The sequence below is a fragment of the Cupressus sempervirens genome, chromosome 11 (genome assembly GCF_028749045.1).
Source record: "Cupressus sempervirens isolate cs-2001-9-10 chromosome 11, ASM2874904v1, whole genome shotgun sequence".
Classification (NCBI taxonomy): Eukaryota; Viridiplantae; Streptophyta; class Pinopsida; order Cupressales; family Cupressaceae; genus Cupressus; species Cupressus sempervirens.
Window position 1 is genome coordinate 252,291,263 of NC_143128.1, and position 72,089 is coordinate 252,363,351.

Consider the following 72,089-nt stretch of genomic DNA (forward strand, 5'->3'; position numbering starts at 1 on the left):
TAAATTTGTCTTGTAGTCCATTACTATTTAATAGGTTAATGTGGCTTTTGATCTAATGGTACTCTCAAATTTTTAAAATGTTAGAATATAAATTACAACTGTAATAACCATTGCATCTCCATTACAACTAGATCAGTAATATGAAGCAATAACTATAGACATAAATTATAGCTTTGAAAAAAATCATTGTCCTAAACTCAAGTTTATGTTTCAAAATTAGAAAGAAAAAAAAAGCCATTTCATAAATAAGATGTTGTAAATTTAATTAATCTATCTTCTTTGCATATATAAAAAATCCTCTTTAACATATTAACTAATTAATTTACTATTAGAACAACTCTTACATCTCATTTTAATAGAAACACTACCATATAACTCTTTCAAACTTCTTTTCTATCAATCTTTTCAGTATCTTTAACCTTCTATAATCATTAAATCAAATATTCTTGTAACTCATTTCTTGTTAATCATTATCTATATATAGGTAGGAAACTAATCTTTTCATTAGACCCTAACTATTAATTTTTACAATAGAAAAAAAATCTAACACTCAAAAGTTTGAAGAGTTTTATTTTTAAAATATGTTTCTTATTAGTAATTTCTAATCTAGAGTAAAACTATATTTTTAACACTAAAAATAAAAAACATAAAATTCTTGAAGCTTCCTTAAAGTTCTACTACTTTTCCAAGTGTCACCTTAACTTCAGTAAGCAACGAGTTTGGAACTTGTGATCAATCAAAACTAGATCAATGTTGTCCAAAAACCACTGCCATACCAGATGAGTTACTGGGGTAGATGCATACATAGGTTATTACCTAGTGGCATTAGTGTGGTATGCTCCAGTTCCAACCAAAGTTTACTGTTGTTTGCCATAGATATAGTACTTTTGTCTTTATTATGGCCTTAGCCCCAACACTTGGATATAGAATTGGGACCTCTACTGTTGGCCTTGCAACAACATATTGGTCTAATATGGACTCCATTATGATCTTCACAACCTTGGTGAACCATTTAGTGTAATCTTGGGTGGGTAATTTGTGTGTTTCCAGTGTAGTGTGTAATGGCTCATCAATAGTCACTCACTAAAGTTATACCACAAGATAGTCAATTGCTCCCTTGCTTTGGTCCCCATCAATTGCCTCTACTCGTGGTTCATTATGGATTAACACATTCAGGGCCAACAATTATTTCGTCAATCGCTACTAGGCCATCCATGTCCCCATGACCTATTCTTGGGCACTCAATCAAGCATTGCCCTACAAAAACTATAGTTTGGGGATGGAAGGGGGGTAATGGGTACCTATTTCTGCTGAAACCAAGAATAAAATAGATGACTACCCATTTGCCTTTACTGGTTCCCCTCAATTAATTTTAGAGAGAGCCTCATCTTGTCAACTCAAATAAGGCCTCTAATGCTGGTAAGGATCCCTCATGTGACGCTTAAATACCCTTTTCTTTCCACAATGAAGAATACCAAGTTTTTCTTAGTTTTTTATTGAATAGTCTCCTAGACCTTACAAATTCATGCCCTAACACTTTGTTATTTCTTGTAATTTTTTACGACCATTTGTTTAGTTCCATATATATTTTTAGGCAATGTCTTAACACAAGCATATAATGGTAAATAATATGATTTGAAGAATCACAATGGCAATGCTAGATTCTTGTGTCTGTGCATACTATGTTTGCTATGCAACCTACCCTCAAAACAGAGAATTTGAGCACAACATAATTAATCTTATTTGCATTTGGATTAAGAGAATCCACTAATCCACTACAATTTGCAATAAAAGCACTTACAAACACAATTTACTTGCAAACCTAGAAAGATGCATGGTCAATGTGAAGCCTAAATTCATAAATGTACTATAATGTTGTACAAACTGTAGAATTTTCTAGTTGTTCAACGAATTAATATTTTTTAAAATTGTATCTTTTCAATTTACTCTTTAGGCTATTTTTTCTCAAAAATTTATGCCCTTCAACTGTTGCAAGTAGCATTAGCTAAGACTGCTATGAGGGTCAAAGTATGACACCTTCAAGAGTCACACATATTTTTAGGTTCAGTGGTCTTTAAGTTAAGTTAATTTGTTTGTTTGGACATACATTTTATCACATAAGTCAAGAGATCCTATAAACAGCTATTAAACAACTTAGTCTTCATTTCTACATATGAATCACCAATAATACAAGGCAAGGGCTCAAGCTCTCTAAGAATTCTTATTTTATTATTACTAATTCTAACAACCTCAATAATTCTCTTTTATCTAAAATCTAGAAGAATATGCTAAATTTATTTATGTCATCAAAGAAATTACTTATAACTATAAAGAAAGCACCGAGATTAAATGAATTCTTTACCCTCTCTTACTCATGAATGACATTTTTAATTGAAAAATATTGAAATGAAATGAAAAGTTTTAATAACGTCCACAAAACCACTGGTATAAGGGACCAAAAGGGCATCTAAATGACATGCTGATTTTCTCCAAACTATTCCTTTTGTTATTAAAAGATTAGCGGTCTAAGGGACCAAAAGGGCATCTAAATGACATGCTGAATTTTCTCCAAGCTATTCCTTTTGTTATTAAAAGATTAGCGATCTTGTGTAACCTCGCCTCCTAAAAAAGTTCCTTATGCTGCTGGTGTGTAATCTGTCCTTACTCATTATTGCCAAATATCTTCTTTTGGGAATATCTTCATAAGCCATTGAATCATGGATAAAACTTTCGCTTCTACTATGTAATCAAAACCTGAAAACCCCAAAACCTCGTCAAGTTGTCAGAGCTTGTGAATGTCGAGGACACAAAATGGATTCCTGGAGGTACATGGATCCCCGGAAGAAAACGCTCGTCATTACTTGGTACGATCCTTGACAAATTTGACAGGGTAAAGACCTATGCACTGTGGAAATTTTGCTTATTTTGACTATGTTTTCCCAGTCTAGTATTATTCGTTGGAGCAACCTACGATCACTACAGAAGGAAGCTCAATGAGAAAGGCCCCACTCCCGAAGACATGGCTATGCTGAAAGAACATTTAAGGAGGCAGAAGAAGCCTTCGGAATGAATATGAAGGTTTCCTGAGTTTTTCATATATCTCGAGTTTTATTTTTATTTTTAAATATGGAATTTGTTGAATTATGATGTTCATTGTCTTTGAACTTTCGTTTTAATTGTAAGGTACCTACACACCAATGAGGTGTCTTTCATATTGTAACAAGGCCAAATCACTTGCCGTTGGAATGTTATGTTCAATATACTTGGAAATCAATGAATTTGGATTGTGAGTCATCCTCCAAGCGTCATGAAATAAATTCAAATATGAGAAATACCATTGTGAACTTTCATTTCTTATTATACACAGCATGTTAACACCATATAGAAATTGAAATTGTGTTGAATGTTAGCTTCATAGTAAATTGAGGAAAATATAATATATGATAATATTATATAATTGATAATAAATCTAATTATGAAGGGTTGATTTTATATATACATGAACTGTCATAAGATACATATGATTAATGCAAAGTAACCGATCATTATATCGGTGGAGATCTGTAAACAACTCCTTGTATCAAATGCAGATTATCATCGACTATAGATATGTATTGTGTGACATTACTACCGATCACTTTGGGTAAGTATCAGGTGAGTTGCAAATCATATCGGTTGTATTACTAATGATGTTTGTTATAAAGTGCTTCTCCAAGCACTATAGATATGTATTGAGGCATGACCACGTAGGGTCATACCCCTACGTGATCATGTTTCAATATGTGTGTGTGTGTGCATTTTCGAACTGCAAAGATCATATCAATAAAAGTGACATATAGATCTCAGCCTGAAAATCAGAACAGTATAGATATATTGAATTAATTAAATCTGCAACAGCATTATATAAGGAAGATTCACATATATAAATAAAAAGTTATTATCAGTTAAAGATATACATAAGAAGAAATACAATTTAGTTAGTCTCCACCAACAGCGATCAATTGAACTTTACATGGTATCAGAGCCATGTTGGTAGAGAGACTGCTAATCTAAGTGCTTTAAATAAAAAGTGACATCATGACAAACAATGCTAGAGTCAAGGATAGACTTGAAGGAGCAACAAACTTCTTCTCATAGAATATTTGAATTATAACAATCCTTGAGGAATTGGAATTGGAATCATTCATTGAATCAGACATTTCAATACCTAAAGACGAGGCAGAGAAAACTACTTGGAAAAGATGAAATAACAAAGCCAGGAAGATTATTGTTGATTCAGTAAAAGATCATATTCTTCCTTCCATATCAAACCTCAAGAAAGCATTTGAAGTAAGTTAAACAATTAAGGATACATTTGAGATAAACAACTCCAGTAGATTGCTTACATTAAAAAAATCAACTCATTAATATAAAAATGAATAAAGGAGACTCAATCTCATCCTACTTTGGAAGAATTTCCGAAATAAAAAATCAACTGTGTTCTATTGGAAATAAAGTAGAAGATAAAAAATTATCCATAATAGCACTCAAAGGATTACCTATATCTTGGGAAACATTCATCCAAGTCGTCAACAGACCATCAATACCAGCCATTGATTAACTTAAAAATGGTTGCACCTCCGAAGAATCAAGACTAACTTCTAGAGGGATCATTCAAATCAAGAGGGAGAAAATCAAGCTCTTTTCTCAGTCTCTAATAGCAGAGGGAAGAAGAAAAAATTCGAAGGAAAGAAAAATGATAAACGAAAAAGAGACAATAATTACAAAAGAAATGACTTCTCCAAAGAAACAAAAGGAGTCACCATTGTAGATAACTCCACCTATCCAATAAAAGGAATTGGGACGTACTCTATACAACTAAAAACTGGGATTACTCTAAAACTAAAAGATGTTCTATTTGTACTTGGCAGAAAAAGGAATCTAGTATCCATCTCCGGACTTGTTGATGAAAGGGTACCAAGTCACCTTTAATAGAGACAAAGTATTGTACTGGCCTAAAAACTCTAACCTCATGAATGCTATCACCATAGGGTCTAGAGATGGAACTCTATATAAACTTGTTGATGTCAGTTTTGTACCACTACATAACATATAGCAATTGAATACTTGATATGGAATATCAAACACTCAATCCCTCTCTTGAAAAGTAAATACTCATGAAGAACATGAGAAAAACTCCAAGGTTCCTTACACTTGTGGATACTAACTCAGTTATATTAATGTGATTTGCTGGTTAATCACATAGGCAGGCTTATGTTATTCATTCGAAGATAACTTGGAGTCTTGCTATAATGGTGATGAATCTAGCTTTTCAATGTATACTAGCTCCAAATGATGTTGATGGTGATGATGGAGGGAATGTCCACCAATAATGCTCATATCTTTCTAACTTTCTTCCAAGAATGAACTCCAACTACTACACTATTCGCTGCTTTACTTCTACTCCTATGAATGGAAAGATAAGCAAATGGATGGGGATCAGATTTGATGAAAGCTTACTAGCAGCTCTACCTTCATAGGTGCAATGATTCAAGGGAAAAAAGACTAGATTACCACGCAAGGCTTCCTAACTAGCCGCTAGGATGCTAGTGGCCTAGTTTATAGATCCCTATCAAACATCCAATAATATTACCATACAACTATCCATCTACTCTTACTCTTAACAACTTTCTTGAAATAAAATCTATATGAACAACTTCAATGAAATTTAAGTCTAACTATTGGAAGTAGAAACGAGGCAATAACACCAAGTGTTCTTAATCACCATGCAAGTCACAACAATGATAAAGAAAAGCAATTTTTTACAAATGAGAGCAAATGGCCTTATATAGAGGCCAAAATTACAACCAACAATAAAGATTAAGAGGCAAAATCAATGATCCAAATTGAATCCCAAAAACCCTAATTAGGGTTGCCACCCCATCGGCCAATGAGAAGACGCCACCTCATCAATGGACCAATAAAATAAAGGAAAACAAACATCCAATAATATTACCATACAACTATCCATCTACTCTTACTCTTAACAACTTTCTTGAAATAAAATCTATATGAACAACTTCAATGAAATTTAAGTCTAACTATTGGAAGTAGAAACCAGACAATAACACCAAGTGTTCTTAATCACCATGCAAGTTACAACAATGATAAAGAGAAGCAATTTTTTACAAATGAGAGCAAATGGCCTTATATAGAGGCCAAAATTACAACCAACAGTAAAGATTAAGAGGCAAAATCAATGATCCAAATTGAATCCCAAAAACCCTAATTAGAGTTGCCAACCCATCGACCAATGAGAAAATGCCACCTCATCAATGGACCAATAAAATAAAGGAAAAGAGGCAACCAATGAGAAGGCACCAAAATGGCAGCCAATCAGAATCAGACACCTATCCTACCCAAGAAGAAGAAGAATTTGCCACTTGGGCTTACATCAAATAATCTAATATAATTCTACCCTTTTCTTTCATCTTCTTAGCCAAAGCAATGAACTTTGCTAGCCTATCGTTGACTTCCTTCATGGGAGGGCAAGGTGTGTGCTTCATCTTGAGCTCAGCTAAATTCTTCATGTTGCTCGTTGCTTGCAGTGTCTTCTCATGATCCTTCTCATATTCTTTCACATATCCAATAAAGGCATCGAGGGAGGCAAGGGTGACCAAATGCTTCTTCTTGATGGCAACCTTCCCCAACTCATCTAATCTTGATCCAAATTTTGTCTCATTGATGTTCTCCTCTTTGATATCTTCAAAATCAAGTCCAGCCCCAACATCGCTCAACATGGTTGAAATGGAAGTGTTAACGCCTAGGCTATGTTGTGCAGCCTCATTCTGTATCTCTTCAAGTATCCTCAATCTGATAGTCAAGGCAACAAACCAAGACTCCACCGTACTCATTCCTCTTTCATCTACCAACTTGGTTCACTCCAAATATCTCTCCGATAGCTCGATAAATGCCTGTAGCCTGGGAATGGCTAAGTCCTTAACTGGAAGGAAATCCTTCCACTCCCCTTCAAATGTTCTGAATTTGTTTCTAATAGCCACCAATGACCTAAATGTTGAGATAAAGGAAGGCAAAAAATTTCGCCCATCTTGAATTATATCACTATTCCAATCTTTGACTTCATGCAGTTGAGCCAATATCTCTTCTATGTTGCTCCCACTATCTTGCGGAAGGGCTACTTGGTGCAACTAATGGATAGGTTGGCAATCTCTCCAATACTTGTTCTCGGTCTCCAACTTTACAATCCTCTAGTTTGCCTTCCTCAATCTTTCTCTAATTGAAACCATGCTTTCCTGGATCTCTTCATAGTCCATGTCATCCATGATTCTTCCCAAGTTATGCTCTACTATTTCATACTCCTAGGCTACAATCTCATCCACTGCCTTGCTAATCTTTGGTATAGCAATCTGAACTTCTCAGTGACCCTCATCATCTCTCTTGATTTCCTTTACCACCATTTTTGCAATTTCTTTTTGTTTCTCATTATCTTCCTTTTCCACTAACCCTTGAATATCTTCAATTGTTCAGACAGTCACCACCTCGCGTCTTGGCATATGCATCTGCCTTAGACATAGTGGTGTAGTGCATCTCCCCAAATCTAGATTCGGTTCGATTAGCAAAGCATCACCAACAGCCTCGGTGCCTGGCTTATTTCCTCAATATCAGTTGGCCTATCCTCTTCTTTACTAGTGACTGTCACATCATCTCCATGGCAGTTCTCCGAGAGAGAAGAGTATTCAGTATTGTCGTTGTAACCACTTCATTCTGAATCAAAGCTCACCTCTACTTCAAGACCCTTTGTCCACTTGTATTTACCCCTTGGCTTCTGGCCTCAATTATGCTCTCCCTTGATGGTGTTGCATTCCATCTCTTTCTTGGAGGTTCCTGATGTTCTTTACTTTTCTCATCCTCCAAATTTCTCTTCTTGCTATTAACTACTTTTTGTTTCTGGCTACTACCCCTATCTTTCTGTCTGACTAACTCTGTTGGACCTTGTTCCTCCAGTTTCATCTTCTCATAAGTAAGGCATACCTTTCGACCTTGTAATTGCCTTAACTTCTCATTGTACCATGACTTAGTGTGTAGATCGACTATCCTCCTAACTGCCTCTAAGGAAGGATCCTGATGATCATCCCAATCCACTGGACCCAACTCTGTTCCATCCACTGTATCATAATCTTCTCTTAGCACATTTTCATCATCTTCCAATTGATCAGGAATATCAAGGCCTCTCCATCTGCCCACTAACAATCTTAAGAAAGCTAGCTTTCTCACATGAAAGTCATCTTGTGCATTGGCCCAAAAATCTTCTATAGTAGGAATATGTTTGAATGTGTTTTCGTGAGATGCCTTGATAAGACCATTAGGATTGAATCCTTGTCTTTCTCTATACCATCTTAGATGATACCACTCTAACTCTTTCTCCATAGCTGCAAAGGCAACAGGATTGGGGCAAGCATCATTGCCATTCCAAATGAGAAGGTAATCCCTGTCTCACCTTTAAGTTTCATCATCCGATCATAATGCTCAAGTTGCCTAGCCAACTCCATCAAAACTATCTTGTCGGGTAGGTACCTTGGAAGTCTCTTGGGACAAACTATACTTCCTGCTACTCTAATATATGTGAATTGCGAAAATTGGATGGACCAACTACCATACTTACTTCCGCTTCCGTTGAGAGCCTTCTAGCAGGTGTCCCTTGCAATATCCTTACTGTCTTCATGGCAAAGGCATCATAAAACATCTTATAATCTTTGGTGTTGTGCAAATGAAGGTGTGGATAGCACTCATGCACCAAACATTGCCCTAGTCCATTGCCAATCACTCCTAAGGCCTTAAGTCCAGGATTTTCATATAGTCTCGCAATCAGATAGAAAAGATAGGATCCCATATAGAATTGCTTTTGATTTTGTGCCTTAGTTGCAACTCTAAATTTTCACTTATAATTCTAGCCCAATCAAATTTTCTCTTTCCATTTTCAATTTCATCAATAAAATAGTACATCCAGTTTTTGAATTGCATACCTGGAGCCACGCCCGTGGTCCAGCTGAGAAGCACAATAAGGTCGCCATATTCCGCTTGGAAATCTAACCGAGTGAGCTTTGACGACTTAATAACTCCTTTCTTGCCTTCGTTTAACCAATTCTGCTTTAGATGAATGAAGCAGGCCTCTTGGTTACCCTAAAAGAACTTGGTTGTTTGATTTATCGTTACCACTGTCATGCCTCTATGCTGGGGAATATTGAATACTTCTTTGACCACTTGTCCGTTAATGTTAGCCAACACTCTCGTCCCTTCATATAAAATGATGGACTTGGTAACAAAATCAAATCGAGATGCACATTCCATTACCAATTCCGGACAAGGCAAGGTAGGAGGGAAAGCCGCTGCATGTACAATTCTGCTCTTGTAAATCTTCTTCGCCTTGGGGGATTGTCCTTCCTTCAATCTATCCTTCAGCTGTACCATGTCCACTGTGCCAATATTGGTATCACTTATTCACTTCACTTTCAAGAAGAAGGTGGTCTTAAGGATCATGTCTTCTTTGTCTTTTTTGGTATTCGTTCCCTTTGGGTTCTTGCTTGCACTAACATCCACCATCCTAAATAATTATTTCTGCCCCTTCGTTCTAAATGATATGGACTACACTTATCAATCTTTAACTTTCTTTCTATCGATGAAATCTAGCTTATTTCTGCCTCTCCAAATCCTATCTCTACACTTATCAATCTCCAAACTTCAATCCAAGGGGTGAGACTTCCACTTATTTCTACCTCTTCGTTACTTTAGGATGGACTACACTTATATCTCCCAACTTCAATCCTAGGGTGGTCTAGCTTATTTTTACCTCTCCAAGTGTCCTATTATGAAATCTACACTTATATCTTCCAACTTCAGCCTATCAGTGGAAATGATGAAGTGGTGGATGAAAAGTGCAAAAAAAAAATAAGGGAAATGAACTAAGCAAGAGCAAGGAATAAAATCTGTCTTTAAAACCAATCTTCACCTCTAAAAATGAATGAGAATTTTACCTTAAATCCGCCTTTGCTGATAATCGAGCCTCTTCAAGTTCAAATCAGATCTCAAAAATCTCATTTCTTCTCCAAAATATGATGCCCTAGCAAATGAATTGCTTGCAAAAATCTGCCCTATATCATAATTTCGGCTTCCCAAACTCACCCACAAATGCTAAAAATTAGACGTTAAATTGCCTTGCCAATTCACCAAATAAAATTGCCAAAGCTGGAAGAAGAAAATCACTGCCAAAGAAGGAAAAAAATGAAACTTCAAAATTGTTGCCAATCTAGCAAAAATCAAGCCTCTCCACCACAAATTTGACCTAGGGCAGAAATCGCCCAACTAAGGAAAAATAGGATCTGCTCCTCCAAATCACCCTAGGGCAAAAATTGCCCAACCAAGGAGGAAAGAATCACTGCCAAAGAAGGAAAAAATTAGGCCCCAAAAATTGCCTTGATGGAAATTCGCTCCCTAGACGAAAATCGCTCCAACTTGCAAGAGGAGGTGGAAAGAATGAATGAGGAAATAAGAGGGGGGAAGCCCCTCTTGTACCAAACTTTTTGCTTCTATAAGTGGGCCGACTTGCTTGGAGGGAAAACAAAATTAAGTTAGTCCCTTAATTAATGGCTCAGATTTAAATGCAACATTAAAATTACTTAGCCCTATAGCAAAATTGGCCCATTTAATTGCTAGTTTGATCTAGAATTGCAAAATAAAAATAAGGTAAGCTTAAGAGATGTCAAAATTTTCATTTAACAATATTTTGGTAATTAAAATATCATTAAAATCGAATCTAGCAAGCCAAAATCAATTTTCAATTCTAAATTACGAATTTCCTTTAACATTTCTAAAATCTTCTAGGCAAAATTTCAACCAAATTAATGAGATTTTGCAATTCAATCCAATTTCAAATTTTGCAATACAATTTCAATTTTTTAACAAAATAAATTCTCTTTCCTGGCAATAAAAATTCAAACTCCAATTTCAATTTCGCTATAAAAAATTTTCGTTTCACCAAAAAAATTCAAGATTTTCCAAAATGACTAAATCTAATTTTCATTTTGAAAATGCTCAAGCTTATACAATTATATCAAATTTTCAAAATTCATCTAAGTCTAAAATTTGCAAATTTATCCTACCATATATCATTTTAACCATCGAATTTTTTTTGTTTTTGGCCTAAAGACAAAATTACATGTTCCAGAAAAATAAAGTTTCGCACCGGGTGAAAACAATCAAATCCCTCTCCTGGCCCGAAGGCATCCAAGGTGTAAAATTACCAAACACCTGTTAAAATTGCTAGGGCTTGCCTGAAAAATGGGGTCCTCAAATTTTATGGGGCGATGATGTGAAAAACTCACAACATCTAGCGACTCCATAGGTGAAATGTTCCTGAACATTTCAAGAATAAAACAATTTGGAACAAAAATCTCAGGATGGCCTATCCAAAAATCTACTTAAGGACAAGCACTCAACAAGGGAAAGAACTCTAAAGTTTAACCTAAGCACCCTGACCATAAGTTACTCACGTGTGTGCAAATGATTTATTCCCTGGTCGACAGGAACTTGATAATTTCTTAGATCCATTAAACTTAGCTATTATAATATCCTTACTTCAAAAGCAACTTGGATAGAGCCCAGCTGCTAGTCAAGCATCTATAGCCCCGACGGAGTTATCGCTCTGGCACCACAATCATGATTCTACATTTAGTGATTGCTTTTATAGCACTGGTAGAGATGATTGCACACCCTTGAACCAAATTTCATCTTTATTTTTTACTTTGATATTGCCTTTTCTTTTTCATAAATTCTCATTTTTCTTTTCTCATGAGATTCTCTTTTTCTCAATCTTTTGTTTGGCTTGTAGGCAATGAAGCCTATTGAGGGTTTGGAAGACCATAGTGGCACTGAAGTAGGTGTATGATTTTTACTAAGTTCAACTTCACTTCAAAACATCAAGAACTCAAAGCAATTAAGTGCAAGTAGAATGTTGTAACCATGTCAATGATAACTTAAGAACCTCTATCAAGTTTGACCCAAATTTAGTACAAGTCCTACCATAGACTAACGACTAAACACACCAAAAAATCTCTGAACCTTGCCAAATGTATTCAAGAAATAAACAAGGCAAACTCCATTTTGTCACCAAAAATGTAAAATCTACACACCTTGCCCATGAGTGATAACATGGACCCCCTTTGCACTTGCAAAGGCCCAAAACCAAAATTGCTCTCCAACCAAGGGAAGCTAAAAGATCAACTGAAAGAAAACTACTCTAACCAACTAAAAGGGAAACTACTCTACCCTTTCGGCCAAATGGTCCAAAACAAACTCTAGTTTAAAGAATGGAAAGAAAACTATCTACTAACTGAAAGAAAACCTACTCTAACTATGTACAAAAGAGCTCTGGATAGAGTTCGAAGCTTGGAAATAATGCTTGAGGAATTGCCCATTGACAGGCAACAGAACATCCCTGCCAATGAGTGTCTTAAGTCTGAATGTTGTATCCCCGATAATCTCAGAAATCTGGAAAGGACCTTTTCATAGTTTGTCAAGTTTATTATGTTGTCCTTTCTTTTCATGGGCTTTGTCCCAATATAAGACCAAGTCAGAGATCCTGAAGGTCTTGTTTTGCGCTTTTCTATCAAAACAACGCTTTACTACCCCTTGATGTTTAGCAAATTTTGCTTTATTTTGCTAGGGCTTCGTCTCTTTTTCCATCTAAATGCATCAATTGAGCCAACCTAACTTGGACTCTGTCTTTGTTCTCATCATAGTATTCTTGTATGAGCCTTGAAGTTGGGATTTTCAATTGAATCGGAAACATAGGGTCTTGTCCGTAAACCAAATGATAAGGAGTGATTCCTATGGACTCTTTGTTACAAGATTCAAGAAGAGTTGGCAGATTAACGGATGATTCATTGATTAACAGAGGAACAAATGTGTTCCTTATAAAGAATTACAAGGACGTTGTTTCTAAAAGAAACAACGTAGACTGAAGACAGAATTAGAAACAAAACTAGAGACAGGATAGGAAACATTCCTATCTGGACTGAAGAAAAAAGAGACAGGATAGGAAACATTCCTATCTAGACTGAAAGACGAACTACAAACAAGTAGTTGACTATTATAGAAAGTATAAGATATTATCTTAATACCCTCCCTTAATGGTCAACGTACGGATGTCGGAACATTCTGTGATAATTGAGACTCTCCTTGGATCTACAGAATGTTGAAACCAAGAAGCTTTGCCAGAAGAGTGCTATGACTCAAAATAGGTTGCATTTACAAAACTTCGTTTTTGTGGAAAAAATGGTAAAACCCAGAATCTCACACAACCTTGCGTATTACAGACAACTTGAAATGATTTTTGAAGAGAAAATCAACAAACCCAGAATCTCACACAACCTTGTGTATTACAGACAACTTGAAATGATTTTTGAGGAGAAAATCAACAAACTCATGAAAAACAGAAACAGATTCAGAAGGCGAAAAATGCAGCTTCGCCTTGATCAGGAAGCTCGACAACTTGTGCTGTTGGCTGGGAAGCATTTTGCCTTGCTTGGGCAGCCAAACGTTTCCAACACTCGAACTTCATATGGTCGAACTTGTGACAGTAATTACACTGCACATTTTGCTTCGTAGAGCCATCCAGGGATTGAGCAGAAGGTTGATGCTGGAAAGGCTGAGAAGACTGATGGTTGCCGATGTTCTGTTGAAAGGATTTTGCAGCAAATGCCTGCTCTGAGGAGGCTGTAGAAGCACTGCTGCCAAACTGTTGTTTCCAACGATCCTGCTGCAGAAGTTTGGTGCATAATTCTGGAAACTTCAGATCAACATTAGTTGACGTAATGTTGAGTGTTTCTATGAAGTGCTCATAGGATGATGGTAGACTTTTCAGAGTGATGACTACCATATCCTCTTCTTCCATTTTCCGACCAATAGCTTCGAGCTGATCACGGATGTCCTTAATCTTTGTCAGATGCTCTTGTAAGGACATACGTTCATCCATCATAATGGAGAACAACTGATTCTTTAGAAAGAATGCCCGACTTTGTCAGATGTTTCATGCAGCTCCTTCAGATATTTCCAGATTTCTGTAGCTGACTTGCCTGAAGGAATCTGTGGTAGCTGATCATCGATAACAGAGAGCTTAAGAAGCATAACAGCCTCTCGATTGCGATCATCAAACTTGTCCTGTTCTACTTGGTCAGAGGTCGGACGAGTCTTTGTGCCTAGAACAAGCTCATCCAAACGACAATATTCGAAGATGGTTAACATGCGCTGCTTCCAATGATTATAATTGTGGCCATTGAATCGTAGAATGCCCTCCAACATCAGATTAGTCAAAGATGCCATTTGCACGAAGTTCGAGGCAATGTTGAGGCTGACCCAGGAAAAAAATGACAAGTGCCCAGAAGAGTAGACACAAAACCCAGAAGGAATCTGCAGTCGCAATGTAAATCCGCCGGCTCAAAAATCGAGGCACGAAAAATGAGGTACCCAGAAAATTCTGACGAAGACCCAGATGAGGTCTCGAAAAACCCACTAAGAATTTGCAAACAAAAAAATTTTCCGACCCCAAAAATTAGGGTTTCGAAAAAAAAGGCCCTGGCTGAAAAATGCTTGAAAAATCTTCAAATTTCTTGATAAAAATGGTCGAATCTGCTTCCCAGAGCACGATGACAGACTGAGACGGGACTAAAAAAGTCGTGTTTGACCTTACAAAAATAGTGGCAAATTTATGAAATAGCAGAGATGTGATTTCGGAAATCGCAGAGCCGTTTTTAGCAAAAAACGTTAGAAAAAACGACCTCCTGATCTGATCACGAGTTTGTCCAAGTCTAGGCAGCATGGGAGTTCGAGTTTGCAAAAAAACAAAACTCACGGAGCTGGAAAACACGTAGAGCTGTTTAAAAACGGCAGCCAAAAATGCAGACCAAAATAAATCCGCGATTTTCAACAATCAGACCCGCGATTTGCCAAAAAAACTCGGACAATTAATGCCATGCGGAGTTGCAGAAAATGGGTGTTGAAAAAAAATGGAGTTGCAGACGAGTCGAGGTAGGGTTTTGCAAAAAACGCCAAGAAAAAACTGCCCGCGATTTGTAGACCCTGCACTTGAAAACTCCAAAATCGTGATTTGCTGACCGAATAGAAATCCTAGCCAGGATTCGAAAAATTTGAGCGAATAATTTCAAATGAAATTATGAATCAAGTATTGGCTCTGATACCATGTTACAAGATTCAAGAAGAGTTGGCAGATTAACGGATTTCCGGATGATTCATTGATTAACAGAGGAACAAATGTGTTCCTTATAAAGAATTACAAGGACGTTGTTTCTAAAAAGAAACAACGTAGACTGAAGACGGAATTAGAAACAAAACTAGAGACAGGATAGGAAACATTCCTATCTGGACTGAAGAAAAAAGAGACAGGATAGGAAACATTCCTATCTAGACTGAAAGACGGACTACAGACAAGTAGTTGACTATTATAGAAAGTATAAGATATTATCTTAATACTCTTTAACTCTTGTTCTATTTGTCCACAAAGCGTATCTCAGCTGTGTGTGCCAATCTCTTGGTTTTCTGTCTAAAAGTTTTCCAATCACAGTCAAAAGGTTCTTGTTTGTGGATTCTGCTAGGCCATTCCCCTGGGGATAGTAACCTGATGAAGATTTTAAAATGATCCCATGGTCAAATGCCCACTTATGAAATTTCAAAGAAATGAAAGCAAAACCATATAAAAGTAGGACACGCAAACATGGTAGTGATTCTTTCTTTTAAAAATTTGATAACAATCTCAACAGTGCAATTCTTGATAGCTTGAGCTTCTGATCACCAAGTATAGTAGTTAGTTGTAGTTAGAATATACCCATGTTTTGTTGAGGAAGGTGGGTTGATGGGACCAATGAAGTCAAGTCCCCACATCGCGACAGGTCTCACCTCAATAATCGGCCGCAAAGCCATTGCCGAATTTCACAACAATTCTATTATTCTGCAAGGAATAATACAAAGATCATTTGGACAGTGGATTCATTGGTCTTGCCCTTGAAGTTGTTTGGGCAGTGGGTCCAACTTCTAACAGGGTTGGCACCACTCCTAACAAGGTTGGAATCTCCTAAAAGGGATTCAAAGTCTCCTAATAGGGACTCATATGTACTAAATGTATTCATAGACTTCTAATAGGGTCCATCCTCTAATAAGGAATATTTATATTAGTACATTATCTTGTGGGTACCATCCCCACCAGGGTTTTGCCTCTGATCAAGGGTTTCCCTAGTTAACATATCTAGTGTTATTGTATATGAGTATCCTATTGTGGTTTCAGCTTATATTGCTCATGTAAGTTTCTTTAAAGTTGATAATTGTGATAATAGTTGGATAATTAATTCACAACCCCCCCCCCAGTTATATCAGTAGACTATATATTTTAACAGAATCAACTCTGGAACGTCTAACTTAAATTCAAACCATATAGGCATTTGTAAAGAGATGTGCTCTAGGAAAGAATGTAGAGAAACTTTTCCTCCTAGCAAACACAATTCTAAAGCAGTTTTGGAACTAGTCCACATCAATTTACGTGGACCCATGCCAACACTTTCCCTAGGAGAAATCTCATACTACATAATCTTCATTGATGATTTTTCTAGGAAAATGTGGATTTACTTTCTAAAAGTCAAAGAATCAAATGAAGTCCTATTGAAATTTAAAGAGTTCAAAGCAATTGGGGAAAATCGAACGTCAAAAAGAATAAAAACTCTAAGATCAAACAATAGGGGTGAATACACCTCTGAAAATTTCAAAGACTTTTGCACCTCTATTGGGATTAAGAGGGAGTACATTGTACTTTATAATCCTCAACAGAATGGGGTGGCAGAAGAAAAAACATAACCATTGTTGAAGCCACAAAAGCCATTCTATATGATCGAAATTTACATTTTTCATTCTGGGCTAAGGTCACTAATACTGCTGTATATATTCAAAACAGTTGCCCACACTCAATTCTAGAAAATATAACCCCTGAAGAAGCCTTTACAAGAATTAAACCTGACCTAAGTCATCTCAGAATATTTGGTTGTCCTGTTTACATTCACATACCTAGAGAAAAAAGAACCAAGTTAGAACCATCCAAGAAGAAAGGAATATTTGTTGGGTACAGTGAAAACACCAAAGGGTATAGAGTCTATATACCTAAGCAGAGATCAATTGAAATCAACAGAGATGTCAAATTTGAAGAAAAAAATTGCCTTAAAACTATCCACTAGTATAGAAGATGAGCCCATCACAAAATTAGATGAAATTTGCAAACTGAAAATCAAAGGGAGAACATATTAGAAGAGATTAAACTAGTACCAAACACTGAAAATAGAGACATCTTTAATATCAAGAAAAGACCCTTATGGGCAAGCAAATTGATTGAAGAAAATAATGTTGAACTAGATAAAATCTCTAGAGAGAGCAAGATGTTTACCGTACAGGTAAAAAAAATGAACGCATACAGACAATAGAACACGAACAGCAGAATTATATTCGCATACGCCAGACATACATTATGCTTCATAATATTCGCAATAGTAGATGATTGATGATTTACAAAGATCCCAGACGGGATATAAATACTACCGCCGAACCTTCCCGAAGGAGTTCGTCGGCCACAAATATTCTATCCGCTACAAACTATTTACCCGTCAGCTACAAAATACAAAACACTGACGACAGTCAATCCGTCGGCTACAAAAACATCGCCAGACCTATCCAATCGGCTAACACCATCCCCCCTAAAAAGAAAAGTTGTCTCCTGACGACTAACAAAATATCTGAGACAAATTAACAAACAAAATACATTAACAGAGTGACTACAACAAAAAAAATCTACTTCTGTCACATCACTTCCACATTCATCCTGTTACATCTGGAGCCTCTGCTAACACAATATTGTCTCCTCAAGCTGACCTTGATAGCCACCTGTGCTGCTTTCTCTATTTTCAATTCCTCGGTACCCTGAGCCAAGTGTTGCTGCACTGCCTCCAACTGGATAATCAGCTCCTCCCGAGCTCTCTACGCATCCACCAAGACAGCCTCACAGCCAACACCTGCTCCCACTGCCTCTGGTACACAGAAAGTCCATGCCTGCAGCAACTTCAACTCTTCTCAACTGGTCAGACTCCCACGATTGATATCCACAATGACTGGGGGTCCAAGGGGCAATGCCCCTGGCGGGGTCGAGGGGCAGCGCCCCCACGGGGTCCTGGGGCAATACCTCGGGTGCACTCTCTATCGCAGTACAGGGTGGGGTTGAGGGGCAACGCCCCTCGCCGCCAAGACCAAATTAACACTTCGCAACCCACACAAAAATGCACGGAACACACCATTTCTATCATTATCTGCCGATTCTGCACTCTTTTTGGCAACCACGGATGCGTCCCCTTCCCTTTGGCATCATCTGTCGCTCATTCTGAACAATTTGATTCTGTCGTCGTTTTTTTCTTTTTAGCAATTTCTCCTTCTTGACGAAATTAGTGTGCCTCTCGAAACTCTTGGCGGAAATTCTAATCCTCTGGATGGAAACTGCCGAGTACACAAATTGAGAACCACCAATCGGCAAAAGAATGATGGCCAACTGCCCGAGAATAGCCTTCCCCCGTATGCTGACGCCAATTACGTTGTTCAACTGAAGCACAGAGAAAACCCAAGAAAGCGCATCGAAATCTTGTATTCCCGCAGAGAAGTCTGCTGGCCGGAGGAGTTTTCTAAGTTCTATGCCCGCGGTCCTCTTCCTTTTACTGGCGGAGACTTCTGGTGAGACTGTTTTCTTTTAAGCCCGCGACCTTCCTATTTACTGGCGAAGATTGCCTGCGCAGAGGAGATGTTTGGAGGTTTCGGAGGAAAAAAACCCAAAAAAAAAAAGTATTTAAGCCCGCGGGGCTTTGCTTGGCAAGGAATGTTTTTGTCTTAAGAGCCCGCGGACAGGCTGCCCGTGGGGCTTTTATTAACCTATGGACAGACTGTCCGTGGGGCCTTTCCTTTGTTGCCCGCGGACAACTGTTGCCCGTGGGTCCTCTATCTGTTATGCCTGCGGACAGACTTGCTCGCGGGGCCTTTCTGTCCGCGGGGCCTCTGTCTGTTACACCTGCGGACAGACTTGCCCGCGGAGCCTTTTTGTTCGCGGGGCCCCCTTTTTTTTTTTTATAATTTTTTTTTTTCAATTTAAAAAAAAAAATAGAAAGCACCTCACATTTGCCTCTGACCGTCGCCATTCGGCAATGACGAGGGAGTCTCCTTCTGCGACAACGACAGAGTCTTCTTGGCACCATATTTTTTGAATTTGGATCCGTTGACTGCTGGAGGTACCTTCTGCCCGTCCAAAGTTGATAATCTGATTGCTCCATTGTTGCCAACCTTCCGAATCTGATATGGTCCAACCCATTTGGCCTTAAACTTTTCCACTTTGATTTCATTCCGACCGTCGTATGCCTTACGTCTGTTCTGTGCCACCTCCGTCGCCCACTGTGCCTACGGTCGTCGCGCAACTGGATTATTTCCTTGCTATCGGCGCCCTTCCCCTAATTTTATGCTGCGGTGTAACCTTTTCTTTCCGCGCGGTCTATTCCCCATGTACCGGACAGTGGGATCTTTCGTTTTTCTGTGTTCAACCTGTATGTTCTTCCCCTCAGCTTCAACCATGGCAGCTTTCCCTTCTTCCGTTTCCCTGCATTCCTCCAGACATTCATTTTCCTTTGTTTGGTCACGTTCGTCAACCGTTAACATATTGCAACTCGGAAACAGTTCGTAGTCTTCTATCTGCCAATGGTAAAGGCCATTCACCGAGTCTAGGTCGTCGTCATTCGATCTTCCGTCTAGTCTCAATATTCCTTCTTCGTCCGGTTCCATTCTCTTCTTTCCTTCATCATCACTTTCGTCGTCGCTTTCTGAATCTGACGATGCTGCCTCCTCACCGACCATTTGTGTGTGCAAGTCAATTGTGAATCTTTTGCCTCCGCCCTCCATTGATAGGGTATTTCGTTTCCAATCATGCTTTGCTTTTTCTTGCACCAACCAATCTCGTCCTAGAATAGCATCATATCCTTTTCTTTTCAATGGAATAACCACAAAATCCAATAAAAATGGTTGCGTACCAATAGTTACCATTTGTGCCCTTAAGGTTCCCAATGGTTTGATCCCGTGCTGGTCTGCCGTGAGCAACTGGAATGTAGGTGGCCACAGCGTCAACTTTCCCAACTTCTTCCAGGTATCCTCCAGTAAGACATTCACGCCGGACCCTCCGTCAACAATTGTCTCTGTCAAAACATTTCCCAAAATCCCCATCTCGACGACCGCCGGATGTCGTCCGGAGGTGAGTGCCAGCAACATTGGGTCTGTTGTCATCACTTCCCTACTATTCCTTCCTGTGTCCTCCGGTGCTTTCGAAAACGATGTATGATTCAGAATGGCCGTCCGTAACTGGGGCATTGTGAGAAGGAGGTCACTTATCTTGACTAGTATCTCCGTTGTAAGATCTGTCGTACAATGTTTTGTTCTGTGAAGTTCCTTGCCAAGGTGCCGGCGATGTCCTTCAATTGAGATGTCCCCGCTGACGATGCCTTTGCAATGTCCGCTTGCGCTTCCCCCACTTTTCTCTTTTCCTCCGCATGCCTCCGTGTAATTGCCAGAACCTCCTCTACATCCGTGCCAACAGTGATCAAGTTTACTCCAGCCTTTGGACACTTGGAATCTTCGTGATCGCCAGGTCCGCACCATCTGCATAATAATTTCGGTGTGTTTGCCGCTGTACAATCCCGCGCAAAATGACCCCACAAATTACATGCTCGGCATTGAACGATCGGCCGTTCGTTTGCATCATACTGGGTTCGACTTCGGCTTCCATTATTATTGTTATTGTTTGCATTGTTGTTATTTTGCCCTCTTCTATTATTCCTATACCCTCCGGATGTAGCATCGGCGGTATTCGTGTTTCCGCTACTACCCGACTGGGAAGCCTCCTGTGTGAGAAACACCTGTGGAGATCCTCTTGTCTTCATGTTAAAGGGACAATCCTTTGTCGAATGGCCCATGATCTGACAAATGTCACCGAATTGGTTCTTCGGACACGATCCCTTAGTATGACCGTCGGTCTTACATTCCGTGCACCACAGTTCACTACCTTTTGGCTCCTTTTACATGTTTTTAAACTCCTTCATCATGCGAACCATATCCTTCTGTAGGGCACGAACCTTCTTGCTGCTGCCTTCATCGTCGCTACTATCATCTTCGGCAGGCTCGTCGTCATCAGAATTAGAGGAGCTAGTTTTCTTCTTCTTTGTCTTCTGCTCACTTTCAAGGTTCAGTGCTCTGTTATACGCGTCCACATATGACGACGGTGGCACAATTTTTATTTTCCTCCACAATTCCGATCGTAAGTCGTCCACAAACCATCTTTTCTGCAATCCGTCCGCCGGCTTGCTTTCCATTTTGTTTATTAAGTCCTTTAATCTCCTGGCGTAGACGCGGACAGTTTCGTGCTTCCCCTGTTTGGTATTGAAAATCTCCGCTACAATTTCATTATCATCTCGCAAGAGTTTAAATTCCGCCAGGAACTCCTTTTTAATGTTATTCCAGGTATCCAGCTTCTGTGGATCCGTATCTGAAAACCAATCAATCGCGACACCTCGTAGGGTTGCCAGAAATTGCCTCACCCATTCGTCGGCATTTGTGATTTCATTTGCCCGCCAGATCGTTTCACATGTCTTACAATGTCGGATGGGGTCGGCTGTACCATCGCCTTCAAATTTCGGCAGCTTCTCTTTGGGTCCCGCCATCATAACACTGGAGGTCTGCACTGTCACACCAGAGGTTTGCACTCCTACACCGGCAATCGGCACTCCCGCACCAGCAGTCTGAACTCCCGCATCGACAGTCTGAACTCCCGCACCGGCGGTCTGCACTTCCGCACCGGCGGTCTGTACTTCTGCACCGGAGGTGTCGACAGCTGCGAACCTTGGTGAAGAAGAAGGATCCTCTGAAATTGTTGCCCGCGGAAGTCTATCCTAGACAAAGAGATCACTCCACGCTCGTGCTCCGTCGGCACTGCAAGCTGTGTAAGTTGATGCTCTTCCGTCAGAGTTTTCCTCCCTTGGCGAACACAAGTTCAAGAACTCCTCCCGTGCTTCTTCTACCAATTCCACCCGCTGCCAAGTCTCCTCCAACAATTCTTCCGTACTCCGATGTCCGTCGGCAATCTTCTGAAATCTCCGTCGGCGTTCGGCTTGCTGTGCCAGAATTAAATTCTCTTGCGCAGTACGGATTCCGTCTTTTCCCTTTGCCTTATTTCGATCCTTGTTAAGCTGATTTGGCATTAATCTTCATTCCTTCCACCTTCCAGATTCATAAGGCAACGGCGCCAAATGTTTACCGTAAAGGTAAAGAAAATGAACGCATACAGACAATAGAACACGAATAGCAGAATTATATTCGCATACGCCAAACATACATTATGCATTATAATATTCGCAATAGTAGATGATTGATGATTTACAATGATCCCAGACGGGATATAAATACTACCGCCGAACCTTCCCGAAGGAGTCTGTCGGCCACAAATATTCTATCCGCTACAAACTATTTACCCGTCGGCTACAAAATACAAAACACCGACGACAGTCAATCCGTCGGCTACAGAAACACCGCCGGACCCATCCAGTCGGCTAACACAAGAAAACCAAAAATAAATCTTGTTACACTGCACTAGTAATTGAGCTTACAAAATCTGAACCATCAACTGTTGAAGAAGCCCTATCTTGTCAAGCATGGAAAGATGCTATGGTTGAAGAATATCAATCCATATTACAAAATGATGTTTGGGATATTGTATCTAGGCCAAACGACAAATCAAGTGTTTCATCAAAGTGGTTATACAAAGTCAAATATGCTTCAAATGCCAGTAGTGAAAAACATAAAGCAAGATTTGTTGCTCAAGGTTTCTCCCAAAAGGCAGGTATTGATGATGAGGAAAGTTTTTCTCCAGTTGCTCGATACACTTTAGTAAGGACAATTATTGCAATTGCAGCATCCAAAGGATGGAAGATACATCAAATGGATGTCAAGACCGCATTTCTAAATGGTGTCATTAATGGAGAAGTATATATTGAACAGCTTGAAGCTTTTGTTATAAAAGATAAGAACCTATATGTATGTAAACTAAAGAAAGCTCTTTATGGCCTCAAATAGACACCACAAGGTTGGTTTGAAAGAATTGATAGCTACCTCTCCAAACTAAGATACTGCAAAAATGAAGCCGATCCTAACACATATTTCAAAATATCTAATGGTGACATGTTAATACTTGTTTTATATGTTGATGACTTATTAATAACATGTGAAGATCATTTAATTGAAAGATGCAAACAAGATCTTATAGCTGAATTTGAAATGAAGGATCTAGGCCTACTACACTATTTTTTGGATCTAGAAGTATGTCAAAAGAAAGATTAAATTTTTCTAAATCAAGAAAGTACACCCATGACATCTTGACTAGATTTGAGATGATGGACAACAAATCCATAGCAACTCTGATGGAAACAAATCTACACAAGCTAAAAAAAGAAGCTATGAATTTAGAGTCTATTGATCCCACTCTCTATAGACATATCATCAGATCACTTATGTATCTAGTAAATACTAGGCCTAATATCTGCTATCCCACCAATGTTTTAAGTCATGTCATGTGTGAACCAAAGAAAATTCATTTGATGGCCGTTAAACATATCTTGAGATATCTACGTGGCACTATTGGTCTTGGGTTGAAGTATAGAAATGTTGAAATTACACTTGAAGGATTTACCGATTTTAATTGGTCGGGTTGTTCCATAAACCGCAAGAGTACTACAAGGTGTTGCTTCAGCCTTAGATCAACAATGATATCTTGGTTCAGTAAAAAACAACCAATAGTTGCCTTGAGTTCCACCGAAGCTGAATATATATGGTAGCTTTCATGGGAGCTCACGAAGCAATATGGTTGAGAAAGCTATTATTTGGACTCTTTGGAAAGAAATTAAGTCCCACAATGATTCATTGTGATAACCAGGGCTGCATCAAACTTTCTGCTAGTCCTGTCTTCCACAATCAATCAAAGCACATCAAGACTCCTTACCATTACATAAGAGACATGGTTGACATAAATGCTATCAAGCTGATTTACATCAGCACTAATGAGCAAGATGCTAACATTTTCACCAAGTCCCTTGCAAGGTTGAAAATAGAGTACTTCAGAGGTAAACTTGATATGACAAATTTGTAAATACATTTGTAAGTTATATATATTCATGAATAAGTGAAAATTATTTTGTTTGCAGACTTGTGTTATGAAAAGTGATGATCTTTCATATATGTAAGGTCACTATTGTAAGGTGACGGCCTTATCAATAGTTGATCTATCTCCTAACACCAAAAGTGTTGGAGCAAAGTGTTATCATTGTTTTCCGGGCAGGAGTTTGTTGGACATCATGAAAATAAATTGTTATGGTTTTTCGGGCCAGATTTTGCCGGACACCATAATTTGATAGACCACACTCAAAGTGGTGTTTAATCTTGTATTATATCTTCTTCAATTCCCTCCTTGCTAAAGAGGGAGTGTTGAATGTCAGCCTCATATTAATTTGAAGAAAATATAATATATGATAATATTATATAATTGAAAATAAATCTAATTATGAAGGGTTGATTGTAATACACACACACAACTGTCATAAAATATATATTATCAATGCAAAGTAACCGATCATTATATCAGTGGAAATCTGTTAACAACTCCTTGTATCAAATGCAGATTATCATTGACTATAGATATGTATTGTGTGACATTACCACCAATCACTTTGGGTAAGTATTGGGTGAGTTGCAAATCATATCGGATGTATTACTAATGATGTTTGTTATGAAGCGGTGCATGTTAGATCTGTATTGAGGCATGACCATGTAGGGTCATGCCCTACATTATCATGTTTCAATATGTGCATGTGTGTGTGTGCACGTGTGCGCATTTTCAAACTGCAAAGATCATATCAATAACAGTGGCATATAGATCTGAGTCTGAAAATCAGAATAATACAGATATATTGAATTAATTAAATCTGCATCACCATTATATAAGGAAGATCTGCATACATAAATTAAGAGTTATTATCACATGGTCATGCCCTACGTGATCATGTTTCAATATGTGTGTGTGTGTGCGCGCATGTGCACATTTTCAAACTGCAAAGATCATATCAATAACAGTTGCATATAGATCTGAGTCTGAAAATCAGAACAGTACAGACATATTGAATTAATTAAATCTGCATCAGCATTATATAAGGAAGATCTGCATACATAAATTAAGAGTTATTATCAGTAAAAGATATACATAAAAAGAAATACAATTTAGTTAGTCTCCACCAACGACGATCAATTTAACTTTACAAATTGCTGCTAAAAATGAGAGAAATCAAATACACAGATGACACAAATAATTTGGACAAATGTCCACAGAAAACCAATTTTCAAGTCTGAGATATTTTAATAATATGTTTAAGAAATCTGCTATTGAGAAATTATTACAACTGTTTGCCTAATACTGGCAAAACTAAGAGTCTTGCCTCTATAACTTGTTGAACTGTCGACAATCTCCCCTCTGCCACTTGTTGAACCTACCTCTGGAATCAGAGGTCAGAAGTTTCTCCTTTTTATGATGGTAAAAACTCTCCTCAGTCTACCTGAAATTCAGTCGATTCTAATGAATCTCTATACCAATGTGGCTCATCGATTCTCTATGTATACTTACTCATTCAGAAACCGAAGGGCTGCAAATGGAAATAGTTTGGAATCCCAACTACTGTCACCTTTCTTTGTGTTCCCAACCCCCACAACACCTCTCAAGGTTGGAACACTTGACAAGCTATAAAATTCAACACTCCCTCTTAGCAAGGAAAGTATTCTCCACAACATCCAACTTATCCCTAAAGAAAATGATTTCACCTTTATTCAGGTCCTTTGTTAGAATGTCTACCACTTGTTGATTTATAGACACATAGCGTAATTGAATTGATCCACACTGTACACAATCCCTAATGAAATGGTAACTGATGTTAATATGTTTCAACCAATCATGGAATACTGGATTCTCAAATAGCTTGATGTTGTTTACCGTATGGGGTAAATAGTTTATTAATCCATACAGACAATAGACAAGAACATGTAACATAGCAATACTCCTTTTATTATTCGCATATATGCCAAAGAGATTACATAGTGCTTTCTGTGATGATTACAACCATGATCCAAACTTGTACATATACCATTCCGAAGAACCTTCCTGAAGGGGCCCGTCGGCTACATAACAAGAACCTTCCCAAAGGGGCCCATCGGCTTCATAACAATTACCAATGACATCAACCCATTGGCTACTTCAATATTTACTGACGACATCATCCTCCCCCCCCCCCCAAAAGAAAAAGTCGTCTCCAGATGACAATTACAAAAGATCCGAGACAGATTAACAAAACGAAATATATTAAGTGACTAAGTACAACAAGATAGACCTGTTTCTGTGGTCTCCAAACCACGTTGCATCTACAACCTTTGCTAACACAATACTGTTTCCTTAGCTGACCTTGATAGTCACCCGTGCCACTCTCTCTGCTTCTAACTCCTAGGTACAATGAGCCAAGTGTCGAGGTACTGCCTTCAACTGGATGATTAGCTCCTCCCGAGCTCTCTATGCATCCACCAAGACAGCTTCACATCCAACACCTACTCCAAGTGCCTCAAAGCATATCACCCCTCTCGAAAGGCTTGCTCTATTGTTCTCTCCACCTCTAGTACACAGACACTCCATGCCTGCAACAGCTCCAGGTCTCATCAACTGGTCATACTTCTCATGACTGATAACTACACCGACTGGGGGTCTAAGGGGCATCGCCCCCAATGGGGTTGACCGCCGCCAAGACCAAATTAGCACTCTCAAACCCACATAAAAGCATAGTAACAAGGGGACGCATCCCCCCCCTTTTTGCCTGATGTCTCGGAGACTTCAACGCACTAGAGACTTGGGGACCCCATCTCCCCATCCCCAGCAATGCCACCAGATTCCGTCACCTCCACCGAGGATGGGGGACATTCTGATATTCACTATTTGCAGATTTGACTATTTATGTTTAATGTTCGATGTTCCAATTCAATGCAATGTTCAAGTATTCACTCTTTTACATCTTTATATCCTACATTACAATACATATTTTCATAACTAGCATTTTTAAGTACCATATGCATAGATATATTCACCCCTCTTGTCCCCCGCCGCCGTCCCCCCACCGCCCCCCCCCACTGTGCCCAAATTAAGGCCCCTCTGTCCCCCCGTCCCAGAAACTTGTCCCCCCGTTCCGTCGTCCCCCCGTCCCCCAGGGTGGTGTATCTATGCATAAAAGTCTATGGAACACACGATTTTTGTGTACTTGTGTTTTCTACATGTTTATGCCTTTCCCTTCCCTTCGGCATCATACATTATTCATTCTGAACATTTTTTATTTGTTGTCATTTTTAAAAAAAATTTTTTAGCTGTAGATTTTTCCTCTAAGTTTTTCTTCCACTTCCTCTTTCCTGCAGACTCCATTTGTTCTTCGGCTTAGTTAGGTCAGTTATCCCTCTGTACACACAAATTCTTCTCCTTCCCTAGTGTCTGTATGGATCTGTATAGCCCTTACTTCCGTACTCTTCTTTCACAAATACCCGTATGGTCGTACCAGCTATTGTTTCAATTGACCATCCTCTTATGCCGTACGGGTCTTTGTATCGTGGTCAATACATACGGTTTCAGTATTTGGTTTGCGTATGACCCCCCCTTCATGCTGTCGTACACTGCCTTGACATCGCCTATGTTCAACCTAGTTCACCGTACAGTGGAATAATAAGAAGACCGTACGGTGTTTTATTGTGAACTCTTGATCATGTTTGCCATATGGTCATGTGGGACTGTGTTAAAGCATGTAGCTTCGGTTTGACAATAACTGTGATATGCAAAGTTAAAATCAATGAGATATATATTTTCTAAGATCATTAAGGCATGATTGAAACTACTTTTGATTCCTTTGATATTTAGATAATGATTAATCTATCCTTTATATCGGGCCGCAGATTTAATGATTGGTAATACATTGATTAATTTGGTTAAGTTTGTAATAAATCGTGAAGATTAGTTACCACTGAATGGGTGTGAGTATGAATGTCCATGTCTCCATTCGGAGACATGACCATTCATTCCCACACCCTTTCCACTTGATATATATCTAGTCTGCCCAAAGTAAACAAGGCATTGAAATCTATTAATTCAAGCACTTCAAAGGATCAAAGGAAATTATGAGTTCAATAATATTTTATCTCTATTATGACTGCACTAACTTCTGCAAATTTTGAAGCAATTCAGTCCATTGGGATTAGTGATCATACCTACAACACCACTATGCATTAGTTTGCAATCGAATTAAAATCTGCTAATAAACTTTACATGGTATTAGAGCATTAAGTTTAGAAATCTAAGTCATTGAACATTGGTTTGGTATCGATAAAAGGAGAAGAAAGTGACAGTAAATTCATAGATGGAGGAGATACATCTATGTCAGCGGCAAGTGGAGTCTGAGAACAAAATTCCTCTCTTCTATTCAAACATTGATGACTGCAGTAGATGATTGCAAATTAGAAGTGTTAAAAGAATGAATAGTATTCAAGAAATGGATGATGGACTCACTGTTATTGCTTATAATTCCGTTTGAATGTAATCTTTCTTTCTTCTCTGATGGATTGTAGTCGTATCCCTTCAAGGACCTTGTATACCACAAGTATGTGAAGGAATGAGTTATCTGCTGGCTGCATAAAACATACAAAATTTCCTTATGAATGAACAGATTGCTTCTAAAAGGGCCAACCCAAACTTTGCTTAGTTGGAGGATGATTCAGCGTCATTGTAGAGCATCAGTCCCCAAGCAAATCAGTGACTATTGTCTTCTTACATGAAATAACCCTGACAGGTTATTGCTTTCTCCAGCACCAAAAAACTCTTTATACTTCAGCTCTGATACCACTGAAATAACCCTGACAGGTTATTACTACTTCCAACAACAAAATCTTAATACTTCAGGGGTTTGACATTGTGTCAAACAGTTTGCAACCAAGGTTGATAATCCTGTCTTAAGAGCTACAAAAACTGTGCTACGACAATTTATCAAATACTTTAGAGCCAACTTTATTTGCTAATAGGAACCTGTCATTATTTACAATTGCAAATGTACTATGATAAAATATTACTAACTAGATGAACCTGGCAAAGAAAAGAATCGACATTGAGTCTTCAATTACTTAAACTGGTCTCTTGCATTTCCTCTGTCGACTACTGATTACAGTCTTTGCTCAGTGCTTCCGCTCCAAGTTTGTTGCTGGCCGGGGTCTGGAAACGCAGGGGCAAATGTTGATGGAGACTCTGACCTTAATGCTGACCCTGCATCTAATCCGCACGCGACCACCACTTAATCGACTAGCTGAGATTAACAGCCTTCAATCCGGTACGACGCGAATGAGTTCCTTCTGTGGAGTAAGCAGGTTAATATGTATCCAATAAACTCCTTGTGTAGCGGGTCCTACGTATCAACTCCGCCAGCTGCTCATGAATGTTTGCCAAATCTGAGTCGGTGACGATTCTGAATCGCATAACCTTCTACCGTGACTGGACCTGATCCCAGATTCACATAATATGACTCTAAATCATCCTCTCGAATTTCACTTGCGTGTGGAGTAAATCAACGCCTATAATGTCTTCCATAACTTCTGAGCGGGGTTGACACTAATCGAAGATTATTTTATTGATCTCAGCCTGGCTTCTACTGCGCTTGAAACATATCGCAGCTCCTTGCAAATGGCTCCCATAGTTACCACTTCCAGACTTCACCATGTTATTACCTATGAGCGTGGCTATGGTTGTGAAAATGTGTGACCCGCGGACAATGCCGGTTGAATGTCTTCTGCAAATGGATCTTCAGACGAATCGAGAAGGGTCCTGCCAAGCATAATGTCCGACTCCTGATGGAGTTATGTCCGCCGGTTGCAACAAGATTAAATCCACTTTCTAGGATTTCTGTCGGCTCATAAATCACTGAACCCGATAGCACCTACGGCCTCGTTCCGGGGGTATATACAGATGTGATGTTTTGGAACTTCGTCACCCACAAAAACCCTTCAATCCCGCGTTTCTTTTTTTTTAAATCTTCAAATATGTGATTGGCGCTAATGTTGTACTACAATCCGGCTTGCCCAAAATCACTATGTGCAAACGGCTTTCTAAATCAATTCGAGTCGATTTCTCCTCCAGCTCGACTTCAACATGATCTTTGTAATTGCACTCGGTCAGACTTCAGCCTTAACCATATACGAAAATGTTGCTGGAAGGTTGTCTGTTCATACTGCAACTTTGCTGAAGAAGTCGCTTTAACAACTGATCTTGTAAAACCTTGTAAATGACCTATATCTTCAAACTGAATTCCCAGAATAATCCCTCCAAAATTTGGCGTTAAGCCACCAATTCTGCCCTGATGAAATGACTGAATGTCACCTCCAATCTGCAATAATTCAGATGATATTTCACACCCTCAAAATTGCGTACCAATTGAGAGTTATCGTTCTCAATGGCCAACTGTGACAATTGCGAAAACCCTAGGTTCCACAATGCACCTGTGATTGAATCACAACCTGAAAACAAAGAGATAAAACCAACTGCCTGATTCGAATGGAGCCCCGGGGTGCCTATTTATTCTTTTCCCTCCATCCTCTCTAGAGACTTCTAGAACCTTTTTGATCTTATCTCTTAAGTGACTTTATTAAATACTTTTATAATCCAAGTCACTTTATTAAATATAAAGTTATTTATTTATTTAATTAAAATAATTAATTAGTCGTCCTTGGACAACCAGTATTAATTAAATTAATTAAATCGAACTGTCACCAAAATATTGGGGACATGACAGTCTGCCCTTCCTGAAATTGCTTGTCCCCAAGCAATGGCTGAACCATGAACCAATCAGTCTTCCTGGATCCCAAATGTAAATCTGTGTATCATCCCAATCCTTATCATACCCCCGTGGAGAAATCATCAATACCAGTAGCTGAGAAACTGTACTCAACATACCAACAACTGACAACTCTGATGAAATTATCTGTAAACCAACTGTAGATGTCAGTAGAAGAAACCATTCTGTGGAACTCAAGCCAACTGAAACATCAACTCTATCATAACTCAAGCCCCTGTCAAAAAGACACCTGCACCCAACTACATTGTAGATATGACAACAGCCATAGGTACCTGAATCACTGCCATCAAATCCAATCTCTGAAAAACTGCTCCAAGTGTGTCGATGCTGCAGGCTGAGTAACTTGCTACTACCAATTTTATTTTCAAAAGATGGTGCCAATCTATCCCCTAGTGAATGATAAGAAACTGGAGCCAATCTACATCTGCGTGAAATAAAATCTTCTATCTCTGTGTCAAAAGAGAAATGATGGGCGTACCTTACCGTATAATGCCGGTAAGAACCTCCAAATTCTGCTGCTAGCTCATCATCACTGAACTGGTAATCAACATATGGCTCCAATCTCTGACTCCGAGTGACTGTAGGTCGTATAGGTCCCTGTGCATTCTGCTCAACAAACCCCTCCTCGAGACCCCCGTGAGGTAGCATAGTAGAAAGGACCCCTATAATCTTCTCAACCAATCTGCAAATAACACTAGTATCGTGGATGAGAACACCTTCTGTCACTTCATGCGAGTCTAACTGAACACATGCACTATCCAACAAATACTTCATGAACGGTTCAGTGCAGGAAAAATTATATGAGGAAACATTAACATACTCTCCTTTACACCACAACTGGTCCTCCTGTAAGGGTGGCATACTCAATTGTACCACACTATCAACTATCTGAGAAGAATCAATCTGGAAACTTGACTCTACTGGTATCCCAAACTCATTAGGACCAGCTTCTTCCAAATCCTGAATATGTGTGTCAGTCTTAACAATATGCTCCTTAGTAGTAACTGCGGAAGTGTACTTACCATCATCCACCTCAATAGACAAATGAACTGGGTCTGGGGCTGGTTTTGACCGCAAATGCTCCAACTCCACGGTCACCTCCTTCAACTGAAATTGCGACTTTTGTAGATCTCGCTGTGTGTCCTCTAACGCCTCAGTAGTCGCTATGAGCTCTTGGGAAAGCTTACTCACCTCCTCTTCACGATCCAAGAGTGCCTCATATGCTGTACTCCCCCACTCAACCAAGTGATCACGGTCGGCTACCAATCGTAAATAATCCTGCTTCAAAATCCGAACAGCTTCACGCAAGGCATGAATCTCTGCCAAAGAAAAGTAACCACCGCTGGACTCATCTGTCATAGAAGAACCCCAACCAGTAACAGCCAACAACTGACGAGCAGTATCAAAATGCTCACAAGCGATAGCAATGTCTCGCTCACTAACTTTCAACTGGCTAACCACATGATGGCTCTGGCTAGACTGTCTTCTATAAACTCCCTCTGACGCATTGCCTAAAGGAGTATCTTCAAAGATACTGGTCTCTGGATTATTACCATCAATATTTTTCGAATCAACTTCAAAACTCATATCAACATCCAGAGTGTCAAAATCCGTAGTTCTGCTGTCTAATTCCTCTGTACCCAAAGAATTTGTCAAAGAAGCTGTGTCTTCAAAACTGTCCATTTCATCCTCCTGGATGTCATCAAGGCCAAAATGATCCTGGGACTTATCCGTACACACTGGCAAATATGAAAAATCTTCAACACCTTTCAGCAAGAAGGGTCGTCTACATATATAAACCAAACCTAACATCGGTGTATAAAAACTAATACCAACATCAGATGTTCTGCTGGCACAAGGGAAGACAACACCGTGTATTTTGCTAATCAAATCCATGATAGCACTCAAACAAATATTGCTACTATTAAGTGCTCTCCAGTCAATTGAATCCCAAACGCTGCTGAAACATTCTTGAGTCCATATTCGTAAACAAGGAACAGCTGGTAACTCAAGCAAACTCCTTACCTGAGTAATGTGACCAACACCAACTAACTCCTCATATTGGTTTGACATTGTCCTTGTATCCTGGATGTGAATGCAAGATGAACTCGTAGCATTATCAGCAACCTCACATGATCCCTCTTCCGTCAAAAACTGAGTGCAAGATGAACTTAAGCTCAGCTCCATGTCGTGCTCATTCCCATGTCTCTCCCAGTCCTGTAAAGCCAAAGTTGCTCGAGTGTCCTCAAGCTCGCAAGAAAGCTTGACAACTTCCTCCTCCTTCCTCCTCAAGGTATCTGAATAGTCTTTGGCAAGGCTTAGAAGATGGTCACGATCTCATAGAAGATGTAAATAGTTCAACTTCGTCGTTCCCATTCCTTCACCAATTGCATGTAAGTCACAACAAGAAGAATTTGCCTGAACTCCCTTATGTCTTCCTTGTAACTGAATCATCTGGATGTGCTCTTCTAACATCTCCCGCATCCTGTCATGATGAGATAAAGAAGTCACAACACTATCTTCGCTCACCTTCAACTGGCTGGACAAATCATGTGAAGTACTACCAATTTCATCCTCATGTGACGAAGCATCTAACTGAGCCTGGTATTCTCTGTCAGCAAAATCATAAATGCTTGATGTCTGCTCATTTTCACCAGGTATCTCATCATCAACATCCTTATCATCATCTGAACTCACTTCACTGTAATCATTGACTGTCGGAACCAAACTACCCTGAGTACATGTGACATCACCTTTGGGAAACTCGTATTCAACTGTCTCAACTTGAGTGTCAAGTTGACAGTTACTATCCATCAGCGTAATATCCTTTACCACTTCTTCCTGTGACCGAACTGAAGCCTCTGACTGGTTGCACACTTGTTTCTCGAACTCCTCATTAAGGTTCCTAGTAGCATCTCTCATTGTATCAGTCAACGCTTTGTGAGAAGGTTTGACAAAACGAAATCCAGTTGATTTATTCACCTTAGCCGGGACGGACAACCTGTCAAGCATACGGTGGTGTTTAACCAACAGTACAGACATGTTATGTTTGATTTTTCTGAGCTCATCCTGAATGTCTGAATAGTCCTCCTTTCCACAATTCCGACTCTGAATACTGTGTCTATTACTTGTCCGAGATTGTGTCCTTGGAGACTTTGTGCTGTACCTGTCCATCTTGGTTGAAGTAGAGTGCTGATCACTCATGTAATTTGGTTCTCACCCCACAGGATGGCAAGAAAACCGCTCTGATACCACTGAAATAACCCTGACAGGTTATTGCTTTCTCCAGCACCAAAAAACTCTTTATACTTCAGCTCTGATACCACTGAAATAACCCTGACAGGTTATTACTACTTCCAACAACAAAATCTTAATACTTCAGGGGTTTGACATTGTGTCAAACAGTTTGCAACCAAGGTTGATAATCCTGTCTTAAGAGCTACAAAAACTGTGCTATGACAATTTATCAAATACTTTAGAGCCAACTTTATTTGCTAATAGGAACCTGTCATTATTTACAATTGCAAATGTACTATGATAAAATATTACTAACTAGATGAACCTGGCAAAGAAAAGAATCGACATTGAGTCTTCAATTACTTAAACTGGTCTCTTGCATTTCCTCTGTCGAATACTGATTATAGTCTTTGCTCAGTGCTTCCGCTCCAAGTTTGTTGCTGGCCGGGGTCTGGAAACGCAGGGGCAAATGTTGATGGAGACTCTGACCTTAATGCTGACCCTGCATCTAATCCGCACGCGACCACCACTTAATCGACTAGCTGAGATTAACAGCCTTCAATCCGGTTCGACGCGAATGAGTTCCTTCTGTGGAGTAAGCAGGTTAATATGTATCCAATAAACTCCTTGTGTAGCGGGTCCTACGTATCAACTCCGCCAGCTGCTCATGAATGTTTGCCAAATCTGAGCCGGTGACGATTCTGAATCACATAACCTTCTACCGTGACTGGACCTGATCCCAAATTCACATAATATGACTCTAAATCATCCTCTCGAATTTCACTTGCGTGTGGAGTAAATCAACGCCTATAATGTCTTCCGTAACTTCTGAGCGGGGTTGACACTAATCGAAGATTATTTTATTGATCTCAGCCTGGCTTCTACTGCGCTTGAAACATATCGCAGCTCCTTGCAAATGGCTCCCATAGTTACCACGTCCAGACTTCACCATGTTATTACCTATGAGCATGGCTATGGTTGTGAAAATGTGTGACCCGCGGACAATGCCGGTTGAATGTCTTCTGCAAATGGATCTTCAGACGAATCGAGAAGGGTCCTGCCAAGCATAATGTCTGACTCCTGATGGAGTTATGTCCGCCGGTTGCAACAAGATTAAATCCACTTTCTAGGATTTCTGTCGGCTCATAAATCACTGAACCCGATAGCACCTACGGCCTCGTTCCGGGGGTATATACAGATGTGATGTTTTGGAACTTCGTCGCCCACAAAAACCCTTCAATCCCGCGTTTCTTTTTTTTTAAATCTTCAAATATGTGATTGGCGCTAATGTTGTACTACAATCCGGCTTGCCCAAAATCACTATGTGCAAACGGCTTCCTAAATCAATTCGAGTCGATTTCTCCTCCAGCTCGACTTCAACATGATCTTTGTAATTGCACTCGGTCAGACTTCAGCCTTAACCATATACGGAAATGTTGCTGGAAGGTTGTCTGTTCATACTGCAACTTTGCTGAAGAAGTCGCTTTAACAACTGATCTTGTAAAACCTTGTAAATGACCTATATCTTCAAACTGAATTCCCAGAATAATCCCTCCAAAATTTGGCGTTAAGCCATCAATTCTGCCCTGATGAAATGACTGAATGTCACCTCCAATCTGCAATAATTCAGATGATATTTCACACCCTCAAAATTGCGTACCAATTGAGAGTTATCGTTCTCAATGGCCAACTGTGACAATTGCGAAAACCCTAGGTTCCACAATGCACCTGTGATTGAATCACAACCTGAAAACAAAGAGATAAAACCAACTGCCTGATTCGAATGGAGCCCCGGGGTGCCTATTTATTCTTTTCCCTCCATCCTCTCCAGAGACTTCTAGAACCTTTTTGATCTTATCTCTTAAGTGACTTTATTAAATACTTTTATAATCCAAGTCACTTTATTAAATATAAAGTTATTTATTTATTTAATTAAAATAATTAATTAGTCGTCCTTGGACAACCAGTATTAATTAAATTAATTAAATCGAACTGTCACCAAAAAATTGGGGACATGACATTACAAGGGTCAAATCGAATCTATTAGAAGGATAGTACATGAAAGGAATTGAGACCTACAGCCTATATTGACTGCACATGGTTATACTGTCTTCCACTCAGAGTTTTTGTGGGGCAAAACATTGTTAAGTGTGGGTGATGTGTTTGTGGATCATCTTCCCCCTGTGCTTTAGGACGTTTATTCAGAATGCCAGGGTGGGAATGGCCCTCATTTCTTTCACAGGTTACGTGAGCTTCTTTACTTGGCTCGGGGCTGAGGAAGTTCTTCAGGTGGCATCCTAAGTGTGCCCAATTTGGTGGCAATTTAATGTGTGCTTAAAGAGTTGCAAACATACACCCTTTACTGAAAGTTGGAGATGCTCTCAATAGCAAAGATGAGAATTGAGATAGCAGATTATATTTTTTAATGGTGTTTGGCATTGTAGCTTGGTTAAAACCAAAATCCAAGTTCATGGGCTTCAAGATTGTTGGTCTGATGACTCATTGATCCATTCAAGCTATCAATTTCCTATGGTGAGAATATTACTTTGCAGAGTTGTACATGGACACTCACAACACAAGTATGACTATCTAATGGATATGCCAAATTGGTCACCAAGTTTATTCTCTCACAATCGCATCCGGCTCATGAAAACTCCATGAAAGGTGCTAATGCGTACACGAGAATTGATTGCAAATAATTTCTCTTCCAAAGTAAGTTATAGATGAATGTTGTAATCAATATAAACTTTGGAGAAGAATCATTGTCGTGTAATGCACAAATCATATGCAAAATGATCTGAGTGCTAGAAAACAAAATTTAGTTGTCTTTCTATCAGTCAATGTGGTAGACACACAAGATACTCTAGTCAATGTGGCTTCAGCACTCTAACGAACCATAAGTCAGTCATTATAAAGAAAACCATAGCATATGATGGGTTTATATTATAATGATGGGAAGTGTGTATAGATGGAATATAATCTATCAGTGGATGGTAGAGTCAAAACGAAAAATATTCTATGAAGGATGAAAATTGATTAATGAGTTATATTTCCTATATGGGCTCACCTTATGAAAAGGAAATATTTGAAACACAAGGATGAAAAAATATGGAATTCAGATTCAGAGGGAGTTTGGCATCTTTAAAGAAGTCAAAATGTTGATGAACTCGAGCTTCAGAGCAAGCAGATGGGTTCAGTCAACTTGTGACAATTCTGATCATAGTGATCGAGAGGGAGTTTCACCGTTGAAGGTGAAATACTAATAATGTAAACTTTATTTAATTGATTATTATACTAATGAAATCATTTAATGCCTTATGGGACTTGTGGTAATCATCAGGAAGTGACGACTTCCATATCATTATCACATGTATTCGTTAATGTTATTGGAAGATGACGATCTTACAATCATGATAGACATCGCGTGATGGCTATAACAGATCATGATAGATGATTTCTAACATGGTGGATTCAGTTCCCTAAAACAAACCATGACCTTCTAGATTGTGATAGATATCGTGCGATGGTTGAAACATATCACAATAGATTATGAATGTTCCTATGGTAAGTGCACATTAACTTTGAACATTTTGAATTATGGTGAATATCATGAGACTTGATCTTCTTGGTCTTACCATATCTTTGATATCATATTGAGGTGATATCTAAAACTGGGTATCACATGTTGGGTGATTCCTCGTATCACGTGTTAGGTGATATGTAAAACTAGGTATCACATGTTGGCTGATTCCTCATATCACGTGTTAGGTGATATGTAAAACTAGGTATCACATATTAGGTGATTCCTCATATCATGTGTTAGGTGATATGTAAAACAAGGTATCACATGTTAAGCGATTCCTCATATCACGTGTTAGGTGATATGTAAAACTAGGTTAGATGATACTTCATATCATGTGTTATGTGATCACAAGATATGTAATATGGATATACCATGATCCCTTATGGTGGATATCATGAGACTTGATATTTGTGTACACACCATAACTAGAAAGAATATCATGAGACTTGATTTTCTTAAATATATCTAGATGATATCACTTTTAAATAAGGAGAACTTTTGTTTTTGCTCTTTGTCTTCCTTAGCTAAGAGGAAGTGTTAAAGCATGTAGCTTCGGTCTGACAATAACTGTGATATACACAGTTAAAACCGATGAGATATATATTTTTTGAGATCATTTTGGCATGATTGAAACTACTTTTAATTCCTTTGATATTTAGATCATGATTGATCTATCCTTTATATTAGGCCACAGATTTAATGATTGGTAATACATTGATTAATTTGGTTAAGTCCATAATAAATCGTGAAGATTAGTTACCACCGAATGGGTGTGCATATGAATGTCCATGTCTCCATTCGGAGACATGACCATTCATCCCCACACCCTTTCCACTTGATATGTATCTAGTCTGCCCAAAGTAAACAAGGCATCAAAATCTATTAATTCAAGCACTTCAAAGGATCGAAGGAAATTATGAGTTCAATAATATTTTATCTCTGTTATTAGTACACTAACTTCTGTAGATTTTGAAGCGATTCAATCCATTGGGATTAGTGATCATACCTGCAACACCACTATGCATTAGTCTGCAATCAAATTAAAATCTGGTAATAAACTTTACAAACTGTATGGAGGATGCTAAGAAGACCATACGACACTGCTAATTGCCAAGTGGATCCGTACAGTACTTGTCATGCTCTATTAAATTACCATACATTGGGAAAATTGAGGATGTCGTATGGTAGACTTTCTTGTGGAGACACCATACAGTGTTTCATGTTAACTCTTTTCTTATTTAAGCTTACTGTACTGTCACGGGGGGCTCTTAAAAGTCGTACGGTGTTTATTGTCTTGCTACCATACGGTGATCTTATAACCTTTTTTTTCCTCAAATTTTTTTCATTTTTTTTATTCAATTTATTTTTATTACTAAATTTTACTGCTCCTCGATAGTTGTCGACGACGGAATAGGTCGCGAATGATATATTTTTAACTTAGAACCGTTCACTGTTTCCGGAATTTCCTGCTTGTCCAATGTCCATAGCTTTATTGCTCCATTATCACCTACTTCTTGAATTTGGTATGGCCCGACCCATTTGACTTTAAACTTCCCCGATTTAATTTCATTCCATCCACCACACTTCAACACCAGCTGTCCTGGTTGGAACTTGTTCAGTTTTAGGTGCTTATCATGCCACATTTTGCGCCTATTCTGAATCACCTCCGTGGCCCATTGTGCCTCCAATCGTTGCTCATCAAGTTTATTTAAGTTACACAATTGCTCCCTTAGGTTTTCCATATTGCCCAGTTTGTTCTCAAAACTCAGTACCATGAATCCTATTGGCTGCCACTCCTTGCCGTCAATAACTGTATTCTTGATTTTAGAACCTTCACTCCGTACTGCTGAAGCTTTTATTAAACCTTCCTCCTTGTTTCCTGTGCAGACTGTATGATGTGTTTTCCTTGCTACCAGCACCTTCCTACTAAATTCGTGGTGCGTTGTAACCTTTTCTTTTTGCGCGGTCCGTTCAATGTGTTCTATATGGTGGAATCTTTCCTTTTTTTGGGTTCATTCTGTATGTTCTTCCCTTCAGCTTCAGCCGTAACCACCTTTCCTTCTTCCACTTCTCTGTATTCTTTTGGACATTCATTTACCTCTTCTTTCTCACCTTCGTCAACCCTTAACATATTACAGCTCAGAAAGAGTTCGTAGTCCTTTATCTACCAGTGGAAAAGGCCATTCACCAAGTCTAGGTCGTCCTTATTCGACCCTCCTTCCAGTCTCAATACTCCCTCTTCATAAGGTTCCATTCTCTTCTTCCCCTCGTCATCCCCTTGTGATTGCCAAAACTTCTTCGTCCACACTGATGCTGATCAATTCACTCCTGAATTTGGGCTCTTGGCATCTTCATGATCTCCAGGACCACACCATTTGCATAACTTTGGTGTATTTGTTGATGTACAGTTCTATGCAAAGTGGCCCCACAAATTGCATGCTCGGCATTGAACCATCAAGCGGCCATTTGCATCATACTGAATTCAGTTGCGGCTCTCATTATTATTGTTGGTATTGTTGTTTTGCCCTCTTCTATTATTTCTGTACCCACTTGAAGTGGCACCATCATTGCTTGTGTTTTTGCTCCCTCCTGATGTGGAAGCTTCCTGTGTCAGGAGCACTTGTTGATGCCCTATTGTTTTCATATTGAAGGGGCATTCTTTTGTGAAATGTCTCATAATTTGGCAGATGTCACAAAATTGGTTTTTCGGGCAGGATCCCTTCGTGTGACCTTCTGTCTTGCATTCTATGCACCATAGCTCGTTTCCCTTCGTCCCTTTCTGCATATTCTTAAATTCCTTCACCATTCTGATCATATCCTTCTAGAGGGCTCGGAGCTTCTTACTATCCTTTTCATCACCACTGCTATCTCCTTCCAAAGACGAGTCATCTGAGTCGGATGAGCTACTTTTCTTCTTATTTTTCGTCTTCTGTTCACTTTCTAAGTCCTTCGCTTGATTGTATGCTTCGGTGTATGATGATGGTGGCACAATCTTCATTTTTTTCCTTAACTCCGAGCGTAGTCCTTCAATGAACCATCGCTTTTTCAGCCAATCTGTCGGTTTACTTTCCATTTTATTTATTAATTCTTTTAGTTTTCTGGCATATACACAGACTGTTTCATTTTTCCCTTGCTTTGTGGTGTAGATTTTTGCTACGATCTCATTGTTGTCTTGCAGCAATTGAAACTCGGTGATAAACTCCTTTTTAACTCCCGCCCATGCAATTAATTTTTGGGGATCCGCATCGGCAAACCAATCAATTGCTACACCCCTTAGGGTTGCTAGAAATTCTCGGACCCATTCATCTATGTCGGTTATGCCATTTACCGTCCAAATTGTTTCGCATGTCTTACAGTGTCTGATTGGATCAACTATTCCATCACCATCAAACTTTGGCATTTTTTCCTTTGGTCCAGCCATTACTAATCGAGTTAGAGGTACTTGCTGTGTACCTACGCTATTTTGGACACCCGTGCTGTTCTGCACACCCGTGCTGCTTTGTACACCTGCGTTGCTCTGCACATCCGCACTATTTCGGACAGTCGTTTTATTTCCAATAGCAGTGTACTTGGTGAAAAAGGGTTTTCCTCAAATGAAGTTGTCCGTTCCGGAAGTGTATTGCGGACGAAGAGTTCACTCCATGCTTGTGCTCCCTCAGCACTCCGAGCTGTGCGAGTTGATTCCCTTTCGTTTGGATTCTCTTCCCTCGGCATATACAAGTTCAAAAATTCCTCCCTTGTTTCTTCCACCAAATTCAACTGCTGTCGAGTCTCTTCCAACAATTCCTCGGTGCTTGAGTGTTCGTCGGCAATCTGTTGAAATCTTCGTGTGCGCTCAGCCTATTGTGTCAAAGTTAAAATTTCTTGTGCAGTGCATTTCCATCTTTTCCCTTTATCTTATTTCTATCTTTGTTAAGCTGATTCAGCATTAGTCTTCATTCCTTTGCCTTCGTTCTAGGTCCATTGGGCAATGGTGCCAAATGTTTACCGTTTGAGGTAAATAGTTTATTAATGCATACAGACAATAGACAAGAACATGTAACACAACAATACTCCTTTTATTATTCGCATATATGCCGAAGAGATTACATAGTGTTTCCAATGATGATTACAACCATGATCCAAAGTTGTACATATACCATTCCAAAGAACCTTCTCGAAGGGGCCTGTCGGCTACATAACAATTATCGACAATATCAACCCGTCGGCTACTTCAATATTTACCAACGACAGATGCAACTTTGATTATCATAGTGAATAACGGTTGACTCTATCCCCTAACCAAACAGAACCACTAGTAGCTTCCAAAGCCATATGGCCTCACATGTAGCCATGCTTGCTGCCATGTACCCTGCTTCTGCACAGCTTAATGCAATAGAATTTTTCTTCCTGCTGTACCAAGAGACAACTCCTGATCCAATGCTGAAGCAACACCCTGAAGTGCTTTTCTGGTCTTGTGCATTACCCGCCCAAGCTGTGTCAGTGTATCCAATCAATCTAACACCATCACTCTAATTATATTTCAACCCATACTCAACTGTACCTTGTTGATATCACAACACATTCTTTTCTATTACCTGTACACTAACTTTGGTTCCACCATTAACTGACTAAGAGTTTTGACTACAAAACAAATGTCTAGCCTTATGTTAGCAAGATACATGGTGCGGTCTTGGGCTGTGGGGTGGCTCAACAATTAGTTTATGAACCAATAAGCTGTCTATATAAGGTGGAGTCTTCTGCCTTTTGCTTTGATACTTCAATCTCTTTCCAACTGGTTATCATGGGTGTAGATATGGGTCTCCAGTCCATCATCCTAAACTTCTTCAAGATCTCCAGAACACATCTCCCTTTATAGTACATCAGCCCTGAGTCTTTCTTTTCAAACTCTGCTGCTAATTTCCTCTTGCAGTTTCCTATGATCCCTGATGATCTAGTAAAATATAGATCATACACATACAAAATGAGAATTAGTGTTTTCCCTCCAACCATATTATAGTATAGATTCCAATCTACCTCACTCTTCACAAAGCCCATCTTCTGCAAGTAGCTGTCAATTTGGCTATACTAGGCTTTGAAGCCTGTTTGAGTTTGTGTAACGCTCTCTTTAACCTGCATACATAGTTTTCCCTCCCATGTGCCTCAAACTCTTCGACTATTCAATTTACACCTCATCCTTTTTGGCATCCATTTGATGAATTGGTCATCCCATCTGTGCTTCAAGTGAGATTATGGCTCCAATGGAAGTATACCTAACTATGGGAGCAAATATTTCATCATAATCTACTCCACAAATCTAACTTTGAAATTTGTCAATTCTACCATTTGTAGTATTCTTGATCTAATAGAACTAGTGGGAACCAATCACTCTCTTGCCCAACGGTCTAATCTCTACCTCCCAAACTTCATTATGCACGATGGAGTTGTACTCCATAGTATCCTGCCACACTTTGGTGCTGGATAGCCTCTTTATAGCTGGAAGGCTCACTATCAATCAATTGATTCATCGGTGCCACATAATCTGAATATCTCTATGATGGTCTCATGTTCCTGGTGTTTGATCAAGGGACTCCCACAGACTTTTGCTATCCATCTTCCAATGTCTTCAAGTGAGATTATGGCTCCAATGTAAGTATACCTAGCTATGGGAGCAAATATATTGTCATAATCGTCTCCACAGTTTTGGAATTTTTCAATTCTGCCATTTGTAGTATTCTTGATCTTATAGAACTAGTTGGAACCAATCAGTCTCTTGCCCAACGGTGGAGTCACTACCTCCCAAACTTCATTATGCATGATGGAGTTGTACTCCACCATAGTATTCTGCCACACTTTTGTGTTGGATAGCCTCTTTATGGCTAGAAGGCTCACTATCAATCAACAAGAGTCATCAGTGCCAAATAATCTAAGTATCTCTCTGATGGCCTCGTGTTCCCAAGACTTTTGTCCATCTTCCAATGTCTGAAGCTCCTTGCATCCATCTTCCAATGTCTAAAGCTCCTTGCAATTGCTTCTCCCATGTGTAGTTTTAGGAGCTTCAAGCTCCACTTCATCTCCTATTTCACATGCTGGGAACTTTCCTTGACACATGTATCTATGTCATGTGTCTAAGATTGCAATTAAATCCTTGGAGCTTGTGCTTGTTGATTTTGATCAACTGTTGGCTAGTCATGAGATCTCTTGAAGGTATTCTCCTCTTGAAGCTTAATGCACCTTCCTACAGTAATCTTTTTACTCTGTGGAATTAAAATCTTGTATTCCATGGATGTTTCACTATAACCAACAACGTATTCCTTCTCTGTAGTTGAATGTAGTTTGGTGGACTTCTCATTGGGAATGCAATAATAGGTGATACTACCAAAAATCCTAAAGTGACTAACTTCTGACTTCCTAGGTAGTCGAATCGCTACACTGAGGTCATTGTTTCCAGGTACAAGGTTATTCTGAATCTGAAACTAATGTGAATCACTTGTGGACATGTATAGGGTACCGTATTTTCTTGTCTGAAATGATTCATAAATTTTTGTCTTGATTCCACCGTTGACATGTTGATTCCGTGTCGACTCCAAATAAACTCTCGTTGTGATATTGCTATCAGGATTTAACTCCATGATTTTCACCCCTGTGAGCATCACCTAGATCTAATGAGTGCTAAGTGTTCCATTTATTCTCATGAGAGATAGATTCATGTTGAATCACTACTCATGAAACATGGGTCAATGAGTTTGACTCAAAATCACGCGATTAAATCCTGATAGCAATATCACAATTTGACTTGCTATGGAAATTATCTCCTACTTATCAAATAAACTCTTGTCAACATTGACTTTGACTGTGAAAAAAACCTAAATATTTGTCTCTTTCTTTCATGCGGCGTTTTGTTTAGGTTTATTGTTTTGTTTTCTTTCATGCGGCAACTGCGTTTGCATTCACCCCACGACTTTTGTTTGCATTTACTTGTGATTGCTGTTTGTGTTTGTCGGAAGCTTTCACTAGCAATGGAAGGTTTGAAGCTTTCATCAGTGATGAAAGGAATCAACAACGACTTGTTACTTCCAACGACTTGCAACCTGCAACCTGTGATTGTTACCTATGGCGACTTTTACCTCTGACCTACAACCTACAGTTTCTTACACAATGAATAGGTTTGTACATTTTTTTTGTTTTTTCTAATGTTAAGGAATATTATTAACTTTGTTTATTTCCAAAATTTAAAGATTATGTTAAAAAATTTAAAATATCCTAATTTAAAGTTTTAAATAAAATACGATCTCTCGAGATTATGTTAAAGATTTTAAAATTTCCTCATTTAAATTTTTAAATAAAATATGATCTCTCATTTCTATGAACTATTTATGGTTTAAAAAAATTATATTAAGACTTTAATTATTATTATCATTATGTAACTAATAAACTATTCAAATTAGTTAGATTTTGTTATTTTTTTTCAATGTAAAGTTTTAAGTTAAACTGTTGCAATAAATTGTAATATTTTTAATTTTTTTTGAAAGTTAATAGCTTAAAAAATATTAAATCAAAATACTCTTAAAAATCATGACTAAAATAAATGTTAAAAAGTTTACAATATTTTTTCGTTTTTTCAATATATAATTTATTGTTACATTTTTTATTTAGTAATAATATTGTTTTACTATAAGTTATTAGTATTAGTTTATTAAATATTTTTTATTTCAAATTTATCTATTACTATTCAAAGAATCTATTTTAAAAGTTTTTTCTGTAATTGTAGAGTGCTACTTTGTTATTCAAATTTATCATGGCAGGCACTACAACGTTCACTATTGACCCAACTTCACCATTATGGAAGCATGCGAGCATATTAGAGCATGTTCCTAGTCGAGGGACATGTATTTGGATATGTCCCAGTAGTGACGTCCAGTATACGAGTTCCTACAACTGAGTGAAAGGGCATTTGTGTGCAATTGCTAGAAAGGGAATCAAAGCTTGTCTGGGAAAAGATAATGTACCTATTCTAGTTTCTAAGTTAGCAACATTTATTAAGGAACAAGAGGAAGCAAATGCAAGGTTTCAACATAGGCCAGGACATCCATTGCTTAAAGGAAGGTGTTCACAGAAGTCCCATGCTTCATCATCTCACTGTCATACACCTAGTGCTGCTCTTGATGTTGTGGTAGAAAGCCATCCATTTATGAGGAGAAATGAAAATGAAGGTACTAATCCAAAGAGAGCAAGAGGACCATTGGAGATGGCATTTAATATTGATGCTAGAGATATTGTCGATGGAGCGATTGCTAGGTGCCTCTATGCAAATGGTTTATCATTCAATGTTGTTAGATCAAGTAAGAAAAATAAATGAAGCTCCAAAGGGGTATACAGGCCTAGGTTATGAGAAGGTTCATACCACTTTATTGACAAAGGTGTTCAAACAATATTGAAACTTGATTTAGCTCCTATTAAAGCCTTATGGAAAGAACCAAGGGGTCCATTATTTTTGAAGGGTGGAAGGATGCAAAAAATAGACCCTTAATTAACGTGATTGCAATGTCCCCTGAAGGGGCAATGTTTCTAAAAGATGTTGAATGTGAAGGCCAAGTAAAGGATGCTCAATTTATTGCTAACATTCTCATACAATGCATTAATGAGGTAGGTCCTCAAAATTTTGTCCAAGTCATAATAGACAATGCAAAGAACTATAGAGCAGTTGGTATGTTAGTTAAGACACGACTCCCACATATATTTTGGACACCTTGTGCTGTGCATTCGCTCAACCTCATGCTACAAAAGTTGGGTACTAAAGTAGCTTGGATTAAACAAGTTTATGATGAAGCTCAAGATATCCACATGTTCATAACAAACCACCACTTCTTGCAAGCTATTTTTAGATCATTCTCGCGGCTAGAGCTATTGAAGGCAATCCCAAATTCAAATACTACATTTTTTATGTTTTACCTTCAGTTATTTATTTCAGCAAAATTATATATGTACATGTTCTTTATTTGTAATTACTTGTATTTTGATTTTCAAATAGGTTGCTGAAACTAGATTCACATCAAATACAATTGTCTTGAGACGGCTGGTGGATGTTCGAGAGGCACTTTCTAGTTTGGTGATCAGCCAACAATGGAACATATGGAGGCAGTCCAGTAGTGAGATTGAAACAAATATCAGGAAAAGGATTTTTGATGAAACTTGGTGGAGTTGTGCAGAATACCTTTTTAGTTTCACAAAGCCCATCCTAGGTATGATACGCTTTACTGACATGGATAAGCCATGCTTGGGGGAGGTTTATGATGGAATAGACTCAATGATGGAGAATATAAGATCCATCATAATGCAAAAGAGCAAGATCCTTAAGAAACCTTCTTTAAAGAGGCACAATCAATATGTGTCAAGCGATGGAACAAAATGACCACCCCACTCCATCTTCTTGCCTTCTCATTGAGTCCCAAATATTATAGCGAAGAGATTGTCACTTTGGCAACAAGGGTGCCACCATATTGTGATGTAGAAGTAGGTGAAGGGTTTAGGAAAGCTATTGCTAAACTCTTCCCTAATATTGAAATGGAGGATGCAGTGACAAGTGAATTTGCTGATTTACTTTCATCCAATAGTCATAGTCTTGCTGCTGTTCGTGACAAGTATAGGAAGGATGCTCACTCTTGGTGGTACCTCAATGGGCCACAAATCGACAAACCTCCAAATCCTAGCAATCAAAGTTTTATCACAAGCAAGTTTATGAATTTGTATACACTCACTACATCTAGTTGTCAATTTGAAATTAACAAACTCATTTGATTTACATAAGTTTTAGAGACTCCAAAGAGATCTTCCTTTGCTTCATTAGGTTGCTAGTCCATCTTCAGCTGAATGAAATTGGAGTACATACTCCATCCATTTAGTGAAGCGCAACCATTTGGCATCAAAAAAAGTTGAGGATTTAGTCGATGTGCATTCAAACTTGCACCTTACTCACAAAAGTAATGAGTACAATTAAGGGGCAGCAAAGTTATGGGATGTAGATCCAGAGTCTACTGACTTGGATCTTCCTATTGGTGCACTGACTTTACCAATGGAGGATTTTGGTAGCCAGCATATTTTTAGTACAAGTACCAGTTGGATTCAATCATCTAATGTCAATGTTGATGACAATCTTGATATTGACGATGACCTATATGGTTCTGATTACTGAGCTGATCAGTAATTTCTAGTATTATTTCTATTTCAAACAATGATTATATTTCATCACACTAGTTTGATCTTTTTGATATTGAAAACTGAATTTCAAATTGAATTAGTTATGTTTCAAAATCTGAAATTCGTAATGGTTTTGTTTAACTGCTAGCATATGTATTGGTATGTGAAGTCTAAATTTAATTTGTTTTTGATATTGGTACTTTTTAAGCAGCGCACACACACACAGATATATATGTGTGTGGATGTACTGGTGCCTGTACCCAACACCCTAAAAAAAAAGTCTGCCATATCAATGTTTCGTACCCATGTACCCATACCTGTTCCCGTACCCAATTCAGCTACTTAGCTGACTTCTTTTATGTAAATGCCTCCTCAGGTGTCATCTTTTCCAACTCTTTGTGCAAGACTTTGTTCTAAATATAAACTATTGTGTTACACGCTTCTGCCCAATGATATCTAGGCAAATTCTGATCATATAACATGTCCCTAGCTGCTTCAACTATTGTTCTATAATGTTGTTCTGCAACCCCACTCTGCTGCAGGTTGTAGGGAGCTGTCCATTCTCTCTTGGTTCCTTCCAGGCCTTCTCAATGTACTCACCCCCATTATTTGTACAAAGAACCTTTATCTTCTTTTCTGTCAAATTCTCCACCGAGTCTTAATTTCTTAGAACTGACTGAAGACTTCATCTCTTGTCTTCAAGAAGTAAATCCAGGTCTTCAAAGAAAATCATAAATAAAAGTTACAAAATGTTTGTAACCCCTGAGAGATTTAATGGATAATGGAACACAAATATCAGAATTTATTAATTCTAAAATCCCTTGGCTCTACAGTCACTCCTTCAAAATGCTGCTTTTGGAAACTTTTGAAGTACACAGCCTTTGCATATATCATCATGTTCTGTGCTTACTTCTAGAATACCTATCATGGTTTCTCTGAGCAGCAAGTGCTCCATGATGGATTTGACTCATCCTCCTATGCCACACCTCCCATATCTCTATTACTGCTACTACTAAATTGTGCCAGGGGCTCTTATACTTGCAATCTATATAACTTATTGGTCTTGACCCCAATCCGTTTGCTGACTTCCAATCTTGGTGTATCAAATACACCTTCTGTCCTCAAAGAGTACATCATAACCTTTATCCTGAAGAGTAGATACTGAAATCAGATTCATTCCCATTCCTAGCACGTGTAACACATTTGTAATCTGAAAGTTTTTGTCTGATTCCCTCGGCACTATGACTGTCTATCTCTTCTGCTTTGTAGATGGAAAAATACTCTTCAATTCCTCTCATCTGAAATGACACCCCACTATTGATGTACCAGACTCTTGTGGCGGTACAGCTAGATAGGTAAGCTATAAGAGCAAACTCTTCTACAAGCTATGAAGACAGTTCATCAATGTCTGCTAAAGCTGTTGTCTATTGTTTCTTCTTTTTATCACTCTTTTTCTTTTCAGACATTGACTGATGTAGTATCCCTTTTGATCACAGCCTAAACACTTGATTTTGCTCAAGTCTTTCTTTTTCTTCTCTGCTTTGGAGTAAGGCCCTCTGCTAGAACCTTTCTTGAAATCATCCTTTCCTACAAGAGCAACATTGTCATTATCCTCACCCTTCTGGCCTTTACTGCTGCCTATACTGACAAGGCTCGACCTAAGATCTTCCTGAATGAAATCACTTCAAAGGCGATGTTAGTCAGGTAGATCATGCCATCCATTAATTACTTGGACAAAGATGTCCCCCTGCTTTGAGAACCCATTTGGAGTAGTTCTCATGAGTTCTTCATCATCTATTTTCTCCTCGACAACTACAAACTTGTCTGACCATGGTGAGGTAACAGACAACACATTCTTCCTTGTTCTGTCTGGTGTTTTTTAGCTTCTCCCTAAGAATCAATCCCCTGTTCACTGTTGCACTCTGGAATAGTATTAGGATGGTATCCCACATTTTCTTCCAAGTTTCCAATCCTACAATGGGGAACAATATGATATTTAACCCCATCTTGGATAATATACCTGGCCTTGTCATCTTCTTTGTGGTAATCTACTGGCAGCTTTGGATCTGTGGGTACTACAACATTGGTTGTTGCATACTCTTTTAGTCCATGCTCTTCCTGCAACAACAATATTCTGGATTTGCAAATAAAGTTTGATGCACCATCTAGTTTGTCTTGATCTCTCAAACTCACTGAAGCAATTTCTGAAGCTCTTGAACAAAAGCCGCAATGTACAAGAAGAAAATGAAAATTGATCTGTGTGAAAACCTTTGATTTCTCTTTTGAGAAAATCTTGCACTCAGCTAAAATATAACTTCAGTGTTTTAGGGCTCTAATACCATGTGAATTACCTCTTACTTAGAAGATGCTGTTAGCAAAGTATTATTCTGAATTATACACACAAAGCTAGCACCATATGACAATTGCAGCAGAAAATGAGAGAAATCAAATACACAGATAATACAAATAATTTGGACAGATGTCCCTAGAAAACCCCCATTCTGGGGATAACCAGTTCTCAAGTTTGATGAAGTATTTATTAATATGTTTAGCAAATCTGTTATTGAGGAATTGTTACAGCTGTTTGCCTAAGCTAGCAATACTGATAGTCTCCCCTCTGTCACTTGTTGAACTGCTGACAGTCTGTCCTCTGTCACTTGTTAAACCTCCCTCTGGAACTCAGAGGCTGGAAGTTTCTCTTGAGGCTGCTAAAACTCTCATCTGTTTACCTGAAAATGTAATCAATTCCAACGATGGCTCATTGATTCCCATGACACCTTTCAAGGCTGGAACACTGCACAAGTTATAAAATTTAATATCTTCATTTGATTCAGTCTGATATAGAAAATCCATGATGAATAGAGCTAAGTTTAATTCAAGTTTGATAATATCAGATTAGGAACCACACTTTTATTTCTTCAAAATGGCAGCAAGTAGAGTCTCCTTGATAATTCATGAGTTGAATAGAGAAAGACCATTTTGGAGAAGGTAACACAAATTTATGGGTTTGCCTTCAATATTCATGTCGTTACCCGATAATGATTCCTCACCACTGGATATTTTTCCATGTCTTTGTTAGGATATATACGAATAAAATGCTATACAAGCTGGCACATGAGATTATGAAGTATATTAGCCTATGTTGTATCCAATTTATGGTGCACACAGCTCTTGGTTGTTCTGTTGGGGTTAAGGCTCTAATGAGATCTCTTAGGAGTGGTTTCATAGAGAAGGAATTTATATGTTGTAACCTTACAGCAAACTTTTCACCATTTTGAATTTATTTAATTTTATGGCACATTGATCCATCATAATGTAGTTTGAAAACTTGTACTCTTCAAACATGCTAGCCCTAAATTTCGCTTTGGACTTGGTACTCAACAATGACTTATTAAAAAACTACTACATAATTACACCAAATAAACAAATGAAATAATGACATTTTAATTATGATAATAGATAGTTTCTATATCTATTTAATGGTTATCTATTGTAATCTATTGTAAATATTAGAATCTTTCTAATATTTAGTTAGTTGTTAGTTATTTGTTATTCATTTGTGTATATTGGTCATTTGATATCTGTTAATATCAATCAAGTTTTTTACCAATTACTTTCCATAATACGGTATTGAGGCATTAACTTCAAATTTTTTTGCAAAATTTATAAATTTTTATAGAAATTATCCAAGCAAATTTTTCGAAATTATTTTCTGCAAATTGATCTAGTAGATTTATCTGGAAATCTGCCACTTTTCCTGCAGATTTTTGAGTTTTTTTTGAACCAGTTAGGATTTTTTTCAAAAACTAGAATTTTCTACATCAGTTTCGAAATTTTTATCAGAGATTCTTGGTGGGTTTTTGAGAGCTTAACTAGGTTGTCATTGGTTTTTCTGGGTGCCTCAATTTTCAAGCCAAAAAATCTAGAATCTGGCAGAAGATCCCCTTTGGGTTTTTTGAGTTCTCTTTTGGGTACCTCTTCATTTTTCTAGGTCTTTTGACATTTTGCCTCAAAATACGTACCTTTATAGATTTTCACTTTTTTTACTAAAAAATATGCCATGGCGTCACTGACAAATATTTTGCTCGAGGAAATAAAGAATTCAATGCTTGGAATTATGGCACTTGGAAGCAATAGATGCTAACCATCTTCAAGTATTGCGATAACTATCAGGTGGTTTTGGGTACTACAACTCATCCTGCTCAAGCTTGTGCTAATCAACCTACCTATGATCAGCATAATCAAGAGGCAGTGATGCTTCTCAAATTATCAATAGCTGATGAACAACTCCCTCATATTCTATTTGACAAAACAGTTACCAAGATATGGGAGCACCCAAAGAAACTGCAAGAGAGTTTTGATAAAAGCTAAGCTTTCTTTCTCAAGAATACTCTGTTTTCTATGGTCATGGATGAGTGGAAATCGCTCTAGGAACATTTAAATAGTATTCAAGAAATCCATGATAAGTTGCTTGCCATTGGACGCAAGATGGAGGAAGAGGACATTGTGGTAATCACTCTCAAAAGTTTACCCAAGTCCTACAAGCATTTTATTAAGACTCTCAACTCATTTCTACTAGTGTTGACCTCAAGCTCACAGATGTTTGCACACTTATGCTTCAACAAGATTGGTGGAAACAACAGTTTGGTAGCAGTTCCAACTCCACCTCCATAGAGCAAGCCTTTGCTGTTAAATCCTTTCAGAAGAATAAGGGAAAGTCTCATTCACAACAGTCTTCTCAGTAAGAGTCCTTAGCTCTAGCATCAGAAGGCTCCAAGAAAAAGAACATTTAGTGCAACTACTGCCACAAGTATGGTCACATGAAGGCTGAATGTTGGAAACGCTTAGCTGCCTTTTCTAAGCAATCTAGTGCATAGCCCAAAATGAACAATACAAAGCACACTAAGTAGACAAGATCTACCTTTTACACCTTTATGGCTAAAAGACCTGCAGATCATGTCAAGTCGTCTACTTGGTACATTGATTTAGGTGCTCACCATTTCACCACCATAGAAATTGGTTCACTGACTACCAACCTTATTCAGATTCAATTATTTTTGGTGGAGGGGAAGAGTACACTATTGTCGACGAAGGCAACATTTAGATTCAGTCTGTTGGGAGGAATCTCATTTTCCTCTATGTCTACTATGTTCTAGGGATGGAACGAAATCTACTCTTAGTTAGAGTTAGTTGTTGTGACACTCTCCATTGTTGGATATCACCTTCAGTTCACTTCAATGTATCATCATTGATAGGGAGACTCAGTTTGTTGCTGTAGCGGGCCTTAAGGATCATGGTCTTTTCAAACTTGCTAATTTTGGTGATTCTCAGGACTTAGCTATGGCTGCTCAATAGTCTTCTGTCAGTTCCCTTTGTCATCAGTGACATGGGCACTTAAATGTGCATTATCTCTCTCAGCTTTCTCTGGAAGAGCTTGTCCTCAGATTGCCAGAGATTCAGACTTGTAGCTTGAAGTTTGTGATGCATGCTAGACTGGGAAGCAACATCAGACACCTTTCAAAAGTGGCAATTCATGGAGAGCTTCTCAAGTACTTCAACTTGTTCATGCCGATATCTGTAGCCTATGGCCATTCCTTTTTTCTTGGGTCCAGGTATCTTCAATTGTTAGTTGATGATTTCAATAGAAAGATGTGGGTCTATTTTCTTAAAAAGAAATCAAAAGCGTTTACTATATTTCAGAAGCTTAAACCTCTAGTTGGAAAAGAGTGGGAAATCTATTATTGCTCTTATGACATATAATGGGGGGAATTTTGTTTTAAAGAATTCTTTTACTTTTGTGATATTCATGGCATCAAGCACCATTTAACTGCACCCTACACACCACAACAAAACAGTGTAGTTGAACATCGAAAAAGAACAATCATCAAGATGGCTAGATCCATGCTTGACCAAAAACATGTTCAGGAGAAGTTTTGGGTAGAAGCAATTCACACTATAGTCTACCTTTTGGACAAGTTAGCTACTGTGGTGGTCAAAGACAAGACTCCAAAAGAGGCCTAGTTAGGTCGCAAGCCCAAAAATCAGTCACCCAAAGGTTTTTGGTTGTCTTGTCTATGTTTGGATCCCTAATTTGCACACACCAAGTTGTATGCTGAGTCAAAAATTCATAATTGTTGAATCAAAAGTCTTCACAAAGCCTATCGCTTGATCGACATTGAGACATCTTGTCTCTTGTACTATCATGATGTAGTCTATGATGGGCAATGAGGACCATTCATGCACGTTTCTCCTATTCCTGATCTACTAGATCAATCTATGAAGACTCATGATTTAGGAGTTCGACTTCCATTAGGTCTACCTGATGAGAGAGCTCCAGTAGGTCCAGTAATACTAGTGATTTCTATACAGACACCTCCAAATTCTCATATAGGATCACCCAAATATGCAGATGCTTCACTTGATTTTGATCCATATTCTTCTGATGAGGAATCTAATCATAGAGCACCTCCTGATACTAATGTTGGTCCTTCTCTCTGGCCTAAGTGGTGGGCTAAGACACTTGCTGATCTTTGAGATGATGAGCTCATTGATTTGAGAACTGCTTAGAAAAAGAGCAAACCTACAAAGATAGTTAGTTTTGCTCTCATGGCCACATTCTTCGGTTGTCTTGCCTATGTTTGGATCCCTAATGTGTCACACACCAAGTTGGATGCTGAGATTCAAAAGTTCATGCTTGTTGGATACAATAGTCTTCACAAAGCCTACTGCTTGATCAACATTGAGACATCTTGTCTCCTGTATAATCATGATGCAGTTTATGATAAGCAACAAGGACCATTCATGCATGTTTCTCTTGTTCTTGATCCAACAGATCAGCCTATGAAGGCTCGTGATTTGGGAGTTTGACTTCCATTAGGTCCACCCAATGGGAGGGCTCCAACACCTCCAGTAATACTAGTTGTTCCTGTACAGACACCTCTAACTTCTCCTGTAGGATCACCTAGATATGTAGATGCTTTACCTAATTTTTTTCCAAATTCTTCTAATGAGGAACCTAATCATAGAGCACCTCCTAATACTAATGTTGGTCCTTCTCCTCTTTGGCCTAACTGGTAGGCTAAGACGCTGATTTTCGAGATGTGATCTCATCAATGGGAGAATTTCTCGAAAAATGAACGAACCTACAAAGGCAATCAATTTTGCTCTCTCGGCCAACATTCTTTCGCTTTCTTGCCTATGTTTGGATCCTTGATGCATCATGCACCAAGTTGGATGCTGAGAGTCAAAAATTCATTCTTGTTGGATACAATATAGTCTTCACAAAGCCTACAACTTGATCAACACTGAGACATCTCATCTTTTGTATAGTCGTGATGTAGTCTATGAGTAGTGAGGACCATTCATGCATGTTTCTCTTGTTCCTTATCCAGTAGATCAGCCTATGAAAGCTCATGATTTGAGAGTTCGACTTCCATTAGGTCCACCCGATGGTAGGGCTTCTGTAGCTTCAGTAATACTAGTGATTCCTGTACAGACACCTCTAGCTTCTCTTGTAAGATCACTTAGATATGTAGATGCTTCACCTTATTTTGATCCAGATTTTTCTTATGAGGAACCTAATCATAGAGTACCTCTTGATACTAATGTTGGTCCTTCTCTCTAGCCTAAGTGGTGGGCTAAGGCACTTGTTGATCTTCGAGATGATGAGCTCCTCAATGGGAGAACTGCTTGGAAAAAGAGTGAACCTACAAAGACAGTCAATTTTGCTCGTATGGCCAACATTTAATTTGTCTTTGAACCTCAAACATATTTCAAAGCTAAAGGAATTCTTGAGTCGGAACATGCCATAAAATCCGAAAACCAAAGCCTTTTGAAGAACCACACCTGGGTCCTCTCTGATCTTCCACCAGGGATGAAATCCATTATCTGTAAATGGGTCTACAAAATAAAATACAAGTCTGATGGTACTTTGGATAAGTACAAACCTCGTTTAGTTGGAAAGGGATTTTCTCAATGTTAGGGTATTGATTACAAGGAGATCTTTGCTCCTACAACAAAGATGAGCACAGTCAGATTAGTCCTAGCCATGGCTGCACAGTTTGGCTAGAAGGTTCGTCAGATGGACGTCAATAGTGCTTTCCTAAATGGTGACCTACAAGAAGAGGTCTACATGATGTAGCTTCCTGGTTTCAAGGTTGCTGGTAAAGAACACCAGGTTCTTAGATTGGTGAAAGCTCTCTATAGTTTGAAGCAGGCCCCTAGGGCATGGTATATGAAAATTGATAAGTACCTCAGTGATCAAGGCTTCCAAAGGAGTTCTTCAGACTCAGATTTGTACATCATAATACTGACAATGACATCATCCTTCTGGTCATTTATGTGGATGACTTAATCATCAATGGCAGTTTGACATCTTTGATTCTAGGAATCAAATTGAGTTATGCCAATATTTTGATATGATTGACCTTGGGCTCATGCATTATTGCCTCGTTGTTGAGGTTTGGCAATAGTCTTCTGGTATCTTCATTTCTTAGTCCAAATATATCAGGGCTCTGTTAGACAAGTTTGGTATGCAAGATTGCAAGCCTGCATCTAACCCATGGAGAAAGGTTTGAAGTTATTAGCCAAGTCTAATTCTCTTCCAATTGATGATACTACTAATAGGCAACTAGTAGGTAGCCTCATCTACCTCTCTGTGACTAGACTTGATATCAGCTTTGCAGTCAACTACATCTCATGCTTTATGATAGCTCCCAAGCTTGATCATTGGATGGCAGCAAAGTGTGTGCTTCATTATATAAAAGGGCACTACTAATTATGGTCTTCTTTACTCTTAGAGACCAATCCTAGACTCGGTGGGTTCATAGTTTCAAATTGAGGAGGTTTTGTTGACGATAAAAAGTCAACTTTTGGATGTGTTTAGTTTGGGTTTTGGTGCCGTCACATGGACCAATAAGAAGTAGCAAGCAATTTCTCTCTCCTCTATAGAGGCCGAATACAAAGGGACAGTTAAGGCATGTTGTGAAGTTGTTTGGCTTCATCAAATGTTCAGGGATATGCAGATGTCACCAGTAGGCCTGACAACTTTGTTTGTTGATAACGAAGGCGTTATCAAGTTGGCACGAAATCCAGTCTTCCATGAGAGAACCAAGCATGTGGATGTTCACTGTCACTCCATTTGGCAATTGGTTGAAGCCAAGACAATAGATTTGTAGTCCAGACATTCTCACCAAGCCATTAGGTCCAGATAAGTTTGTCTAATTCAGAGGACAGCTTGGTATAGTGGATAGATTAACCATTAAAGGAGGGTATTATAATAATAGATAGTTTCTATAACTACTTAATGGTTATCTATTGCAATTTATTGTAAATATTAGAATCTTTCTAATATTTAGTTATCTATTAGCTAGAATAGAATGTTTCTATTCTTGATGACTATTTCCTAAGGAAACATTGTTTATTCATTTGTCTATATTGATAATTTGATCTTTGTTAATATCAATCAGGTTATTGACCAATTACTTCCTGTGCCACTACTTGGTTGTCTAGTTATAAAGTTGTTAAGCCAAGACTGCTCTACTACTTCGTAACCTGTAAAAAGCTGTGGGAACAATCTCCTTGCTACAACTATTAGGGATTTGGTGATTTTTCATTCTTTACCAGTTTGGTCGACTGCATAATTAAGCTGAAAGGAGTTTGGTCTGTCACCTTTAGAAATCTGAGCCAATGCCATGATTTAGCTATCCCCAGTGGTAATCCAGAAATAACTGCTATACTTTCTTTCAGTTGACATCTCTATCGAGATTTCAAATTAGTCATTTTCCAGAACCAAATCAAGTTTTTGTTGAAGTTTAGTAGCTATAGGAGCTATCTTGTTACCTGCAATGTTTATTTCTTTCTGATACTGTTATCTCCATCAGTGGTGGATGTCTCACACACCCAATGTCTGTAAGTCTTCATTATATCAGTCTCATTTTTTTTATGGAGGCCTTGTATGATCGAGTGATTGAAGAATCTCTGGGCATCGTCAGTTATCTTGTGTGTGCCTGTTTATTAGGCATCACAGTGACTCTTCTTCTTCTATGACTTTTGGTAAGCAAAGAATATTATGGTCCATTACTGTTGGTAATTGAAGAGCCACATGTGTTGTGGCTGCTGAGTCAGCCTTATCAAATGTTGTGTCTTCTACTATTGCAACAGTAGTTGTACGTGGCTGATTGAAGTATTTTACTGATCCATTCAATTATATGAAGCATTGCATCCTTGGTGTCAATTATTGAAAAGTCAATGAAGAGTCCAGAAAATGAAATGGGATATATTGGTAACTGCTGTTAGTTCTTACAACACGGAAATTTGAGATAAAGTGCTTTTTCATAATTGTCTTATGGAATCCTGAGCATCGTGGGTTATGCTAGAGTGACTTGACTCTGATGATGGGGTGTGTGGTCCTTCTGGCTGTTGAAGCTATCATTTTTCTGTGACTATTTTTTTTGAAGGAAGCAACTGTAATAGTGCATGGTGACTTCAAGCATAGGTGATCATTCTGTAGTATGGGTTTGATGTTCTCTGCGATATATATTCTTGGAGGACATTTTTGTGTGTTCTGTTACAAGTGTTAAAGCTCTAGTGTTTGGTGTTGAATATTATTGTTTTGCAGAGCATATCATTATTCTGCTGTTGGAGATAGTGTGAAGGCTGTTCAGTAGTATTTCTGTAGCATTCATTCTTAGTATTGTGGCAAGTTCATTATAAGGGAGTTCTGTGGTCTTTAACAGTGTGAAAGCTCAAGAGTTTGTGAGCTGTATTCTTGGACTCTATTATTTTTATCCAATAAACAAATATGCGGAGAAAGGTGTGAAAATTACCGAAGTACAGATCTTTGAGAAATATTTTCTTATTCTTCATAAACAACTATAGAAAACAGAAAATGCAGAAATATTAAGGACAAAAGACACCTAGAAACTAATAAAATCTGCAGGAAAAAATTTTAGAAATCTGACAAAGAGGTCAGCCTAGATTAAATTTTGTAAAAAGAAAATGTTATTATATTACTGTCAATTTCTCTTCATGGATATTTATCATGAATTTCAGATTTTTCGTTGGCAGCATGGAGACAATGATCAGCATCCAAACTTTTCTTCTGGGTTTCGTAGGAATTTCTTTCCTCTTGCAGCCATTTCTGAGTAGTAACAAAGGCCCGGCTTTTTTGTTCTGGATAGTAACAAGGAATATTTTCAGGTTTATTAGTTTATAATGGATCCATAATCCAAGATGTCCAGTTTGCAAAGCTTATTGTTAATCAATTAACAAAAGCTGACAGGAGCATTTTACTCCATTTGCACTATTGTTCAATGCTGTTGATGCTTACAATGTACATATGAACCTGATACTGAACCTGGCATCAGAGTGTTTTAGTATGCAGTTGCACCATTTGGGTGTAGTTTGACCCTGAGTATTGCTCATTTTCTAACATATGCCATAAATATAAACCATTTTATTTTTTCTTTGGCCATTGACATTGAACTATCAATTATCAGTATTGCGCATGTTTTGTGCTTACTTTTGTATACTTTGTTCAGTAATGGCAATTTTTAATACATTAATATTTTCTATATATTTTTGTAGGCTATCCCGAATCTGGATTAAAAAATACCTAACTGTCATATCCAAATTCCAAACCTATTCCTGAACCAGTATTTTAGTATTTTTGGATTCACAACTTTCCAGCTCTCGTGGTTCAACTTGATCAGTTGAGTGAGACAAGAGTCAAGAAATCTCTTTTGAAGTGGCAGGAAAATGTCTTTTTGATTGTTCAGATTTATAAATTTGTACTAAATAGTTTCGACTAATGATTTTTTCGAAGGCCAAGGCAGTTTATTAGGAGCCAAAGAGATCATTTTTGTAGGAACTCTAATGCCGATTTTGTAGTTGAGATCAGATAAATTTATTAATGTCCAACAAGAGACCATAAGGGACTGAAAAGAGTACAACAAGGCAGCAGCTAACAGTGGGAGCACCAACCGGTGTCCACAGAAAGAACAAGCAGGAAAGCAAAAGAACAAGGAAAATAAAGCTAAATACTCGTCACAAACAAGAAGTAGTCCAGAACTGAAGGATACGGTCTGGAGAGTTGTGTGTCCCATGCCGTCTCATGAAGCCGTTGGAAGTAGGGTGAGACTGCCGAGTGTGCCCTCTGCGAGGTCTCAAGTGTGACTCGAAGGGAGACCAAGTGACCGCTTCGTCATGCGGGAGGGAGACGCTAGAGTGGAGGAGCTTATGAGCTGGTCAGAAGTCTGCCTTGATGGGGACTGAAGCTGCAGAGTGTGATCCCAAAGCTGCGCGGCCTCTTGGAGATATAGTGCAAGATAATGCTGATCTGTGTATCTGAAAAATGAAGAAAGGGACCCACACTCTCTAAACAAGCAATAGTATTAGTTTCTATATAGAGATTTGACGATCAAATTATATAATTAGATTCCATTGTATTAATGTTTTTTTCAAAAACGTTTTGCCACTTAAAAAAGATAGCAACTGCCAAACCACCACAGGGTAATAGAGTAGTTTTACAAGAACCCTTCGAGCAAACAGAAACCAGGAATAGAGGTTTTAGTTTTTAAAACTTGATGATAAATAAATACAGACACAGATTATACAAAAACATAGAAGCTCTACCTTAGGATAGATATACAAAATGGATAAACCCAAGGAAAATAGGAGAATGACCAAATTATATCCTTCGGTGATCACTTTGTTACTGACAGTAAAGATTAAATTTTTATAGAAACTGGCTAAAAAGTCAAAAGATCCTTAACTAGAGAAGCAACAAAGTTAATAAAAGTTGGTCTTCAGTATTAAAATCTGGTTGTTGGGCTTTAGTTATTTATGGTCATCCTCATCACATTGCTAGAAGCATGTATGATGTTATGGAGCTGAAGGCATCAATCTAATCATGGAGCTGAAGGCATCAATCTAATCATCCAATTCTTAATCTTTGCAAAAAAAATTCTGATATGTTCCATTTGCTCCTTGTAGAAACCTTTGTTGATGACCAGAATTAAAATCAACATAACCTAACACAATGCGACCTTTTTGATAAATGATCTATATGATCAAGTTTTGTGTGAATCCATTCTCAGTTGACAAAGTTATACCAGGATTCCGTCTGAGCTTTGACGCTGGATTTAGCTACTGTACACACAAATTGTGACAAATCATTGAGATGGCTTATAACTCTGTGGCTACTCCTATATTCCAGTCCATTAATTCATGTTGTAGACATTGTGGATCCATTTGTGCTCAAGTTATATCTGCAGTTCGCCTGTTTTGTTATTTTTACAAAGAGATGAGTTTTATGTTAGTTTCTTGCCATAGTTTTCATCTTTTCTCATTCTTTTCCTCTTAATTTTGTCTGGGGTGATTTATATTTGTACATATGTTCTAAGGATAGAGTCTACCAGCCTTGGGAGTATCCTTCTCATTTTGTTTTGGTGGTTTTATGTTCAGATTTTGGGTTCTTGTCTACCCTAGTGCTGTTATACAGTTATACTTTACCTCGATGCATGTTCCAGACCTGTTGATCCACTTTAGTCACTTCTGGAGAGAGGATAGTAATATATTTTTCTTCATCCAGATTAGTTGCATTTTAGAACTTCATTTATTTTCTCCTTGTGCTTGTTATCTTCTTTTCTCTTTTGCAGCTCTCACTTCCATTGCCCTCCATGATATTTAAAATGGAAGAATAGACAAGAATGGTGTCAACTATTGAGGTAAATTTATTACAAATAATTCTACAGTGTCCAACTTGTTGGGTCTACCTCTTAGTAACGCCCAATTATGGTAATGGACGACATACTACGTTTGATATGTAATAATAAGTTGGGAATTATCTTCAATCATTAGGTTTTCAAGGTTTTTATTCAGGACACCTTCAGTAAGGACTCCAACTTCTTCAATATTGTTATTTTCCCCTGTCAGATTCATGGACATAAATATTTACTTCTTCCTTACTATCTTTTAGAACATCCCTTTGCCTGTCACAATTCATTCAAGGATGGTAGAGAAGTCCATTTGATGGCATCCTTAGGGTTGGATACACTTATTAGGGTCCATTTGGTTGTAGGAATTGCCGAATGCAGCAATCAGCTATGCTGCTTATGGAATTTGTGCATTCTTAAAATAATTTCAGGAATATCACTTAGACCTGTTTGGTTGACCTGGAAGAGGAGTTAGAAGATGCATTTTCTGTCTTTGGTTGCAAGAATTGGAATTGGGGATGTTGAGAAAAGAATCGATTGCACCACTTGGGATGATTCACCGGATAGAGGAGTGTAAAGTGAGTTGACCCATATGGAATTGATTTGGAGAATGCATTGACAAGAGGTGCTCAATTCATTTTCCATTTTCATTGTATCGAAAACCCTACTCGCACATTGCTGGGTGCTCCTTACAGAGGGGGCTAAAATGTTAAGAATCAAAGCATATATGCAGTCAACAAAGCTTAAATTTACATTAAAACCCATTTTGATTCAAATCAAATTATACACACATGGTTTTAAAGAAAACCCCATACCAGTCGAATAGAAGGTTAAAAAATGACAGTGATTGATGTGGGAAAGATTATTTTTTGGTTTGGCAATATAGGTAGAAATGTAAAGAAACCCAAAGATTATTCCTTCTTCCCAGCTTAAAATTCATGACACTTAAGCAATGAACATCCACCATTCTTTCCAATCTTCTAATGTTATTCAATCACCATTCCTGCAAAATCACGAGTGTTGTTTAATCTACACAACGTGTTGAATGATTGGGAGATGTGGAAGGAGCCCAAGGAGTTTAGGCTAGAGAGATTCATGAGGGAGAAGAATGAGATGGAGAATGTGAGAATGGTGTATCTTCCATTTGGAGCACGAAGAATGACCAATGAAAAATGATTTCCCTTCATGCGCAAATGATGGTAATGCACCATACCTGACCCCAAATCAAATTTGATTAAAAAAAAATGGAATAGGAATAGGCTATTCCTATTCCACCTTTTTTGAAGGAAGTCCACCATGCTCATGCTGGACAAAATTAGAAGTCCCCTATTCTAATTCTATTTTTATTTTTTACAAGCAAACAATGGAGATGATAATTCCGACATTTATGTTTGCCTATTCCAGCCCAATTCCTACTACCAAAGGGGGCCTTATCTTGTTGGTAGTTGAAGTTCTATGCCTATTAGATGTTTTTCGAGATGTAAGCATTCACTATAAGCACACGTTTATTGCAATTGTACAATCCATAGGTTCTACATTTAATATAAATCAGTAAAACACCAATGGTCTAAAAGGGCAATTGAGAAGCAACAATAAAAAAAATTATACAGCTCGACTACAATTCCAGCAAATGAAATAAATTTCTAAATAAAATACCATAATAAAATCACAAAATTATAATGCCAATTTAGAGATTATGCTTATTAGGTCTTGTAAACAATATTAATCAACATCTAACAATAAATATCAATAGTCCGTGATCTTATACAAATAATATTTTTATAAATCTAAGTATTCTAAAATCATTCATATCTATTTCATATATTATTCCCATAGTCAACCATACAGGAGTCCAATGGAAAAGCTTGATACGATGTTGAGAGACCGTCCTCCTCAACCAAGTCCTAAATGAATCTCCAATCCATTTGGCTCCTTGGCCACAAGTATGACAAGACTTCCAAACCATCCATCCTCGAGGTGGACTTAGATGAGGGAAGAGTATTTCACTATTTGCAACATATTTTGCTTTGATTTCAAACTTGATTGTTGAATAATCCTCTATTTTTTGACAGACTAACAATTTAATAAATAAGATAGAGAAACTTCCTAACAGATTTATTTAGAGATAAATAAATAGACATGATAATATTTGCATACCAATTATTTCCCTAGATATTATAGATTGCTTTTCTTATATTTTGACTTAGGTTCATTTATGAAACTTTCTCCAATTCAATAAATAAATAGACATGATAATATTTGCATACCAATTATTTCCCTTGATAATATAGATTGCTTTTCTTATATTTGACTTGGGTTCATTTATGAAACTTTCTCCAATTCAAACTTGAATATTCCATGCCTTATCGAAATTTCTTTCTTTCTATATGCTCCCATGGTAACCACCACTTAGGATTAATATCTTTCAAAGAATGTCAACCAAATTTTTAAATTGTATTTTCACTGAGGCCATCCTATGGGGGTCATTTAATGTTTGATGCTTCTAAAATTTGTCAAAAATAATTCATGGTTTTCTAAGTTCTTTATGTAAAAGATTGGATATAAGTCCATGTGGCCATAAACGATGCCACATCACATGCCTTGTTTTGAAGGTGTCAAAAAGTACTAAAAATATAGCAGACCTGTAGTTGTGCACTAAGTCATGTTTATTGATTTTTTGATGTGGAATCACATACTGAGTTGCTTCAAACTTATTATCTTTTTAGAGATAGATATTGACATGACATTTTTTTTGTTCCATACTTGAATTGAGTGTGTCCCACACTTATTCTCATTTAATGTCTTGACTCCTCTTCCTTATTACTTACACTTTGAAAGGTGTTCCTTGAACAAACAAACTTAATTTCAGTTTAATATTCTCAACTTTATATTTTCATAATTGTAATACTTTTCCTCTTACCCCCAACATAAATAACATTTAAGCATTCCCTATGTATCAATCACTTAATAGGGACAATTTTAACTCATATTTATAATGTATCATGATACATCTTTTAAATGATAATTTAAAAAAAAAAACCTAGTAGTGGCTTGGTAAATATTCCAGTAATTTGTTCCTTAGACTTCACATATTTAAGCCTCACTTGTTTTTCTTGTACTTGCTCTCTCAAATAGTGATACTTGATTGATATGTGCTTTGTTTTTGCATACATCGCTGATTTTTTTGATATATTTATGGCACTAGTGTTATCACAATAAATAGTAACAAGCTCAGTTACCTCTTCTTGCATGTCTTCCAATAGTTGTTTAATCCATATGATATTTGAACAATTGTTTACAACAATAACATATTTAACTTCAACAATAGATTGTGAGATACAACTTATATAAATCTTACTTATCCATGTTGGTCTTTCTATAGAAAAGAAAGCTTCACCACGTGTGCTTTTTCTATCATCAACATTACTAGCCCAATTAGCATCTATGTAGACTTTAATATTAAAGTCATCATCTTGTTTATACCATAAGCCATAGTTTTCAGTTCCCTTGAGATATCTAAAATCCTTTTCACAACAGTCATGTGAGTCTCATTTGGATTAGATGAAAACATTACAACAATTACATCAACATGTCTGGTCTACTATGTACAACATATAATAACTTGCCAATCATAGATCTGTATTGGGTTTCATTTATCTCACTAGTCGTGTCTTCCTTTGATAATTTTACTCCAGTGACCATAGGTGTACTGACTAGCTTAGACTTGTGCATCCCAAATGTTTTCAAGAATTTCTTCCACATACTTAGAGTGAGTGGCATATATACCTTTCTTTGTTTGATAGACTTGCAATCCAATGAAGAATTTTATCTCACCAAATATTGACATTTCAAATTTTGTACTCATTTTCTCAACAAATGTGTTACTCAACATGTCATTCCCTCTAGATATAATATCATCAACAAATATTTCAACAATAAACACCATAGCTTCAGATTCATTTTTCAAATAAAGATTATTGTTTTCAATCCAATCTTAATAAGATAAGAATGTAGCCTTCCATACCATGCTTGTGGGGCTTGTTTCAATCCATGCAATGCTTTATTCACGCTGACCATGTTCTTCTTTTCAGATTTAATGAATCCTTCAAGTTGTTCAATATATACTTCATTCTCAAGTATGGTGCAAGAGCACCTCATCGTAAATATACTATAGAGGATCCCAAGAAATATTGTAATTATTTAATGTAATTCCGTATGTTTGTATGTGATATTCCATGTAATGGAATCAATGGCAATGCCTAAAGGCAATAAATGTAAAGTTGTCAAGAAAGTGCAAAACTATAAAGTTGTAATATTGCAAAAAGTGCAAAAAGGGTTAAAAGAATGTAAGGCGTTGGTTGGGAAGTTGTAAACTATAAAAACCACTATAAAAGCATTGTATTGGCCGTTCCAAATCATTAATGAGAAGGAGAAGAAGGAAACATTTTAGATCTATTTTTGGAGATTTTTTATATTGTTGTTTTGATTGTTTTTGTTTTGTTTTTTGTGTTGTTTTTAGGCCTTGTATGGCCATGTAGGACATCGAATCCATGTATAATCTATATATTTGGATAGAAAGATGAATAAGATTCCTTCTCTTTTTGGTTTGGATTAATTCCATCAAGTTTTGAAGAAGTTATGAGCATTTTGGTGAAAGTGGTTGTTTGTAGATTTGGGATTCTCTGACTATAGTCAAATGGAAGCATTTGGTACAGACACGTTTGGATTCATCAGGACCTTGAAATAGATTCATTGGGAAGATATGTGAATCCAATTTCATTTCCTTTTGGTTAGAGTCCTTTTCATTCAGATTTGTGGAAGTTATACATTTCTTAGTGAAATTTGGTTTTTTAATACCTTTAGTGGAGTTGCAGGAATGATTTGTGCTCACATAATGATTTATGCATTGAAACAATTAATGAATTACATATGAAGAAACTAGATTCATAGAGGATTACTATGAAATTGGCTTAGAATCATTTGGATATTTCTTAAGGAAGATATTAGATGCCCTAGGAAGGGTTACCAATTTTGTTTTTGGTTTATGATAGTGAAAATGTGTCTCGATATAGAGACCATAAAATTTATAATTGGTGTATTGGATTGTACTAAGATCTGGATATGTTTTAATAGGCCTACTTTTTAAAAATTCCTCCAAAGGGTTTGTCAAGAAGCTGTCGAGAACAAAAATTATGAATAAGATACTCCCGAATAGAAGTCAGACCACGTGAATGGTGAAGTATTGATTAACTTGGGTTGGAATATATTTAGTTTTACCTCATGAGATGCCTCAAATTATGGAATTTCTTTAATGGATTTTGGAGGGATCAACATGTATCACATTGACTGGTTGATTTATAGGATGCTCTGCATCAAGTATTCCATTCAAAAATGTATATTTGACATCCATTTGTTATACTTTTAACTACTTGTATGTAGCATAAGCTAACAATGTTCTTACTCCTTCCTATCTTTCCATAGGTGTGAAAGTTTCACCATAATCTATTTCGTCTTCTTGTGCATAACCTTTGTAAACTAATCTTGCCTTGTTCCTTACCACTTCTCCAATCTCATTCATCTTGTTTCTGAAAATCCATTGGTTCCAATCACATTTTTTCAGAAGGTCTTGGTAATAATGTCTAGGTATTATTCTTCTCAATCTAACCAATCTCCTCATTCATAACATTAATCCAACATTCATTATCCAATGTAGCTTGTACTGCTCTTGGTTCAAAATCAACAATCAAACCAGTGTTGTCTCTCAACTTCTTGTTTGGACTCCAACACTTACTGTCTCCAATTATATATTCAGGTGAATGATTCTTTCTCACATTTTTTGCCAAAATAGGTTTAATCCTTTGATTTTTACATTTCCTTTATTTGCTAGTGGTTCAACTTCTTCTTCGGTTGAATTGTCTGGTGCTTGGGTGAAGCATTCTATAACTTGGGTGCTACTATCTAGTTCTCGGTAGCTTTGTGTTGCAACTTAGGTAGAGTATCAGGTGCCTCTTCATAGACATATACAAACTCGTCGTAATCTTCAGGTTCCTTCTTGCTTTCCACATCATTCCTCTTTGCAAACTCATCAAATCTCACATTTGCACTTTCAATCATCTTGTTACTGGCTTTGTTCAAACATTTATAAGCTTTGCTCTTTGATGAATAACCAAAGAATATAAGTTCATCTACTTTAACATCAAATTTACTAGTCCTTGTATCTTTGTGAATATAACACCTACTTCCAAATATTTTGAAATAACTTGCATTCAATGTATGACCATGCTAAAGTTCATAGGGAGTCTTGTTTTTCCTTTTCTTCATTTGAACTTGGTTGAGAGTGTAAACAACAATACTAAATACTTATCTCCAAAATATCTAAGAATTCTTCTTCTCAATCATCAAAGTCCTTGCACAATCTATAATTAACCTATTTCTCCTTTCAACAATCTCATTTTGTTATGGCATTTTTGGTGCAGAATATTATCTTTTAATACTATTCTTAGCACAAAAGTTAGTGAATTTAATGGAGATAAACTCACCACCTCTATCAGATTTTAAATATTTCAAAAATTTACTAGTTTTCTTTTCAACTCTAGCTTTATACCACTTCAACATATCAAAAGCATGTGATTTCACCTTCATGAACATAACAATCATCATTCTTGAATAATCATCAACAAACAATAAGAAATATATGTCACAATAGTAACTGTCAACACGAATTAGACCACATAGAGCAGTATGCACTAATTCTAGGACATCATTTGAAGTGTGTGACTTTCTTGAAAAATTAGACTTTTTGATCTTACCGAGTTGACATTCTTTACTCAACATTATCTAGTTTTTGCAAATTCAGTAAACATCTTACTCTTTTCTTTCTATTGATTTTCATCATGTTCTCAAATTTTACTTGACACAACATTTTGTGCCATAATAAGACATCCTCAATTTTAGCTAATAATCATGTCTTAACAATAGAATCAAGATAGAATAAGTTACCTTTTGACCTCTTGTTTGCATTCTCATTCCAATCAAATTACCTTCATCATCAAAGATCTTGACTTTTCTATTCTAGAATTTCAACTTGTGACCTAAGTTATATTCAACTATGCAACACTCAAAAGATTATATTTAAGTCCTTGAACCTAATATGCGTCATCTCATCTGATCTTATCATTCAACCTTAGTGATCCTTTACCTTTCACCGGTCATAGAACATCATTATCTAGCTTAATTATTCCACCATCATCAACTTTTCAAATTTATAAAAATTAGATCACTAGTCATGTGATATGAGCATCCACTATCAATAATCCATGAGTCATTCTTACTAACATGTGAAATAAGGGCAGTTTCACTTTCACACCTTTTAGCATTTGGATCTTCCTTGAGTGCAACATAAACCATCTCAACTACTTCCTTGTCATCATTAGAACTGGACTCTGTATGCTCTTCCTCAATAATGTATCGCAACTTCTTTCCTTTGTCTTTGTAGTCACTGTTCTTCCTATACTTGTATTCTTTCTTGTCATTTATGTCACTCTTACTTGATTTAGGGCATTTAGCAGCAAAGTGACCAACCTCATTACACTTGAAACAAATCAAGGGCAGTTTACTTTTGTATTTACCTTTACCTCTTAACAATCTTCTTGCAAACAATGCTTAAGTTCATTCATATCATCCTCAAATTCATATTCACTTTCTTCTTTACTTTACTTTTCTTTCTTTGAACTTCCAATGGTTAGTGAAGATTTAAATGCATTTCCAATAGTAACCATACTTTTTTCGTAATTACTCAATTCAAATGCATTCAATCAACCAACTAAAATGTCAAGTGTCAATACTTTACCAGACATAGATCTCACTTCCTAAATAACATAAACTTTGATAGCATAAACAAGCAAAAGAGTTCTGAGAACTTTACTTATAATTTTAGTCACTTATAGCACCTCCAACAACTTTGATTGCACTTACAACTTCTTTGATTCAATTTACACAATGAGCAACCTTTTCTCCTTTCATTCTCGTGTCATCATTCTTTCCTCCAAGACTTTCAAATTTGGCTCTTCTAACATTATCATCTCCTCCATGTACAATTGTCAGTTTATCCCACATCTATTTGGTAGTAACACAGTCCTTGATATCCCGACCACCTTGCCGCCCGTTGCTCCTCTAATAAATCTAGACTGAAAAAGTCCCCTTCTTGGTGGAAGGGGGTCTCAGATGATCACTACACGGTCCAGAAGGTCCCCTTTGCGAGGGATGGTGACTCTTCTCAAGATACTGATGCAGGAGCATCCAGAGGTATAAGGGCAATCCTGTGTCACCCAAAAAAATGTACTTAGACTTAGTTTTTGTTTCATGTGTTTTCATTTCTGGATACCCATTTGGGTCAAATAAAGGTTCCAACTCTCACAGTTCCACTATCAGTGTTCTAGGATAGAGTATTTGAACACCTTGGGATACGTGTAAATATCGAAAAAAATAGGAGTATGTAATTGAGCCATCATTTTGGTGAACTAGGAGGTGTAAATTGGCCAGATGGATGTAATTTTAATTTAGAGCATTCCAGAAAAAGAATCAGGTCAAAAGGCCCCACGATTTGAAAGTTATCGCAGTTTTTTGAGTTTTGGAGACTTCCTAAGAATGCTTCAAAGTCAGGTTAGGGGCATTAAATGACCTTGAAAAGGGTTGAAAAATGGGGGACAAGCAGAGCTGGTCCATAGGGGTCTAGAGCGCTTTGAGAGCTTTCCAAAAATGTAAACGGTTCGTCAATCGGAGCTACAGTTCAAAAGTTATGCCTCCCGGAAGTTTGGTTACCGTTTCTGGATTCTTCTAGATTTGCATCGACTTCTAACGCAACTTCTGGAGCCTTCTATTTGGTCGGTGGATGCCTACTAGCACTTTCTAGAATGTATTCCTAGTCCTTAACCCTCCGGGGTCTATTTAAGGACATTTCTAGCATTGTAAAAGGCAGTTCAGAGTGGAGTTTGAGAGGAGGTACTCGAAGGAGAAATTATCTCTAGATTTATGTTATTGTAAGCCCTTAGGGCATGTTCTGAAGTCTATTTTCTCTATATTGAATGTACTACCTTATTTTCACAGTTAATACAATTTTCCTTTTCCTGTTGTGCCCATTCTGTGCTTAAGTCGTGTCCCCATGAAATACTTTGGTGGCAGATTCGACTACTGTCTCTAATAGCCCATCTATTGCCCCAACGATGGTGACCTCGTCTGTTCACCCTCTTTTGGATTCTATTACTGGTGATTTGATTACGGCTCCTCATGTGGCTCCTTCTTAGGTTGCTTCTGGTCTATCTCTAGATATTGTTGTCCCTTCTTTTGCTACAGTCCTTTCCTCGGCTTCAGGGATTTTGGGGGCTGGTTGTGGTATAGTTGACTTTGTGTGGCAGAAGGTTGCTGGTTTGGTGGAGGATGGATGGACCACAGTAAAAGGAGAAAAGGTCAAGCCCTCCACTCCCTCTTTTGATATAGCATTACGTTCTCAAAAGACGAGACCAAAAGGGAAAGCCTGATGCGATTGTCCTATTTTTGGCTCTCTTGGCTCTTTTGGCCATGGTTAGGGACTTATTGTCTTCCCTTTTTCACCATAGGGTTTTAGGTGCCCAGTCAAAACTTGTTTTTGTGGTTGTAGTGTATTGTGTTATCTGTGGTGCTACCCTAGTCACCTTATCTTGGTTGGTGACCGATTTCACCTTAGGCTATAGTTTTATTTGGTATGGGCTTCATTGAATATCTTTTGACTTGTAAAGGGTTCCAGACACCCTTCAAAACCTGTTTTCCTTAATAAAAAACATAGCCCTTGATATCATCAAGCTCATGATCATTAAGTGCAAATGTGATCTCAATCATCAAGTTATTGTGATTTCTTTGCTCAATCATTTGATCCACTATTAGAGGACCAGTAGGGGCAGTGTACTTATGTTCCAACCAATGTGACATTCTCTCCAATTTTAGAGAGATGCAGCTTCATTCTATCCTTTCATGATGAGAAGTTACATTTGTTCAATATTAGTATCTCTCTCTTATACATTTTGATCTTTTTCTCAAGTTCTTTTAACATTCTTTTTTTAAGAATGGTGCTTTGATACCAATTGTTAGATAATTGAGAGGGTGAAAGAACCAATTATGTCTAGTTATCCTATTGTCCCTTTAAATAATTTAAGTACCAATGAAACTTCACTTACATTATCAACAATCACTCAGTGTAACCATCCAACTTATAATATA

The 72,089-nt window shown here is 37.8% G+C and overlaps 1 long non-coding RNA gene across 3 annotated transcripts; it reads left to right on the forward strand.

Moving 5' to 3' along the window:
* The first annotated feature begins 2,532 nt into the window (after positions 1–2,532).
* On the forward strand, positions 2,533–59,596 carry LOC149529102 (uncharacterized). Of its 3 annotated transcripts, none has more exons than XR_016358936.1 (3): positions 2,533–2,864; positions 2,944–3,078; positions 59,191–59,596. It is a non-coding gene; the product is annotated as an uncharacterized LOC149529102 (long non-coding RNA). The 3 variants fall into 3 exon arrangements; XR_016358935.1 differs by having other exon boundaries at positions 2,534–2,864; positions 59,176–59,596; XR_016358934.1 differs by lacking the exon at positions 59,191–59,596 and having other exon boundaries at positions 2,535–2,864; positions 2,944–3,294.
* The last annotated feature ends 12,493 nt before the right edge of the window (positions 59,597–72,089 follow it).